At 38.7% G+C, this 72089-nt stretch overlaps 5 protein-coding genes across 7 annotated transcripts; 4 read left to right on the plus strand and 1 right to left on the minus strand.

Annotated features, from left to right (window-relative positions):
• Positions 1 to 5971: 5971 nt before the first annotated feature.
• Positions 5972 to 42450, minus strand: LOC149110263 (molecular chaperone MKKS-like). Of its 3 annotated transcripts, XM_089291077.1 has the most exons (10): positions 41314 to 42450; positions 41087 to 41178; positions 39825 to 40004; positions 38782 to 39013; positions 38005 to 38415; positions 37192 to 37346; positions 36238 to 36494; positions 35618 to 35874; positions 33680 to 33756; positions 5972 to 6525 (listed from the first exon to the last, which is right to left on the minus strand). In XM_089291077.1, the coding sequence occupies exons 1-9, from the start codon at positions 41368 to 41370 to the stop codon at positions 33715 to 33717; spliced, it is 1683 nt and encodes a 560-aa protein (XP_089147203.1). In that variant the 5' UTR covers positions 41371 to 42450; the 3' UTR covers positions 5972 to 6525; positions 33680 to 33714. The 3 variants fall into 3 exon arrangements, with proteins under 3 accessions (XP_089147203.1, XP_089147202.1, XP_089147201.1); XM_089291076.1 differs by lacking the exon at positions 5972 to 6525 and having other exon boundaries at positions 33452 to 33756; XM_089291075.1 differs by lacking the exons at positions 5972 to 6525; positions 33680 to 33756 and having other exon boundaries at positions 35459 to 35874; positions 41314 to 41644.
• On the plus strand, positions 8703 to 38733 carry LOC149110264 (FAD-dependent oxidoreductase domain-containing protein 1-like). The gene is made up of 7 exons (XM_089291087.1): positions 8703 to 8819; positions 8980 to 9050; positions 9183 to 9240; positions 31275 to 31379; positions 31718 to 33426; positions 37922 to 37951; positions 38264 to 38733. Exons 1-5 carry the CDS (start codon positions 8703 to 8705, stop codon positions 31970 to 31972), a joined length of 606 nt encoding a protein of 201 aa, XP_089147213.1. The 3' UTR covers positions 31973 to 33426; positions 37922 to 37951; positions 38264 to 38733.
• On the plus strand, positions 12949 to 14385 carry LOC149110265 (uncharacterized). Its single transcript, XM_089291083.1, has one exon. The coding sequence runs from the start codon at positions 13246 to 13248 to the stop codon at positions 14281 to 14283; it is 1038 nt and encodes a 345-aa protein (XP_089147209.1). The 5' UTR covers positions 12949 to 13245; the 3' UTR covers positions 14284 to 14385.
• LOC149110266 (uncharacterized) lies at positions 17265 to 21250 on the plus strand. The gene has a single exon (XM_089292135.1). It carries the CDS (start codon positions 17549 to 17551, stop codon positions 19895 to 19897), a length of 2349 nt encoding a protein of 782 aa, XP_089148261.1. The 5' UTR covers positions 17265 to 17548; the 3' UTR covers positions 19898 to 21250.
• Positions 24516 to 26733, plus strand: LOC110052603 (uncharacterized). The gene has a single exon (XM_020758741.2). The coding sequence runs from the start codon at positions 24543 to 24545 to the stop codon at positions 25785 to 25787; it is 1245 nt and encodes a 414-aa protein (XP_020614400.1). The 5' UTR covers positions 24516 to 24542; the 3' UTR covers positions 25788 to 26733.
• Positions 42451 to 72089: the final 29639 nt, after the last annotated feature.

Raw genomic sequence — 72089 nt, forward strand, 5'->3', positions numbered from 1 at the left:
AAAAACTTTGTACCGAGATTATTCACATCGTATTGCAAACGGCTGTGCGACTGTTCTAAACATCTTCTCAAAGGAAATTATTTCTAACGACACCAAATGTCGACTGAAACAGATTTTGAAGTTCATATGAAATACTTGAAATTACTGGTGAAATGAAACTGATGATGAAGGTTTACCTTTGCTTGCACAATTTCTCTAAACTTTGAAACTTATTTTCCCACATTTCCATGGGAAATGGTTTTCGGTGTTATTTCAAGCAACTATTTATATCGTAACCTTTTAGAAAATGCAGAAAGGACTGCAAGATACTTAGAATTACTCTGGATGGAGCTTTTTGTCCAATAAAAACTGAAATTGCTCGATTTCCTCTCGGATTTTGTCTTAATTATTATTGTAGAACTAATTAATGATTAGATCTGAATAAGGCAACTTTAATTATTCTATGCTCACTTCAGTGGAACGTTTTCATGTGACGTCATCAAGCGTTTAAATCCAAACGTAAAGAACCACCAGAGTTTCTATCCTCATCAGGCATAAGAGGTGCGAAAATTATACACCTTGACAGCATTTCAGCGCAATGGTGTCCTTCGTTTGGTAACAAGTGCATTTTGAATTTTAGAGTTATGGCAGTGCGGAACATCGCGTTTGTCGAAAAATATATACTTATCTCATGATTTTTAGCCCTTCGTAAATAAAAGTAGCAGTTAAGTGTTCATATGTTGGTTTGTGCAGAATAGGCAATCAATGGCCTAGATAACCAAGAAGATCCAGATTGTCACACTATTTTCCGGCTGCCATATTGGCGAATCTTTGCTGAGGTCATTTTTTTACATTTTTCCTCATTGACATACTACTATGCACGGAGAAGGTATCACGCTAGACACGAATTGACTACAACAATTTAAAGAGCTTGTGAAATTTAGTAATTGGTGAAACTTTTGGCTCTTTGGCTGAAATATTCGAGGAGAAATTGGCCTTCAAAGACCGCCAAATTTCTGGGTGGCAAACGCCCTAATGAGCATTTACATTCTTTGTTAAATTTTGAGTTTTTAAACCCGCTTCGCTCAAACATTATTCAATACATCGAGCTCAAATTCCTTGACACAGTTGATCGTGCTATACCCTTTCAATATTCAGAATTTCCATCAGAAACTGTATCACTTATGGGGCAAATATTGTAAACAAAGATTCGCCAATTGGTGTACCACGGAGGTACACCAATACGGCGGCACCATACTGAGCTCTTTAAATTTGTGCAAAACATTTAGGCAAATAACTGAAGTTTGGGACGGCGCATAGACCTAAAACCTGGAGAGGAGTCTTCTTTATTTATCTTCAATAAGATCAAATTTCCTTGTTTTTTTCCTATTGCACGACAGTGAAAACGATCTATTGTAGTCCGGCTCTCTGACTAGCTGTGCGTTTCCAAGATTTTTTTCAAGATTTAAAATCCTTCTTTACTCGACAAAAACAAACAAACAAACAAACAAACAAAAAACAGAAGAAGTCCTTTTTAGAGCAATCTTACTTTTAATTTGGCTCATTGTGATACCGTCAAGAGTTACACGGCTGTACAAACAGTACTCTTACATGAAGTTTGCAATGTATGAGAAGTGACGAACTGGAAGATTAAAATCTTTCAATTGAGATACTTCACTTTTTATTCTCGAGAATACTACTCAAATGCAAAGGATATATACATGCAAAACGACAGTTCGATGTATCATTTATCTCGGCTTAATGGGAAAACTAGTGAGCATTCACGAGATGATTTTATTGATAAGCTGCGGCCATGTATTAATTACTTACTACCCCTTCCTCTTCATTTAAATTTTTCTCGAAAAGAAACCACCATTGTTCTCAATTTAGCAAAATACTTTTTTTCCCTTATCTCAATTTCCACAACTTTTGGTTATGGTCTTCATCAATGCCTTGAAAAAAACAAGAATTACGAGAAATAATATTCGATGGTTTCAGGTTGACCTTCAGCATAACGAACTGAGTGGTAACTTTTAACACATCCCATGCTCAAAATGTGTATTCTCATTACTGGTTTTCTCATATTGTTTTAAATGTTAACGCTGAGAATTAAGTTTTTCAAAGTGGTAACTCTTAAGTACATCCCGTGCTCAAAATGTGTATTCTCGTTACTGATTTTCTCATGTTGTTGTTAATATTAGTTCTAAGAATTTGGTTCTTCATCAAGACAATATTTTCTAGTTTATCAGTTTCTGAGATTTTCATAATTCTTTCGCTGCAACTGTCAAAAGTTAACGAGAGTAGAAATAATGTACTTATCTGAGATTTGATGTTTCCAATAGTCAACTTGTGCCAGAGTCCAACGGTACATTGCGATCCAAGATGGCCACCCTTTCTGTCAACAGTGATATATCAGCCACCTGGAGCGAGAGAGACAGAAAAAAGAATATTTAATCAACACTACCTTGTCAACTAATACATTTACAGCAGTGTTAGATACAGTTGATAACTATGTAAATTTTCAGAAAACAGTAGTGCTTTGATATGTTTTCGAATTTTAGCATTTTCTTCAAAAATGAAATAGAATTCCCATGGAATCCACGATGGGTTGTATTGTTCGCGCTTCTAAGAATCAAGGACAATGCTTTCTAACTTGGTTATAATATAAGCTTGCTATTAAAACTGGATTTAATGATTATTAAAGAATCTTTTTTATGAATATTTACGTCGTGGTATTCTCCTCTTCACCTAAACGTTTTCAGACGCTTAAAATTCCAAGAACGTAAAATGAAAAGTGCAAGATTTTCCTTCACATAATAACTCCACCCTCCACGCTTTTGTCCTCCACGCGTTTGTCCTCCCAAACAAACGGTAGTCTCATTGTAATAATTATTATCGAACATAATACAGTGCACGTGTATTGTACTGATATAAATTATGGCATTTTCTGGACAACAAGACAACCGTAGGCTTATATGCAGCAATGGTACAAAACTTGAAAATCTATCAATTTTACAATCAGAATCAAGATTTTTAACACTCTTGGAGTGTAAAGATAGGAAAACCATTTTCTACTTATCTGAGCTGAGATGTTTTTCCAATAGTCATCGATCGTACGCCAGAAGTGAAGCTCTGCACACTGCCATCCAAAATTCAGTCAACGTTGCTGAAATTCAATTAATTAAGGTTGATGAATAAATCCAGTAACTCGTGAACTGTCCTTCAACACATCTTTGGTCATCCTGGAGATAGCAGAGCAAACGGCAGCAACTTTAGTTATTTAAACACCTAGGTTTACTTATGATTATTTCATGGACAGATAACTTGCTCACCCAAAAACTTGTTCGCATGTTGTGGTCAGAAAGTTGAACTATAATAAATGGCCGTCACAAATTAAAACAATCGATTTGGAACAACGCTTCATCTTTCATGTATTTCTATTCAACTTGGTAGCGTAAGAATGAGTTGATAATGAAAGACAGCGGCCATTTACGATAAAAGATATGCTGTAAGGTTGATTTACTTACTTTTTAAATTAATCCTCTTCGTTCTCTGTGGGACACAAGGCAGCCACAATCCATCTACATCTCTATTTTGTACGATATGTTGTTCCTCATTGAGCTCATGGCAGGCGCCAGGTGGTTTTTGGCCGACCAGGTTTGCTGTTGCCAGTTGGTGTCCATCTCTAGGCAACCATGGGAAGTGTGTGGTCAATCCATCGGATTCATCTGCGTTTGATTTCCATGACAACATTCTGGCAATAAGTTTTTCTGTCAACGGATCAGAGATAAAGAGCAATATTCACTGCTTGCAGACATTGACGTCAATTGTTTTGAATTCAATTTTTGTACAACCAAACAGCTCTTTGTTTCAAAAGCCAATTGCTCTCGTGTTGGCGAACAAATAACAATATAGCTAGCCTAACGAGCTTGCAAATCTTTTCCTGCGCTGAGAATTTTGCTATTTTTTGCTCATTTTCCTCATTGAACTACGCCTATAGGCTCGTCAGTTAGCCTCAGCTCAGATAAATTTTTTTTAGAATTAATAAACGAATTTGCCAGTGTAGTCAATAAGTTAGAAGTTCTTAGATTCTTGCTATGGATTTCAAAAAATTCTTTTTTTAAACAGAAAAACATGATCGCAAGACGATAAACTGAAGCATTCTACGAATGGATTATGTCAAAAAAAAAAAAGAAAAAGAAAAACAGTAAAGCTTTAGTGCCACCAAATCGTAAGATCTTAGACTCGGTACACGATTTCCTGTATTTGTAAGATAAATGAAAAATGTTTCAACTTTATGGTACGAAATAAATAAATACGTGTCACTTTTGTCTGTGGGTTAATTTTAAGCAAAAATACGTCCAAACAGGAGACTCGTCCATTAAAATTACGAAACATTCAGCACCAAGGCATACAAAATTACCCGCGACATGCACTCATTTTGAAATCGGTCACATTCTTTATTAAATTGCAAACCGGTTCTAATGTCACGTCTGAATGCCCCTAAACTGGACTTAGCTGCAAAACTTCAAAGGATTATATTAAATGAAATCTAGCGACAACTGTGATTCACTTATCTGAACTTCAACGGAGTTGTCGTCAACATGAAACTTGCCAGGAGTCCATAGCTGGTCGTGCTACACTTCATTTGAATTGGTGAATGACGCCTGTCACTCCAATTCAATTCCTTTGGATACAACATTACTGCCTCTGGTCAATCCTTGTGAAAAAACAGGAAAGTCATGGTTAAGTTTTTCGCGTGTTGACTCTAGCAAAACTGACTTGAATGAGTATCAGTATCAGTTAACGGACGTCTATCGGCCTTGCACGTAACAAAACTCCCTCAAAATGTGGAATAACACTTTTAAACGACTACCAACAAAGTGGTGCACTGCAGTGGGAACGAACTGAAGATTAGTTATAGGTTTTGATATAACTACATAACTGCTCTCTTCGTATCAGAGCAAAGGCAAAGGCGGTTGGAATTTTCTCTTTTTATAACAGTTAAAAAGAGTGTACATGGTAGCGCTCCGAGGTGACGAAACAAATTGCGAATGGCAAAGTCAAACGGCAAACCAAGCAGATTATCAAGCTGTAAACAAACATTTTATTAAAAATAATCATTCAGTTACCCACAAGAGAAATGTTTGGTATTCGGTTTTTCAACTTCGCCTAAATGCATTCTTCGGTGTCAAGGAAAAACACATGCCCCTCGAAGCTTTCACAGCATTGAGGAAAGTTTTATTATACCATTAAATGATCAAATTGAAAGACGGGGGAAACAGCTAGGACACGTAACTAGCTATAGAAAATGTAGACTTACCTGAAGGAAGCACATCGACTAAGATGTCTTCGCCCTTGCCTTCAATTCAACGGCGATAAATAAAGAAAATATGGACTTGCCTGAAGGGAGCACAGCGACTAAGATGTCTTCGCCCTTGCCTTCAATGCAACGGCGACCGACGCTAAAATGGGTGTGTCATTCTACACTTCTTTATATATACCCACATTAAAATTCATAACAGCCACGAGAAATATGCTTTGAACAAAAGAAATGCATCCCACGTTAAGATTGTGTGCTTTGAATTGTGAAAAATGAGCAACTTGGGAGAAAAACACGCACGTGAAAGGAATTTTGATCCGAATATGCTATGTTTGTAGTTAATAGGCCAATTTTGATATATTAAAATTGTAACTTGGCTCCGCGAGGCTTAACGGAAAATTAAAAAAAGAAGTTAATTATTCATCAATTAGACCCGAGGCGGTCTCTTTTGTTTTATTCTCCTAAGCCTCGGAGCTAAGTAAGACATTTAATAAATCGAAATTGACCTCTAACTGTCGAAAATCCCATAGACAAGAACACCGCGGTGAAGCGTCGTAAAACGTACTTTTGGTCCAGCTAAATAATTACAGTTGCGTCATAATTCAACTTTAATAATGACGAAATTTATGCGCGCGCAAAATTATGACGCATACTCAATTTTCTTACCTCTTTTTCACGTCTTTGGAAATTATCTTTGGAAGAAAAACTTTACTCTGACAATGAATAAGCTTACGCAATCGCATGAAGATCTAACCGTCGATACAACCAACATTTTTAATTTTGAGCGTAAAAATTCCTGCGGACGAAGTTCGCTGGAAAGAACGTGCTGCACTACGGTATTTTAATTTAGCGCTTCTATATCTAGAATTTAGTTTCTTTGTAGAATTTAAATCTTGCCATTTGTTCGGTTTCTTTTTAACATTTTCTTTAGTTCTCATAATTTCTCGTGATTTTTTTTTTACGGAAATAGCCAAATTTAAGCTTATTTAAAGGAGCTCAGTCACGGTTTGCGCAAATTGAAGAGTTTAGCCTCAATTTTTCAAATTCGTCGTTTGCAATCCGTGTTAATCTTCTCCATCCTTAGCCATCCTTGTTCCTTTATTGTTTATCATTATGTCTTTGGTGTTTTTCTATCTTATTAAACTGTTATTTTTCAGGTTTCCTGTACCTTCCGTATCTGAAGGTTTATCCTGTCCATTTGACGCGGTGAACCAGCTTTTTGACTGCAAAAGTACACAAAGGAAAGGTTAACAAAGATTGCCAGAGATAAAGTTCGATAGACTGTAAACAACAATTCTATTGTCGTTCAGTCAAGCATAATCCAAAATCACGATGCGTAATTTGCACTGGTGTTACACTTTTTGCTCTGATGTTACACTTTTTGCACTCGTGTTACACTTGAACGGCACTGCTCTCAGCCAATCAGAATCGTTTAATTTTTTCATGTATATCATTAATTTTGTAAGTACACTCAATCCTGGACATAAGTGCATTTGTTCGCGGTACAGCTGGCGTTCTTACAGGGCTGGGTGACTTAGCTCAATATGTAGTTCTCATAAGACATTCCCACTGCATGTAATTCTCTTGGGCTACACTGTAAACGTTACAGAAGTTTGCAAATGTATTACAACATTCTTTGCATTAATGTACTTGAGAGTGAATGAGGGTGAATGATGGTGAATGAGGGTGAATGAAGGTGAATGAGGGTGAATGATGGTGTATGAAGGTGAATGACGGTGAATGAGAGTGAATGATGGTGCATGAGGGTGTATGAAGGCGAATGGGGGTGAATTAAGATGAATGAGGGTGTATGGAAGTGCATGAGGGTGAATGATGGTGAATGAAGGTGTATGAAGGTGAATGAGGGGGAATAATGGGGTATGAAGGTGCATGAGGGTGAATAAGGTTGAATGATGGTGAATGAAGGTGTACGAAGGTGAACGAGGGTGAATAGTGGTGTAGGAAGGTGCAAGAGGGTGAATAATTGTGAATGATGGTAAATAAAGGTGAATGAGGGTGAATGATGGTGAATGAGGGTGAATGAAGGTGAATGAGGGTGAATGATGGTGTATGAAGGTGAATGACGGTGAATGAGAGTGAATGATGGTGCATGAGGGTGTATGAAGGCGAATGGGGGTGAATTAAGATGAATGAGGGTGTATGGAAGTGCATGAGGGTGAATGATGGTGAATGAAGGTGTATGAAGGTGAATGAGGGGGAATAATGGGGTATGAAGGTGCATGAGGGTGAATAAGGTTGAATGATGGTGAATGAAGGTGTACGAAGGTGAACGAGGGTGAATAGTGGTGTAGGAAGGTGCAAGAGGGTGAATAATTGTGAATGATGGTAAATAAAGGTGAATGAGGGTGAATGATGGTGAATGAGGGTGAATGAAGGTGAATGAGGGTGATGGAGTATGAAGGTGAATGATGGTGAATTAAGGTGATTGAGGATGAATGAGGGTGAATGATGGTGTATGAAGGTAAATGAAGGTGAATGATGGTGTATAAAGGTGTATGAAGGTGGATGAGGGTGAGTGGAGGTGAATGAAGGTGTATGAAGGTGAATGAACGTAAATGTTGGTGTATGAAGGTGAATGAGGGTGAATAAAGGTGAATGAGGATGAATGATGGTGAATGAAGGTGAATGAGAGTGAATGAGGGTGAATGATGGTGAATGAGGGTGAATGAAGGTGAATGAGGGTGAATGATGGTGTATGAAGGTGAATAATGGTGTATGAAAGTGTATGAAGATGATTAGAGGTGTAGATAGGTGAATAGAGGTGTATGAAGGTGAATGGAGGTGTATGAAGGTGAATGAAGGTGAATGAGGGTCAATGAGGGTCAATGAGGGTGAATGATATTGTATGAAGATGAATGAGGATGAATGATGGTGTATGAACTGAAGGTGAATGAAGGTTAATGCGGGTGTATGAGGGTGAATGAAGGTGAATTAGGGTGAATGAGGGTGAATGATGGTGAACGAGGGTGAATGAAGGTGAATGAGGGTGAATGAATGTGAATAAGGGTGAATGCAAGTGACTGAACGTGAATGAGGGTGTATGAAGGTACATGAGGGTGAATGAACGTGAATAAGGGTGAATGCAAGTGACGGAACGTGAATGAGGGTGTATGAATGATCGTGGATGAGGCTAAATGAAGGTAAATAAGGGGAATGAACGGAAACAATGGGTGAACTAGGTATTATCAGCAGTGTTGGGTATGGTCAGCGGTTTATTATCAAAAGGCTCGCAGCCATTCTTACAATTAATGGCTACTCTGTCTGCATTCTGCCGCCATATTGTTCGTTGGCCATTAGAAGTCTGGGTTCTAGTCACCAGCTCCTGAGCGATTTTTCGCTTGAAACGTCTGACTGTTTTAGCTGAAAGGCTATTTCGACCATGAAGCCTCCAATAGTTACTTTACGTTTTGCCCTCTATGGCTACAAGAATAGGCCTTTCTTTTTCATCGTGGCAACCAACAGAAAAAGGCCTCGAAACTATGGATATCTGGAGCAGGTGAGGAATACTTATATCCACGGTTATAACTTATTAGCTTTGTTTTGGGATGCGGTGTAAACAGTCACATGTGCATGACCTGTACATGTTACTGTATGTAAAAGTTCAAGACGAGACTAGAGTATTAACGAAACAAAAATCTATCTATCAATTCATCTAGGTGGGGACTTTCGATCCAATACCTAACACCAGAAATGAAAAGCTGGCAAGCTTAAACATGGATAGAATAAAGTAAGTTGAGAAGTCACCTGAATTATGTTTCATAAGGCAGTTATAAGTTTAAGTTATAAGTTATAAGTTATAAGTTATGAACTGCGATATGTCGTGAGATTAGATATAAGAATTACTTGTGAATTGTTTCAGATATTGGTTATCGGTAGGAGCAAGACCTTCAAAACCGGTGGCTATTTTACTAGGAATGGTAAGTTGAGAGCAGCTTTAAGAGCCAGTGCCCATAATTATGGACCAAACAACGGCACAAGTCGAAAAATCGATTTTGCTCATTTTTTGCCCATAGATTGGCCCTAGCTAGTAAACAAACGGACCATAGTTAGTTTCTGCTAATGCAGCTTTTTTGGGGAGAAATTTGCGAAAAACGATTTTTTTCCGATTAGGCTCAAAATCTACTTCCGGTTTTGCTGAATTTTCCGAATATTTGTTTGCTTCGCGCTCCGCAGAACAGCTACTTGAGAATCTTTCAATGGTCTTTACATTCAGCTCAGGTCTTCATGGTATGACTGAGCGGAAAATAAAATAAATCGAGGCTTCATTTCAGCCTGAAACGAGATCGAACACGAACGGAAAATATTACGATGTGTTTCAAACGAATTATAGCACTAAAATATCGCCATATTTTTCTATGGGCTATAACTTTAAATGCCATAAAAACACTTTATACGGGTTAACTGTACACCCACCTGTTTGAAAATCAAAAAATATCTCTGGGCAAATGGTTTTAAGTCGCCCGCCTTGGCCTGTGCTTCTCATGAATTTTTCCCTGAACCGCCGTGAGAATGTAAACAATTGCGTGACTCTGGCGGTCACCCTGAATACATAATTCGTTTCCAACAAACCGCAGATGGCTATCTTAGAACATTTGGGTGAAAAAAGAAAAACATAATGGACCACTTTTAACTTTTATATTTTGAAAGTCATCGCTTTGGAAATTTCGTTAATTAAAAACGCCAATTAAAAGCAATTTACTCGGAGTTCGGGTGTTACTGCTATGTCGTTTTAGGCTGTCGTTCTTTCTCTGATCATTTTAATTACAAGAACGAGTTCTAGAAAGAAAATCGTTCTAAGTTCATTTGTTAAGCGTAATGAAAAGTTGATATTGTTGGTTTGTAGCCTTACGTGATCTGAAGGAACGCTACAGTGATTAAATTTGCATTTGTTGATTTCGACGGATCGATTTTCGGTTAAACCTTTTTATTTGTGCCAGCACATTTAGTGCTTTTTCTCCTGCTAAAAAGTCGGAAAAAGTAAAGTAAACAAATCCTAAAAGTCATAAATAAGAGGCATCGACAGTGCGAGTGTCTCGGTAAGCTGTTAATTTGAACAATTACTGTGCTGGACGGATTGCTTTCCTGGTTACCCACGTACTATACATAGTTCATTGTGCGCGAATGTTTCTGTTTCAAACAACTGAAATGCTCAGTGCTTTTTCCTGTTTTTCTTCAGTCTTAAAACTTAAGGTTAAAGTTAGGCTAAACCCTAAACTGTTTTGGCGGCCAACCTATTTTTGGCTAATTGCTTAATCAAATTATATATATATTTCATTGAAATTCGCTCCTCTGTGACCGACTTCCGCGAACAAAACAAGATGGATGTTCGCTGTTCATTTAAGACTACAATCCTGGTCAAAAGTGTTGGGACAGTTACGGCAGATGACTTCACAGGCAGCCTCTCTTAAGACCAAAACCGCGCAAGCCCGCCTACCCCCTCCCCCTGTCAATGTTGATAAAAATCTTGAAGAAAAAAAATCCTTGACAATAGCCTCAGAATAGCCTCGTTTCAAGAGTTGTTCGCCTCCTAGAACAGTATTCTCGAACTAAAGAAACGATAAGATAGATATTCACGTCTTATTCCAATAATAGCGATTTTTCAGCAATCGCGTTTGGTTCCAACACAACTGTCTAACCACTTTCTATTGTCCCTTTTTCCTTTTTTTCCCACATCCAATCTAGTCTTCAGAATAGCTTCATTTTCATGCAACATTGCTAGGGGAGAGGGGGGGTCAATTGTACTTGCTTCCATTCATCTTTTGTTCTAAAACGTTAAGGACGTAGTTGAAATCGTGGGTTTCAGCGCGCAAAAATGGGAGGTGTCCCAACAACTTATGGCCAGGATTGCAGGTTTACACTAGAGGAAATTGTTCCGGATTCGTGATGAATCCAGAATGTTTTAGTGCCGGATTGATTTTGCCATTTACACAAAAGTGGACGAAACCGAAATAAAAACCCCCCGGTTTGGTCGTGTGTCCGGAGATTTTGAATCCGGAATTTAAAGTGGGAACTTTGAATCCGAAAACTTTTGAATCCGGAGAGTTTTGTCGTGTGAACGATTTTCTCTCGAATCCAGATATTTTTCCGCCTGTGATCTTTTGAGTTTGCGGTGGAACGAAAATGGCGGATTACATGATCCAGTCGTAGTCGAGTCGTAGGCGCATTGATGGCCATTTGATGGCGGTCGCTGGGTGATTACCTCGTGCTGTTTCAGGTGTAGGTAATCACTTTTATAATGGGTAATGCCATACTCCTCAGAAACCGTGCCCAATTTATACTTTACTGCGCAGATGACGACGATGGCACGATCGAAAACCTCGACGGTTTTCGACCCTAAACTCTAAGTAAATACCTGGAGGAACCTGGCATGATGGACAACAGTACCGTGGTCAACGAGTTGAAAGAAAACTTCAGACTGTCTCAACCTACCCCTAGCCTTATTTTCGGAGGCATTTTGTTTCTCGTTATCGAGGCAACAAACTGCTTGTTAACCATTCCATCATGAATGTTCCCGGAGTTATCGTCGTGTATAAACGATTAAGAATCCGAATATCCTTTCACTGTAAACCCCAACTAATCCGAATACTCTAAAATTGATGAATTCGGGAACTCCTTTATTGTAAACCTAGTCGTAGATCGACCACTGTAATGTTTATTTGTCTACCAGTGTTTTGATCTGCAAATTTCAGTTAATTGATCAAACAACCAAAGTAGAAAAGATGGATTTTTTTCCCAGTGTGATTGAAACTTAAACGCAATTTCTTCCTCGGCTAATTCAATTCAAGAAATTCCGGGTTTTCTAGCTGAGTTTGAGCATATTGTGTAGGTACAAATTTTCTACACAGCTAGAAGAGCTGAGATGCCGTCACGCAGTTAGTAGTCTATAGAAATTATGGTATTTCCACTTGACTTTATTTGTCAGTCAATGATTCAGTTGCCATAAATCATAGAGGATTGGTTAAGTGTATCTCTGAAACTGCTACTGTGTTGTAAGTTATCAGTGAAATCAATAAAATAAACAAGTGTTAAAATCATTTCCCGGAGTACTGTAGTAACGTTCTTTATCATGGATGTCGTGGGTGTCGCAATGTAAATGAAAAAACATATATATTTATACTAAGTTAAACAAAAAAAACAAAAACAAAAAACAACAAAAAAAACATTTTCCATTATTTTATCCACACAACGTTTCAAAAATTGCTTTCATCGGATTGCTGGAAACGAATATTTTACTCGAGAGTGGCTATCCGCGTCACGCAATTGCTTACATTCCAACGGCGGATTTTGGGCAAAATCTATGAGAAACACAGGCCAAGGCGGGCGACTTGAAACCATTTTCCCAGAGATATTTTTTGATATCCTAACAGGTGGGTGTATATTTAACCCGTAGAAAGTGTTTTTATGGTATTTAAAGTTATAGCCCATAGAAAAATATGGCGATGTTTTTAAGCAATAATTCTCTTGCGACATACTGTAAAATTTTGCGTTTCAGTTTTACCTCTTTTCGGGCTCAAAACTAACTTTGATTTATTTTATTTTTCGCTCAGTCATACTACCAAGACCTGAACTGAATATAAAATCCATTGAAAGATTCTCAAGTAGTTGTTCTGCGGAGCGCGAAGCAATCAAATATTCGGAAAATTCAGCAAAACCGGAAGTAGATTTTGAGCCCAGTCGGGTCGAAATCGTTTTTGGCGTATTTCTACCAAAGAAAGCTGTATTAGCAGAAACTAACTATGGTCCGTTTCTATTCTTACTAGGACCTATCTATGGACAAAATACAAGCGAAATCAATTTTTCGACCTGTGCCATTGATAGGCGATTTAGGTCCATTTTTATAGGCATTCACTCTTAAGCAGCGGTTCATTTGTCCGATATGCGACAGTAGCAGTGGAGACCTAGATCGTTCCCTGGGTGATGAAATGCGTCATCACTTTGTTAAACTCCATCACCTTTTGTGGAATTTAATCCTCGGTTTTTCAAAACTAGTTGCTTCCGATGTTTTTTTGGGTCCATGCAAAAAGAGTCGTCAAGTATCACGAACGATGAATCCAATTTACGTTTTGTTGCGTTTAATTTTTATCACATGTACACTTCTTCTTAGGGTTGTGTTTGGGGCAATCTGTTTCCCCTTTTTACTTGTCATCTCGATATTAAAAATATTGTGGTATTCACCGCAGCACACTTTGCGGTCTCTTAGAACCTTCAGACACAATGACGACGACGTTGATGACGACGAAAACGTTTCCGCTCTATTTAAAGTTTCTATCGGTATCGCTAAACCTCTGTTTAAACTCTGGCTACTTTTATCCTTCTATGTGACAATACTGTTTGTGAATAACCTGTCTTGCGCTTTTGTTAACAAAGCTTTAGGATATACAATCGCTGGATTAGTTCTTAACGAGGACGTTATAACACCTTATGTAGCTTTCTTCCTCGTAGTTACAACAAATATGTATCTATGTTATGCTAATATGCAGCAGAAATACAAGGAGGTCAAGGAAATGATCTTAAAATGGCAAAAAGAATTAAGCATAAATAGCAGCGATCCCGAGGGTACAATCCGAACAAAGTTATTTTGGTTCGTCTGTGACAGGGTTTTGCCAATTAAATCTGAAATTTGTCTGATGTTACGCAATATGGTTTTGATTTTAACTTTTTTGTTTTTTGTGGTATATTCAATTGTTGTCTTTGGAAAGGAAAATAATACTTCGGCTATTTTCTCGACCATCTATGTGTTTGTGGGTGGACTAATCCCAGTACTGGTTTTTAAAGGACGGACAAAGGGGAATAAATTCATAGGTCGGGCAAAAATAAAAATAGAACGAGACATAGAGAGAGCGGTCAAAGAGTATAATAGAGACAGCACAGCCATTGAGTTGGGACCATATAGTACAAAGAGTGATGATACGATAGTGAATTATGGATTCAGGCCAATTTTGCATAATCGGTATGTATAAACCTAAGTAACAATAACACATTCGTGTAGGAAAATGTTTCTTAATTCTGTAGGATAAAATATTGTTTAATTTTGCATTATTGTAATAAAGATTAGAAATCTGGCACAGGAGTATTATCTGGGGGTCTCCAATAGGCTTTTCAGGATCTGGAACTTGGCTTATTTGAAGGCGGGGGTTACGGGATCTTGCAGAAAAGGAGGCAAAGCTCTGCTTTGAAATTATGAGAAGGGGACAAGGGCTTTGTTGATTTTGTGAAACGGAATCGAAAACTCTCAACGGCTTTAAAGAAAATTAAGCGAGATTCGAAAAGCCTAAGAAAGAATAGTGTACGTAAATCAGACTGTCGCCTAAATAAACAACTTATCTACGACCACTTTAAGACGTCATGCCGTGCCCTTAGGACCCGCTAATCAGAAGAGATTGCCATAATGATGCTTAGCTCGTCGTGAAACTGAATAGTTTAATATCAAGTAACGCAACTTGATTAGGGAAATAGTCATGCGAATTTGTAACGTGACTCAGAAAAATGTGATGTAAACACAGGGAACGAATGAGGCACTGAGTTAATAAGATTGATTTTCCGAGATGTAAGATAAAAGATTATTGTATAACCGAAACATTACCCAAAAGCGAGCAAAAGAACATTTAGATCAGATTGCAGATTGTAGATTGTTGACTTATGGAACGAACTGTATGAGCGTCAGAAGAAGTGTTGGGAATAGGGTAAGGGTTTTGGGAAGTGGGCCGCACACCCCCACCCAACTTTTCTGGAAGTACCCCACCCCCGGGTAGCTATAGAGCGTTTTCACAGGACACATAATAGGACTGAGTGGAGTCCAATTCGCTCGGTAGTCATACTTGTGAGTGGACTCCAATCGGTCTTGTTACTGTTATGACAGAGGCCAAAGGGCGTCTGCGTAGGAGACCTTAGAACGGGTGGTGGCTTTCTAAAATAGGAGATTTGAAGAATATAACGAAAGATTGTGAATCGAAACTTGAAAGCATCAAAAACAACTTAGTGTGTGACAACATGTCATATATTTGAAACTCATGATAAATCCGCCTTGACCTCAGTCGCTAAAGTAAATCAGGGAATGAATAGAAAGACAGACGCGACTGAGATTACTTGCAAGAGATTAAAGATAGCTTGGGTTAAAGAGTCGCTAAAGCAGCGCAGACAAGGCATGGCTCTCAAATCTTTAATTTTAGGAGTGTTTTTCAACATGTTCGTCGCGCAAAGCCATTCCTTTTTATCCGAGAGTCCTCCCTCGTAAGGACTCGAGGGGTTAACACAATTGAAAGCAACACTGAGCTATGCTGCTTGAAAAGAGCTTTTCGAAATAAGCCTAGCCTAGACTTCTACATAGCTAAAGCTCTGCAGAGTTGGAAAACTGAAAATCCTATAGGCTTACGCATGACTTGAACATCAGCTACGCCTGCAGATCGAATTGCTATTTTTAACTTTAGAGTGTTTTTACAAATTTTCGTTGCGCAACGACATTGCTCTTTATCTCACAATCCTCCGTTTCTCCCTCCTTGGAAACTCTTCATTAAACGAATGAACCTGGAAACCCTGAAAACAATCAGGGCATGGCGAGATGGTTCGCACTGAATACATGCAGAGCATGCAACAGCAGGCTATTTGCTAGCGCTGTATTGGACACGGACTTGATTCGCGGATTTCCATCACTCATGGATCTCCAAGACAATTCAGCTACTTTTACGAGTCAAACCATTTGAGTTCTTTTCTCAAATTGTTTAGAAATAATAGGACTGAGTGGAGTCCAATGAATAAGTTGCCAGTAATCGGATACCCGTGTTTGCGCAAAGAACTCTGGGATCGTCAGGGGGCAAACATTGCAAGTCGCTAGAAGGAAATGTATGGCGAAAAGTTGTTTCGACGCCCAAAAACACGGTTTTGGGGAGAGATCAACGCTTTTTCGCCGTTGTTTTATCGCAAATTGATTTTGGCAATGTTGATACATGGAAAATGTAAGTTTTTGTTCGAATAACCATGAAATAAGTGATAAAATTTACCGATGAACTCCCTTCTCTTTGCGTGAGGTTTATTGTGAAATACATGGAAGAGAACATTGAAAATATAAATACACGCCTGATCTCGAGAGGCTACCCGGATCAAATGGTAGAGAAGACCCTTCGAGAAGTTAAATATAAAGACAGAAAAAAAGCTCTAAAACAGAAATCGGAAATTGCAGAAAGAACTACTACCCTTTGTGTCACTCAGCCGTCAATACCAAACTTTGGAAAGTATAACCACGCACAAATGGCACTTTTAAATACAAATACTCAGAGATATATTCAAGGAGCCACCATTGATCTGTTATAGAAAGGGAAAATCACGGAAATACGAGCTTGTAAAAGCAAAACGAAGGCTTTGAGCAACACAGTAGCCACACAGCATGAGTCGCGCGGACTCATTTGTCATTAAATCAACCCCAGACAGTACAATGATCGCCACCGGACTTATTTCCAGTATTATTTGTATGACTGAGCTTTCAAAAAAGCCAAAAGTAGCCTGTACACAACTTAAAAGGCTTTACTGGGTTATTTTCCTCTCGATTTATACCTAATTAATTTTGTAATATTTTCAGACCATTACGCGATGTAAATTTCACAATAAACCTCACGCAAGCAACGGAGTTTATCGGTAGATTTTGTCACATATTTCTCGGTTATTCAAACAAAAACTTACATATTCCACATATCAACATTGCCCAAATCCATTCGCGATAAAAATGATGGCGAAAAAGCGTTGATCTCTCTCAAAAATCGTTTTCTTGTACCTCGAAACAACTTTTCGCCATACATTTCCTTCTAGCGACTGGCAATGTTTGCCCCCTGACGATCCCAGAGTTCTTTGCGCAAACACGGGTATCCGATTACTGGCAACTCATTCATTCGTTCGGTAATCATGCTTGTGAGTGGACTCCAATCGGTCTTGTTACTGTTATGACAGAGGCCAAAGGGCGTCTGCGTAGGGGCCTATAGAACGGGTGGTGGCTTTCTAAGATAGGAGTTTCGAAGAATATAATGAAAGATTGTGAATCGAAACTTGAAAGCATCAAAAACAACTTAGTGTGTGACAACATGTCATACATCTCATTCTCATGATAAATCCGCCTTGACCTCAGCTGCTAATTAAAGTAACTCAGGAATGAATAGAAAGACAGATGCAACTGATATTACTTGCAAGAGATTAAAGATAGCTTGGGTTACAGAGTCGCTATAGCAGCGAAGACTAGGCATGGCTCTCAAATCGGTTTTCGCTTTTTCAGTTGTTTTCTTGGTCACGTATTGTGAAGCCAAACCCGAGAACTTCAGTGAGACACGATGCAAGCTTTTGCCAGTTGGAGAAGGTTTTGCGTCTGAATTTCGCAGCAAGGCTTCCGAGAAAGGTGTCAGGATGGTCTACCTGAATTTGAAGATCGGTAACGACAGCCACCATCCTTTAGAGTTACAGGACGAGTTTCTCGCGGATAGATGGGTTTGGGCTAATAACATCACCGAGCCCATGCTATCTTTGAACGACGACTACGATATCCTATCTCTGGGTCTTCTGAATTATCAAGTGCGAAGCATGGACGTGCATTTGGAAGATCAGCCAAGTGGATGCTTAGCCAATTTGAACGACTCAACACGCCAGAACATGGCCGTCGGAAGAATGCTGTTAGAAAATGTGACGACTGAAAGCTCTGCGGATCAACTATCTGGCAAAAATGAGGTGGTTTGTGTTGAAATGTTAGAGGGCTACGACGGAAACAAAGGGATTGTGTATCGTCGTTGCTGTGGTATAAAAACACCACGAACTAATCAACCGAATAGGCCTTCAGAGATCCAGTGCGATCTGACGGTTGAAAAAAGCGACTGGATGGGCATGTTTGAAGTCGTTCTTATTGTTGTGTCTTTAGTCGTGACCTATTATCTCCCAGCGTTTCCTTTAGCACTGCCAGATTACATTTTCAGTCTTCAGTACGAGTGTGACAAGGAAGATCGCGCGGAAGCGGAACAAATAGATAGTGCTGAAAAAGCTGAATCCGACATTCGCATGAGAAATGGCTACGAACAAATAATTACCGCCAGCAGAGAGGAAGAAGTTACAACTAAACTTAGTCACTGCACTGAAGAGGAGGAAACTGGAGCAAGTGAAATTCCTGTAGATGATTCGAGTCCAGTGACTTGTTCGGCTCTTTTGCGAGCATATATCCAGAAACTGCCAGATTTAAGGCTGTCATTTAACATCAAGTTAGCGGTCATGTTGTACTGTATTTTTCCATGTGTCTTTTACGCACAGGTGGGTCTTTGGCTCACGCTTAAAAAGAAGTATATTTACGAAAGCTTAAAAAAAAGTATACCGCTTTCCAGCCTTTCCGCTCCCTCTCTCAACATCGATCCTGTTGGTTTTCATTTTCTCTGTGTCTTAGCAGCTTTAGAGGGTTTGGCACTCGTTTTGTTTTTGAGACCGAAGGATTTACTACTCAGGCATGACATGTGCCCCTTTTGCGGATCCGGGACTTTTCTGAGTTTCGCTCTTCCAACAGTTGATTTCCCAAGGAAAAGCCCAGACTCCATTGGCAATGAAATACTTTGTCATTTGAGAAGGGTCCAACAACTACCGGCTTTCGTTTGGAGTAATTTAACACAGAAACATAGTAAGTTTCTCTTGAATTATTTGCTTCTCTTTACCACTTGTTCATTATCAATGGTTAATCATCATGAATCAAGATTGAAGCGAGCACTGTGCGTGTTATACGTTTTATTTTCTACGTTGCTCACTCTACTTATGGCGCTGGTTTGGGGGATATGTGTTAGCCTCCTGTTTTTAATCTCCGTTTCTCTATCAGTATTTTTGTGGTCACCTTATGGAACCCTAGGTCTGCTGTTTCTGAATGCGGTGACTTCAAGAAATTGCTGTACAGTTAATAGGAATGGTAAACGACTAGTGATGACAATTTTCTTTATCATTTTAATACTTCTCTTAGTTGTCTCTCCTCTACTAATCCTACTAATGAACTCTATCAGTTTTGTTATGTACATGGTAGAATTCATAATAATAGGACTATATCTCAACGCAGACATCGTCACGCCTTATGTCGCTTTCTTTCTTGTAGTGACAACAAATACTTATCTTTGTTATTCTAAACTGCAGAACAGATACAGGGAATTCAAGGGACTCATTTTAAAATACAGGCAAAAAAAACATAACATCAGGAGTGGTGACCAGGACACAATTCCAACAAGTCTGTTCTGGTCTGTCAGCGGCAGGGTTATGCCCATTGCCACTGAAACCGGCCGGATGTTTCTCAACATGGCTTTGATTGTAATCTTCTTAAGTCTATTTTTATCTGCAGTGCTCTTCTTCAAGAACACATACAGCATTTCAACAGTAATGTCCACTGTATCTGTGTTTGTTAGTGGCATGATTCCAGGGCTGTTCTTTAAAGGAATAACAAAAGGGAAGGTGTTCATTGGATGGGAAAAAATTAAAATGAAAAGAGAAATTGAAATAGCTGTGGAAGAGTTTGATCGAGAAATAAACGGTGCAAACAGTGCTAGTGGCATGATCTCAGAGATGAGGTACAGTGACAAAGTGTGATATTTCCTCTGTATGAAAGAGATTTTAATTTGAAAAAGAGTTTTTTTTGGAAAGGGAACTATCATGAATATAACTTTGGAAAGTCAATATTTTCACTAAATTAAATTACTAGAAAGAGCACATAAGTTATAAAGAGTATTTTATAAAGAGTTATTACTATGGATACACAAGGTGGTGGCGCCAAATCACATAAGTCTTCAGGGCTGTAGCTAGTAACTAGCAAACCAAGGCAGTCGCCTCAGTCATATGATTTTTTTTTTTTTTTTAGTCATCATCACAAACACCCTATGGACATCAGAAGAGAAGCTAACAATCCCAGTCATAATTTTTTCATGGACATAAAGTTATCTAAGAGTTTTTTTCTGGCTATGGCCCTGGTCTGGCAGACATTTTTCCAAGTGTGTAATGTGTCCTGGCTTGGAAAAACGAAACAAATGAAAAAACAACAGCCAAAAAATTATAACAATTTGCTCTTCCCTCAGAAAATTCACTAAATATTTTCATCTTGGCATTCTGGTGTACTAGAAAAGGTACTTACATGTAGTTATGATCTTAACATTGCTTTGGCATTTTCCAAAGGAAACAAGATCTGTTGGGCGAAAAAAGATTAGAGAAATGATTAATGTATCTTGGATAACTTGTTGGCCGCAGAGGGTTGGGGCTAAACCTGGTATGACATGCCAGGAAGTTGGCTCGCCGCTGAGACCATCCGGCTCTTAAAAGGAATTTAATTTTGCCTTTCATACCTCACCCATTGTGTACAGAAACAAGTCTTTAGGTCTTTGATTGTACCCCTAAAGAGATGTTATAATAACATTTGAGAAAAAGAGAAAAATATCAGACAAAAGAAACTTAATAATATTTTTACGATATACTATCATAGCCTTTTTTTGTAGTGTGCATCTGGATATTACTAACTTCAAAGTCATAGTTAACTAATAAAATAAGGTGGAATATTACCAGACACTGTTTTATCTTTTATGGCAGTACAAAGGTGAACTTTAATGTAATTAACATTTCTTATTGAAGGAATCAGTAATTATTTTGTTTCTAATAAATCTAAAGTTTTAGCTTTTCTAGGGATTGCAACATATACAGGGTTTGTCAGTTACAAAGTTTTTTAGCAGTCTTTGGTGATGTTTTCAAAATAAAATCAATAATACCCTGACCTGCAACTAAATCTATGAAAATTATGCTCATGATTGTAAGTGAGGTAATTCCGTAAGTAAAGTTTGCAGAAATGTTTGACCTATTTCTTGATTTCTTGTAAAGATTACAGGTATTTCTTCATATAATTACACCTTTATATACTACAACTTTGCTTGACATGAATAAAATAATGTCTGAACAGTTGTGAAGTGTACGAATTTATTTTTACTGCCAAGCCTGGATGTAAAACAAAAGACATGACAAACAGATGTTAATTTAACAAACACAGTCAGCAATATTTGACCTTCTCTCCAAGTTTTAATATAGACATTCATATTTTATTTATCAACAAATACGAGTTAGGTAGCCTGAGTCCATCTTCCAGCCCAAATAAGGTACAATAAAAACCTGCATGTGAGAACCTAGTAGTTTACAAATCAGCTTGCGGAAATTCGCCATTTTAAAACCCAAAAATAATAGAACATTTTTAGCCAAGCAAGATCAAGCAGGTCCTTGTATGTACGGGAGTTACAGATAAATTATGATAAATATTTTAACCGAGGAGTGTGACTTTGAGATTGCAAATTTATATTACAAGAAAATACATAATACAGTTGTGAATAAATACTGTATATTCAAGGACTAAACACTTGAAGTTTATTTCTTTTCTGGTAATCAACAACTGTGTCTCCTTTATAGAAATTAAGGTAATTCCCCTGAAATTTGACTGTCAAACTTTGTCCCCTGAATATTTATCATACGAGAACTTTAATAATAAAATAAAAAGGGGGGGTGCCCATGCTCGTTAAGGAGCAGTGAGGCATTGAAAATGTCCCATTTTAGCATTATTTAATGCTTATTACAAGAACGCATTCCAAGTTATTGCAAACTCTTTGTGAGCCCAGCCTTGTGAAAACACACCTCAAACTACAGTCAATACTTGTGTCGGACACAAATAAACTTTTTAAGTTTGATTTTGACAGACTGCTGAATCCTTGTTAAAATATTGGAACCAAATTGCTTGCCACAGCTATCAAACTGCAAAATAGAAAAGACTACAGTGCAGCTGCTATTTTCCTTATTATTTCAATTTTCAACAATAGAAATCAGATCAGTCTTCTCATGCAAAGCTAATGATTAGTTGATTAAAATGACTCGAAAAAAATTTGGGGTGCCCAAGCTCGTTAGTGAGCTATAACCATTTTTCAACTGACAGAACTCAATGTCAAGGCAAATCCGCCATGTTTTCATTGTGCACGTGCACGAGCGCACGCGAATAACGCCATAAATTATGCGCAGAGTAAGGATGCGCAATGCAAATGTGAGGAATCACCTTAAGAACCTAATAAACAACCTACTTTGCCCAAATCGCTAATAACTGCCCCAAAATACGAGAACCTACATGTATTCTTGCCAGACTTCAAAAAATGTAGGTTCTTAAATGCTGTTTTTTTTTCTGATCTGTCAGTGTTTTTGTATCAACTGTAATGCTTTCCAGTGGTATACCATAGAATTAATCCCATGAGTCACTTGTATTTTCTCAGTATACACATTCACCTAAAGGCTTGCATGTACACCAAGAAAATACAAGTGACCATTGCCCATTGCCCATTGCCCATTGCTTATTCGCCACTCTCCATTCCCCATTCTCCATTCTATATTTTCAATTTCCATTCCCCATTCCCTCTTCCCCGTTCCCCATCCCCCATTCCCCATCTCCCATTCCCCATCTCCCATCCCCCATTTCCCATTCTCCATTCCCCATCCCCCGTCCCCCATTCCCCATCCCCCATTCCCCAACCCCCATTCCCCATCCCGCATTTTCCATTTGCAATTTTCCATTTCCCATTTCCCATTCCCCGTCCCCCATTCCCCATCTCCCATCCCCCATTCCTCATTCTCCATTCCCCATCCCCCATTCCCTATCCCCCATTCCCCACACCCCATTTTCCATTTCCCATTCCCCATCCCCCATTCCCCATTCCTCATTCACCATTTCTCATCCCCCATCCCCCAGTCCCCAGTCCTCAGTCCCCAATCTTCATTTTCCATTTTTCATTTTCCTTTTCCCATTTCCCATGTCCCGTTCCCCATTACCCATTCTCGACACATGTTATTCCGGTTTTGCAAACCATCTTTGGGTTAATTTACAGTTTTAACGTTGCAGTAACCATCTTTTTCAAACTTAAATTACCATGCATTCTCAAATTCGTTCGAAATGATATTACATTCACTAATGGAAAACATTGCCATCAAAACAAATAATATTTTGTAGCTCGTAACCCGGTGAAGTCATGTACGGACGCCTACAGGCAGTCACGCTCAATGAATTCACTACTTGACGTGACGATAACTTTCATTAACTATGACTGAATACTGAAAACTTAATAATAATATAGCTAAATCTCCAAATAGGGTCATTCTGAATTTAAGTGCAAGCATAAAGAGGGTTTGTGAGTAGTTTGATTCTATCTCATAGCAATTGAAGTTCACTCTAAATGTTTTCTTTTCAAGTAGTCTGACTGCTGACTGACCCATTCCAAAAGCGCTGAACAATAACCTTTGTGTAAGGTCTACCGCAAACGGCGTCTGCGTCTGTAAGTAGTTTGAGTATTCTAACGAAACATAAGGACAATGTTCTGAGCAACGCATTACACGACAAGCGCCATACAGAATTATGACCAAGCATGCATGCAACGCTTACTGGTGCGATGGCGCAACTTTTAATTTTCTGACGGTGGAGATATGAAAAAATCGAAATGCACTTTATAACTGGTTTACCACAGGCAACACATTAATTAGTGTGACACTTGTCTTGAAAACAACTGTTTGTGCAACCTTGGAAAGCTGGGAAAGATGCTGGTGTGAGATCATTCCATCAAAAAGCATAAAGACAACGTTCTGAGAAACGCATTATACGACAAACGCCGTACAGAATTACGACAAAGCATGCAATGCTTGTTGGTACGATTACGCAACTATTAATTTTCTGACAGTGGGGACAAGAAAACCTCTAAATGCATTTTATGACTGGCTTGCCACAGGCAACACAGTAATTAGTGTGACACTTATCTTGATAGTAAACTGTTTGCGCAGTCTAGGAAAGCCGCGAAAAATGCTGGTGTGCAATCATTCCTAAAAAGAAAATAAAGATTTTCATATATTTTACCCTCTGCAATGATAGCTTCAAATACATTTGCACTTCAACTTCAGTTTCTGAAATAGGTTCCGCTGTTTAATTTACATTTAACAATTTGGCACCGCTGTAATCTGTAATATTATGAAAATTACGTTTGGGTCGCTGGAGGGAGGGTAGGAGGAAACATTTTTGCGGCAAATAAAAGCCATTATTAATAATAGACCCAGTCACGCATACAGTAATTAGAAGCCAGGATGACTAGGAGCACAATAGTCCATTTTTTGGCATGACGCTGAAATGCTTTAGGGGGCATAATAATGTGTCCACCTTTCGCTAAACAAGCAGCGCAGGGTAGGAATGGCTTTCCAATCGGTTTTCACTTTCTCAGTTCTTTTCTTGTTCACTTATTGTAAAGCCAAACCCGAGAACTGCAGTGTGGCACGATGCAAGCTTTTGCCAGTTGGAAAAGGTTTTGCGTCTGAATTTCGCAGGAAGGCTTCTGACAAAGGAGTGAGATTGGTCTACTTAAATCTGAAAATTGGCAACGACAGCTACGATCCACTAGAGTTACAAGACGTGTTTCTTCCACACAGATGGGTGTGGGCTAGCAAGATCACCGAGTCCATGCTAACATTGCCAGACGATTACGATATTTTATCTCTGGGTCTTCTGAATTATCAAGCGCGAAGCATGGACGTGCATTTGGAAGATCAACCGAGTGGATGCTTAGCCAATTTGAACTCAACATGGCAGAGTGTGGCCGTTGGAAGAATGTTGTTGGAAAATGTAACAACAGGGAGCTCTGATGAACTACCACAGGAAACACAGGTGGTTTGCGTTGCAGTTATTAAGTCTGTCGATTCCAAACAATTACATGATATTGACTATCATTGTTGTGGATTACATAAAGGAACAAATGGCCGTTCTTCTCTGTGCGATCTCCGAGTCACTGTTGACGTGAAGTGGTTAAGAACAGGATTTGAGTTCATCATTTTGACCTGGTCGATTCTCGTGTCATTTTATATTCCGGCGCTACCTCTATTGCTGCCAGACTGTGTGTTTAGCCTTCGACGCGAGTGTGACAAGGAAAATCGTTCGCAATCGTTTGCACCGGCAGATCAACAGGACAACAATGGAATGGCAGATCAGCAGAATATGCAAGCGATTAACAGTGGGCAAGACGCGTCGGATTATATCAGAAATGGAAACGAGCAAAACGTGGAGGAAAGCAAAATAATTCCTGTAGATGATGCAAGTCCAATGACGTTTTCAACTCTTTTGCTTGAATGTTCTCGCACAATGCCAGATGTAGGGCTGTCATTTAATATCAAACTTTTTTTCGTGTATCTATGTGTTTTTCCAATTTTTTTTTACCTACAACTAGGACTCTATAGTACGCTGAAAAAGACGTATATTAATGAGGGCCTTAAAAAACAAGTATCACTTCCAAGTGTATTCCCTCTGGTGGGCGGGTGGACATTAGTCACCCATCACGGCGCAGTATACGTAAAGGTTTTTTTTATCTCATTAACATTTACGAGTGTGAGAAAAGTTTTGTTTTTAAGACCAAAGGATTTTATCCTTAAGAGCCAGTGCCCATAATTATGGACCAAACAACGGCACAAGTCGAAAAATCGATTTTGCTCATTTTTTGCCCATAGATTGACCCTAGCTAGTAAACAAACGGACCATAGTTAGTTTCTGCTAATGCAGCTTTTTTGGGGAGAAATTTGCGAAAAACGATTTTTTTTCCGATTAGGCTCAAAATCTACTTCCGGTTTTGCTGAATTTTCCGAATATTTGATTGCTTCGCGCTCCGCAGGACAGCTACTTGAGAATCTTTCAATGGTCTTTACATTCAGCTCAGGTCTTCATGGTATGACTGAGCGAAAAATAAAATAAATCGAGGCTTCGTTTCAGCCTGAAACGAGATCGAACACGAACGGAAAATATTACGATGTGTTTCAAACGAATTATAGCACTAAAATATCGCCATATTTTTCTATGGGCTATAACTTTAAATGCCATAAAAACACTTTATACGGGTTAACTGTACACCCACCTGTTTGAAAATCAAAAAATATCTCTGGGCAAATGGTTTTAAGTCGCCCGCCTTGGCCTGTGCTTCTCATGAATTTTTCCCTGAACCGCCGTGAGAATGTAAACAATTGCGTGACTCCGGCGGTCACCCTGAATACATAATTCGTTTCCAACAAACCGCAGATGGCTATCTTAGAACATTTGGGTGAAAAAAGAAAAACATAATGGACCACTCTTAACTTTTATATTTTGAAAGTCATCGCTTTGGAAATTTCGTTAATTAAAAACGCCAATTAAAAGCAATTTACTCGGAGTTCGGGTGTTACTGCTATGTCGTTTTAGGCTGTCGTTCTTTCTCTGATCATTTTAATTACAAGAACGAGTTCTAGAAAGAAAATCGTTCTAAGTTCATTTGTTAAGCGTAATGAAAAGTTGATATTGTTGGTTTGTAGCCTTACGTGATCTGAAGGAACGCTACAGTGATTAAATTTGTATTTGTTGATTTCGACGGATCGATTTTCGGTTAAACCTTTTTATTTGTGCCAGCACATTTAGTGCTTTTTCTCCTGCTAAAAAGTCGGAAAAAGTAAAGTAAACAAATCCTAAAAGTCATAAATAAGAGGCATCGACAGTGCGAGTGTCTCGGTAAGCTGTTAATTTGAACAATTACTGTGCTGGACGGATTGCTTTCCTGGTTACCCACGTACTATACCTAGTTCATTGTGCGCGAATGTTTCTGTTTCAAACAACTGAAATGCTCAGTGCTTTTTCCTTTTTTTCTTCAGTCTTAAAACTTAAGGTTAAAGTTAGGCTAAACCCTAAACTGTTTTGGCGGCCAACCTATTTTTGGCTAATTGCTTAATCAAATTATATATATATTTTATTGAAATTCGCTCCTCTGTGACCGACTTCCGCGAACAAAACAAGATGGATGTTCGCTGTTCATTTAAGACTACAATCCTGGTCAAAAGTGTTGGGACAGTTACGGCAGATGACTTCACAGGCAGCCTCTCTTAAGACCACAACCGCGCAAGCCCGCCTACCCCCTCCCCCTGTCAATGTTGATAAAAATCTTGAAGAAAAAAAATCCTTGACAATAGCCTCAGAATAGCCTCGTTTCAAGAGTTGTTCGCCTCCTAGAACAGTATTCTCGAACAAAAGAGACGATAAGATAGATATTCACGTCTTATTCCAATAATAGCGATTTTTCAGCAATCGCGTTTGGTTCCAACACAACTGTCTAACCACTTTCTATTGTCCCTTTTTCCTTTTTTCCCACATCCAATCTAGTCTTCAGAATAGCTTCATTTTCATGCAACATTGCTAGGGGAGAGGGGGGGTCAATTGTACTTGCTTCCATTCATCTTTTGTTCTAAAACGTTAAGGACGTAGTTGAAATCGTGGGTTTCAGCGCGCAAAAATGGGAGGTGTCCCAACAACTTATGGCCAGGATTGTAGGTTTACACTAGAGGAAATTGTTCCGGATTCGTGATGAATCCAGAATGTTTTAGTGCCGGATTGATTTTGCCATTTACACAAAAGTGGACGAAACCGAAATAAAAACCCCCCGGTTTGGTCGTGTCTCCGGAGATTTTGAATCCGGAATTTAAAGTGGGAACTTTGAATCCGAAAACTTTTGAATCCGGAGAGTTTTGTCGTGTGAACGATTTTCTCTCGAATCCAGATATTTTTCCGCCTGTGATCTTTTGAGTTTGCGGTGGAACGAAAATGGCGGATTACATGATCAAGTCGTAGTCGAGTCGTAGGCGCATTGATGGCCATTTGATGGCGGTCGCTGGGTGATTACCTCGTGCTGTTTCAGGTGTAGGTAATCACTTTTATAATGGGTAATGCCATACTCCTCAGAAACCGTGCCCAATTTATACTTTACTGCGCAGATGACGACGATGGCACGATCGAAAACCTCGACGGTTTTCGACCCTAAACCCTAAGTAAATACCTGGAGGAACCTGGCATGATGGACAACAGTACCGTGGTCAGCGAGTTGAAAGAAAACTTCAGACTGTCTCAACCTACCCCTAGCCTTATTTTCGGAGGCATTTTGTTTCTCGTTGTCGAGGCAACAAACTGCTTGTTAACCATTCCATCATGAATGTTCCCGGAGTTATCGTCGTGTATAAACGATTAAGAATCCGAATATCCTTTCACTGTAAACCCATACTAATCCGAATACTCTAAAATTGATGAATTCGGGAACTCCTTTATTGTAAACCTAGTCCTAGATCGACTACTGTAATGTTTATTTGTCTACCAGTGTTTTGATCTGCAAATTTCAGTTAATTGATCAAACAACCAAAGTAGAAAAGATGGATTTTTTTCCCAGTATGATTGAAACTTAAACGCAATTTCTTCCTCGGCTAATTCAATTCAAGAAATTCCGGGTTTTCTAGCTGAGTTTGAGCATATTGTGTAGGTACAAATTTTCTACACAGCTAGAAGAGCTGAGATGCCGTCACGCAGTTAGTAGTCTATAGAAATTATGGTATTTCCACTTGACTTTATTTGTCAGTCAATGATTCAGTTGCCATAAATCATAGAGGATTGGTTAAGTGTATCTCTGAAACTGCTACTGTGTTGTAAGTTATCAGTGAAATCAATAAAATAAACAAGTGTTAAAATCATTTCCCGGAGTACTGTAGTAACGTTCTTTATCATGGATGTCGTGGGTGTCGCAATGCAAATGAAAAAACATATATATTTATACTAAGTTAAACAAAAAAAACAAAAACAAAAAACAACAAAAAAAACATTTTCCATTATTTTATCCACACAACGTTTCAAAAATTGCTTTCATCGGATTGCTGGAAACGAATATTTTACTCGAGAGTGGCTATCCGCGTCACGCAATTGCTTACATTCCAACGGCGGATTTTGGGCAAAATCTATGAGAAACACAGGCCAAGGCGGGCGACTTGAAACCATTTTCCCAGAGATATGTTTTGATATCCTAACAGGTGGGTGTATATTTAACCCGTAGAAAGTGTTTTTATGGTATTTAAAGTTATAGCCCATAGAAAAATATGGCGATGTTTTTAAGCAATAATTCTCTTGCGACATACTGTAAAATTTTGCGTTTCAGTTTTACCTCTTTTCGGGCTCAAAACTAACTTTGATTTATTTTATTTTTCGCTCAGTCATACTACCAAGACCTGAACTGAATATAAAATCCATTGAAAGATTCTCAAGTAGTTGTTCTGCGGAGCGCGAAGCAATCAAATATTCGGAAAATTCAGCAAAACCGGAAGTAGATTTTGAGCCCAGTCGGGTCGAAATCGTTTTTGGCGTATTTCTACCAAAGAAAGCTGTATTAGCAGAAACTAACTATGGTCCGTTTCTATTCTTACTAGGACCTATCTATGGACAAAATACAAGCGAAATCAATTTTTCGACCTGTGCCATTAATAGGCGATTTAGGTCCATTTTTATAGGCATTCACTCTTAAGAGTACTTTACCTTTCTTCTTCCCAATGGAAAAATATGAAAAAGGAACTTGAAAGAAAATACAAGCCTCTTTAAATTCCAATCTTTAAAATGACTTCATTTACATTCTGTAATGTAAAGGATAGCTTTGAAACCCTGTACATGTGGATGCAATTGTTTTCTCCAGTACCCCATTTGGTTGCGAAACTTACTCTGACACTGTACTGACAGTTTGGAAGTATGTTGGTGTGAATTATGTGCAGGCGTTGCTTTGGGGGAACAGAAAATTTTGAGACAACTGCCATAAATACAAGGAGATTATCAAATAATGTTTTTTAGGGTTGTCACCTGCAGTCTTTAAAAATTATTATTAACCCCGGATTTCCTGCATAGAACAAAAAGCCACAGCCTAATTTAACTGTTCCTTCCATTGAGTTGTTCTTCGTGAGACAGCAAACAGTAACCTTTTCTCTTAGAAGGTTTAAAAAGTATGACGTGTTTGTGTGAACAGCTTTGTCCTGTGAGGTTACATGTACCATAAACACCAGCGGATAAGCTGCACTTGCTGACGTCATGTTTTTTTGGAGCGCTTTGAAAAAGACTACCCATAATTAGCTAATAGTGTCGGCGAGGGTGCTTATGGGATTGCCTATTTCGGGGGAGTGCGTGGGAAGGGGGTGGGTACCGTGCATACGGCTGGAGCGGCTGAAATTTGAATTGACCAATCAGGATTCAGTAGGCGGGAAAAACTTTACTGTCTTGACGTTAATGTATGTTAACAGGAAAGGCATTGTAATCGGGCAACTTTTCTCGCTGGAGATTGCATTGAATATTCACTAACCAGCATTTACATTTCCAAAAATCATATCAGATTGCAAAAATTGAAAAGTATGAAACATTTTGTTTCCCTAAGCTTCTAATTTGGCGCCAAAAATGGGTCACCGGCAAATCGCTCGTAGTTCGTGGAGTGTCGTCAAGTAAGATATTAGTTGCGTTATTCTGAACGAAACATGCTGTTCCTCGTCAAATTAAACCCGGAATTCTCAAGTTAAGGTCAAAGCGACTTAAGCAGTCTCTACTTTTGTCCGTTGCGAAGAAAAACATTATTATCGTGTCGTTTCGGTAGGATAGCTCGGTTTTAATGCCGCTCGTATTGCGGGCGGAGCCGCCGTTTGTAAGGCGAACAGAGTTTTCGCATGTCGGCCTTGCATTTTACGTCTTCAAAATACCCCTTGTTTGGCAGTTTCTCTGCTTGTTACACAATTCAAAGAAGAATATATTGCTCTCAGAGCATCTTCATTTAGTTGCTCCTCAGTTCTCCAACTGCTACTGTCGTGGATTGCCGTTCTGCCACATTTTGTTCTTTGTGTCCAGCCCCAATTACTCCATAACCGCTCAAGAGTATTTTTTTTACCCAAGCCTTCCTCTATTTTCGAAAGAGAGTGGTGGTCTGGGCCATAAGTAGCCTGGATAATACTGCTCAGATTGTTTTAATTACTTGCTTATCGACTCGTGACTTAAAAACCAAGAATTATAAAGTTGGCATCACCAAACTGTCATCAAAAGGGAATTTCTGCGTAAAAACATTTTGTTATTGTTTTAACACAGGAAGATGACCACGAATCTTCTGATTTTGAAATCGACTATGAGTATTTTCACAAGAGAATTAAGCCAAATTTAGTTCACAGAATTTCTGCATTTGAGTGTCTCAAGGTAAGTCCCTCAGAGTCGTTTTTCAAATGTTCTTCTATTCCCGTTTCGTACTAGGCAGCGTAAAAACCGTATTTAGCCTGGAGCTTATGTCTGTGTGTGTCGTTTGGGGTGGGGGGATCACAAAGTACCCTTGTCAAACAATAATGCCACACATCCTAAGCAAGCAGGGAACATTTTGGAACCTGACGTATCTAAGTCAACTATGTTTTCAGAGATTTTAAGCTTAAATTTCTGTTTTAGGAAAATGTTTTTATGAATACTTCTGAAGGTACACAGTATTATGTTTAGCCAAGGTGTAATAGGATCAGCGCTTGTGATTTTATCTTTCAATTCACCAGGTCAAGAGCGCCTGGGCTGGCCACTACGAGTACAACACACTGGATCAAAATGCCATTATTGGACGACATCCCCAGATAAGGAATCTCATTTTTGCGAACGGCTTTAGCGGTCATGGTAGTCAGCAGTCTCCCGCTGTAGGGCGAGCCGTCAGTGAATTAATTTTGGACGGTGGATTTCAGACAATCGACCTTACAGCATTTAGCTACGAGCGTGTTACCAAGAAAGAACCATTGAGAGAGACGAACATTATCTAGCTAGATGGTTATGGCGACTTGTTAGGCTGAGAAGACGTAAAATTAATTGGTGTCAAAGGGCGCTTTCCTTCCGACCAAAACTTCAGGTTTGCATTTCCGGAAATTTCCAGAGGCAAATAGAACAGCATTTTCTACAATTTACCGAAAAGAGAATATCCTCGTGAGCTTTATCTAAATTTTCGAAAATGTTGTGTGATTTTCGAATTTTCGGAAACGTTCTCAAGAAATTTGCCCTCGTTTCGAAAATTCCGGAATTTTCGTCAAATGGAAGGCACCCAAATTTGTGAACATTTTCTAATTAACAAAGTCATATCTGAGGTGATCACATTTGATTGAAAATGATTCGAGACTAAACGTCGTAATGTGCTCGATGTATTCTGGTTCTCAAAGGGAATATGGCTCCAGGACTTCGGCTTATAGTAACAAAGAATTCCGAAAACATGAGGTAATTTAGAGGCCCCCTAAATTTTCGGAGCGTTTGAATTAGCGACTATAGTTTATTTTAATTATAGATAGTGATTCATGCGCCGACTTTCTTTCGATGCGTTATGCGTAGTATGTTTTTAGTAGCCACATGTGATAAATTAATCATCGTTACCGTCATCACAGTCCTCTTTTAATCATCATCATCATCATCATCATCGTCATCGTCATTATAACAATTACTATTCTGGTAACTGATCTAATCTATGAACTGTTCATCAGTTATCGATTACGAAATTATTGCAATAACGTCAAGTCAATAACTGGTATTACGCGGCCGCTGGGAAAACGTCGTTGGGCGACGTCTTTAACGCCTTATGGCCATGATTGTGTGTCGTGAATGACAATGATTTAAATAATTATTCGCTTGCGTTTGTGAATGTAAACAGCTTGCGACTGCTAACACGTGCGGAAGACGATATTACACCAGTGATGGGCTCTTGATCACACCCAGACAATGTTCCATTGAGGACAGCGAGCTAGAGCGATTTCTATTCCAATTTATATTGTATTGCTCCTCGAATGCAACGAAAAAGGCAACAGCATTAAAATCACCAGCTGCAGATAAAATTAAACGAACCGGCCTTATTCTGTTAAGATTCTTGATTAGAAGAGGAAAACCTCCTGAAGCAAATAAAAGACAAGGCATGTGTTTTTTAGAAAACTCAGCTATCTTTTAAATATTCATGACACGAGAACTTAATAATTGTTCTCGCGAAAGCAACGTGTTCATGGCAGCTTCGATTAAAACCTGCTGTCGTCGAAGTTTCGTTGGATAATTTCTGAAACGAATGTTCTGCTGAAAGTCGGCGGGAGGAAGAACGAGTCTTTCTATTTTAAAAATAGCACGAAACTTCCCTGGTTCCCTAAGGCGATGTGTCTAGGATTCACATCAGGCCGGGCTGAACAATATTTCAGGGGCGTCGGTTAGCCGAGCACGCGCAGCACGGAACAGCTCTGATTCAAGACAGGTTGGTCTTATCATTTCCATTAGGGTTATTTTTTTGCCATTGCGATATTCAGATTTTCGATAACGTCTTAAATATATCTGCTGATTAAGTTTAACAGTACAGTTTGCGCACTTACTCCGGGTTGCAAGTCAATTTGCCCCACCATTGTTTAACTGGACTGCAAGCGCTTCTACATAAAACAACAAGCTGAAATCCGTCTGCTTTCGCACGCACTCCATTTTAAATCATCGACCTCCCTTACAAGACTACTTACTCGCTCAGTGTTTCTGTGGTCATCACTATCTGCCATCAAGTCGAATCAACAGGTTTGTCATTGATGTCGTTGCTTAGCTGAAAAACGAAAAGATAATTTGTAAATGTCTAGTTAAAGGACTTCAAAGTTTATTTAAGGGATTTTAAACCACACGCAAAAGTATCAATAAGCGTGGCTTGGATATGTATCATGAATTCGTTTGGAAACCGTCAATTTCACAATTTCAGGCTTCTTGCAGGAAGCTATTAGTTTTTCGTATGGTACAGGGTAGTAAAGTAAACACAAAGCCGATAGCATTAACCACAGAGCGAAAAATTTAAATGATTAAATAAGTTCCACTACAGACGAGCATTGCAGTTGAGGGCCACGTGCGCTTAGCCAGATTACTATAACAAAAAATTAAACTTTCTCTGAAAGCTTCTATACCAGGGATGTTATACAATTTTATGTTTTGTAACAGCAAAGACGCCTTTGATGAATGAGTTTATGAGCTCATAATATCATGATATATCGAATGAGCGGCGTCAAACATTACGCATCTCGAAGAGGTTTTCTTTTGAATTTTCTATAGAATATACCTTTAAGATAAAGTTAGCGTTCGTCATTCGTAGTAGTGCTCGATCTTCCCGAGAGGTTTCAATAGTTTTTTGTGTGACCTCTTCGGCTCGTCGATGATTTCCAAGCGATATTGTTACTCGATTAACACTCCTTTATAAAAGTAACACATTTTGAATTGATAATTAGGTTACCACACCCGTCTTGCTCTTTCTCTCCTTCTATGCCACCTTCACTCCGTGGGGAGCAAAGGGCCTCCGCAGTCTTGTTTGCAACAGTTATTTGGGTTGTGTGTCGAAACGCCGCCCGTTTCCTCAGCGGGCAGTGACAGTGCCTAGACTTTCAATTCATTTACCCAAGTTTGGTAGATTTCTCCAAATGAATCAAAAAACATAAATTCACTAACGGTCATACTGTCTAATTTCACTTCCGTTTTGTTGTCCGGGTTGTCCAAAGCCCGATTAAGCTAACCCAGGATTAGCGAGAATTTTGATTTGAGTTGTGTAACTTTTGGTGAGGTTTTATGTTTATACTGTTTGTCCTTCTGTTCTGAGTCTGACTAAGCTCAAACTTCACAAAACGTAAACAGTAAAACACATTTTTATATAGGAAAAATTAATACTTCGGTTAACTCTTAATCCTGGGTTAGCGTTAACCGGCTTTCGAACAACGCGACCCTTCAGGAGATCTAATAGTATCTAAAAACAGTTGTCGGCGCTTTTTTAATGCTCAGGGTAAACAGGGCTGCCGGTAAAACGCCGATTATGATAGGAGTCATTTTCGATTCTTTCCGTTTCGAATATTTTGTGGCGTTACTCTCGTGGCGTGCTGACTACTTTAAATAAAGGATTGTTTTGCTGGCTTTCCACTAAGATGGAATAAGAACTCAACGCGTGCATGAAGATTTTAATTGCCTAGGAAAGGGGGGCTAAGGTACGGCGCTCTACTGTGCCTTTCATACTGTTTTACTTAGTGGTCAAGCTGACAGGCCCAGTTGTAAGCTGTGGAGCATCTTGTTCCCTCGGACTTGAATCAGAAGGACGTGCAACTTTCATCTGTCAAACTCCCCCCCCCCCCCCCCCCCCAAAACCACCCAAAAAATTCAAGACAAATGATAAAAAGAGAATACTAACGTAATTGTGGTTTATAAAACTGGAACAGAAAAGATGACAGGGAAATTACTTCTAAGACGTTGAAAAGAGAACTGAACCAATAGGCGGCACCGTAAATATCTTGCGAGTTTTAATTTCCCGCCACACTGCTACAAACTACACAGTGAATTCTTACTATAGCATTAGCAGTTTCAAATGCAGTCCTGTAAGAATTTATCTTTATTGAGTACACATCGAGGACAGCATTGTCAAATATTTCCTTAGCACCCACTGTGCAACAGCTGTTTCTGTTATGACCAGAGGAGTTCTCGACATGTCCCATCATGCTCCACTCTAATGACTGATCACATGACACCAAACCACACATGCAGTGAAGCATGCTGGGCTTAAGATCCAGTGCTCTGGGAGAAAGACTCCAGTGATGCTGATTGGCTGAGTCAGTCACGTGACTGCCACCGTCATGCTCTAGGTATCCGGCCAAGGATTCAAGGCAATGGGCTACATTGTTGATGATAGCAACAAATTGACCTAAGAAAAAGAAATTCCTAGAGATTAAAGTAGGAATTATAAGGCATGTCCAAGGACTTCAAACTAACTTAAAAATAATTCAATCAATTTGCATTTCAAGCCAACAGGCAAGCTTCATCAGCAAGCTTGCAACTTGGATTTCTAGTGGCAAGTAAGGTTACAGGGTCGTCACAGAGTTTCCAAGTAGCAGCATTTTTGCTGGAGAAGGTGGCTGATTTTGCCATCTGTTTATAAGGAATGGGAATACTAGCTAAACAGGGTAGCCGGCTTAGATCAAGAAGTACAGGTGGTTACTGTTGAAGACCCTGAGGATTACTGCTAAAGCACACAAAGCTATATACCAGTGCCAAACAAGGTGTTTACCTCTAGTACAGCCAAGATCTGCAGCAATCTTTGAGCCATTCGTTTTCCCATACTGTCTCAAGAATGATGCTAAGTGAGTGTCTAGACATCCAGCACCAGGCACCACATATGGGCATCCCAAAGTCTCATATAACGCACTAACAGATGCTTGACAAACTGTCTTCAGCTCGTCAAGGGATGTCTCATCTGGTGAGCACAGCAAAAGAGTACACACGGAAGATGAAGTTAATGAGGACTCTGGCACCAAATGAATGTAGCTGTTTAAAAATATACGAAAAAGAAAAGCAGGTTTGCTAACTGGCCTTTTTGAAACCAGTTGTCACTGACATGACATTTACCATGCAGCATGACAAGCTCTGCACAGGCATGTACCTCTAATTCAAAGCAAAATCAAGGTTGACTGGTTGGTTAGTCCCTTAAGTTTGTTTGGGAGACTGCTGTATTGTTTTGCCATCCAGCTTGGTGTATTTTGTATCATGTGACCATTGGATGCAGAAGGCCCATTTATTTGAGATATTGCTGTCATTGTACACTGCAAGTGTATGGTGAATAAAGGTATGGACTGAAGTGATGCTTCTGATAGGAGAGTTCAACCAAGTCAAACCAAACCTGGCTCAATAGAGTAGTTTTCAATTGAGTGCCGTAAAACCAAAACCAAACCATTACTTACCAATTAGACTATTCCAACAATCTCAAACTGTGGTAAAACCAAGACTAATGTAACTGCCTGATTACTTTTGACACTCAGTTGAAAACCGCTCTAAATCTAGTAATTTTATTAGTAAGAATCAAGATCAGAATAACAGTTATGAAAAAATGAAAACTGAGGGTAAAAGACGTTATGTAATCATAATTACCAAAGGATGGAAATTAAAATAAAGTGATGTACATGTAGAGTACATGGTGGGTTGTACCACCATACGTTAAATGCACTATTGGATTTAGCAAGCTGACCTTTTGTCATTCAACACCATACGTTCAATCTTCCCGACTTGACCAAAGCTTGATTCAGTAATGTCCATGCTGAAAGTGCTCAGGATTGTTGCTCCAGTCAGACGTCGCACAGCAGAGATGTGAACAATGGATAGACGGTCAATCACATAAGCACCCTATGATGAAAACAAAACAAGTTATCAAAAAAAAAAAAAAAAAACTAACAAGTGACTGCTGTGTACAGGTCTGTCAATCCCACTAGTTGTACAAAAATTGAAATTGTTTCTAAATTAGCTGAGTTTTAGATTTCATTTAGATCTCATTTCTTCCATGAAGACTACAGGGCTGCCAGTCTTGCTATTAATTGTCAGCGATAATAATTATTATTGCCATGTGCCACAAGCAATACATACAACAAGAAACAAACAAAAGACAGTCCAAATTATGCATTATCTCAGTGTATTATGTCTTTAATCCCTTATAAGAAATTAGTCCACTAGAACTGTCTCACCCAACAAAACAGCTGTCAACAACTATTTTGGGTCCCATTTTTCATCTCATGACAGAGACATTCAATATTTCAGTCAAAAACACTTGTATCTATCACATACTGTACACGCATGCATAGTCCTTAAGATCTCTGTCTTTTGGACATGTAGGACCTTAGATTTACAATGATATCAGAAACACTACACAGCTGTATGCATGACTAGGTGAATTCTTTAGCTTAACTCCCAGTTGTATCTTGCAGGTGAATAAATGAAGTGAAGGCAGCACTTAGGTAGGTGCCCAAATCTGTTTCTAGGATTATGTCTGCCTGGGCTGGATTCAAACCTTATCTCTCAAGTACTGCTTCAGTGCTGGATGTACGCATTTCTGGCAAGCTACCACTTTAACTCCAATAGCTAGCAACCAATCAGCAACCTTCAACATCTGCTGTAGCACAGCACTCTCCATGTTAACATCATGACCACTTCCTGCTGTCTCTATTTTAACGTTGTCGCTAAACCATTCATCAGTGTCCCCTGCCATTGAGACATTATACAAAGCCACTTTGGCATGATGGCTTAAAAGTGCTTTTTTTCTTTGAAAGGTTGCAACATCAGGGGCCTGAAGAATGACACCTTGTATGATCTTGGATTCATTGACAGGATCACCCTCGCAAGTCACTATTTGGACTGGCTGAAGGTCTGTGACAGACACTGAAGAGTCTTGGGAATTACTTGGCAGTGATTGAAGAAATGCCTGTGTGTTTGATCAATGCATGGTGTCAAACCATTGTGACATTGTGACATTGTGACATTGTGGAATAAAAAAGTTAACAAGGTTTATCTCAAAAAGAATTTCCTGTTATGTCCTCTTATTACCATCCCTGATCAGAGTCAAATTTCACATCAAACATGTGTTTTTCTAAGTTTGAGTCTAAAGCCACCGTATAGCATGTTAACAAACATTCAATGATTGAAGCACTGGCCTGGGTAGTTATATCTCTTTAGCTTGTGTAAGTCATGTTTGAGGTATTAATAAAAACTTGTACTTAAGTGAGTGCATTGGCACCTTGAACATGTATCCACCACTAGATAAACACACAAAAAATATTAAATCCTGTACCTTGATGACGAGCACACTTAAATACTGTTTCTCAGATTCACTAAGACGACAAGCAGGCTTTGTTCCAATTATGCTGTTTACAATGGACAGAATGGTCTTCATGTTACCAATATCAATGTTCATTTTCCATCGACATGACTGTAGGTGACTGGTAATGACTTCCAGTGAATGTTGACTGATCTGAGTGATGAGGGCTCTTGGGACAGGCAGATCAAGGGATGACTGTATCAGACTACAACAGAGAAACAATAAGGATCAATAAATTTATGCACACCTCTACAATTACCAGTAACAGTTTTCTACAAAAAAAGATAAACTTGCAGATTTGGTCCCTGACTATAAATGCAAGATTATATGAGGTCTCATACAACTCTCTACTTTCAAAGCGTTTCTTTCCACCTTTTTTTTAAGGTGTTAAACCCAAGGTGTGAGCAAGTTGTTGTTGCAATCATTTCAACTACATTACATTCTTTGTACATGTTCCGTACCAAATATGGGACTTTCATCTTACTAGTTTTATCTTTGAAAGAGAAATATAATTTAACATTTTTGCATGTGATACATAATGGACAAAACTTTCAATGTAGATAGGACAATTCTATATTTATAGTACCAACTGCGCTTAGCCATAAACCTGCCTTGCAGGAAGCCCACTCTTAAAGTAAGTAACATAAATATAAATTAATTGATAAACAAGTAAACAAAGAAAATACAACCTAGCTAAAATGTAAGTACATAAAATTAAAATGACTTTTTTACAATAAAAAATATAACAATATAACATTGTTGAAAATGGAAGTAAATTCATAAATTCAAGAATTTAATAATTGATATTATAAAAAATTATGTCATAGATAAATTTAAATTTAAAATCTTACGTGACAAATCTTTCTTTTAAAATGCCTTTGTACCAGTCATGGTGCGTGTTGTTGAAACGTTTGAAAAGTAAAACTGTGTGCTTAATTTGTCACGCTTCATGGATGGATGCAATGTGTTGTATGTGTTGATAGATGAAATGCAATTACATGTAGGTTAATAGGCACCTTAGTAAGAGAAGTGCTGTTCTCAAACCACCATCACTGTAGCCTTCAAGATGGCCCTTCACAGCAGATAGTATCAACCTTGGTATGGGGTGTGACAAGCCAGACAAGCTGTGAAGAATCTTGCCTGATGTTGATGTTACAGTCACATGACCACCAGAGGATGACTGGAAGAACTTCAACCTGAGTATCAGACAAGTATAAAGATGGGAAACTTCACATGTTTTTAAAATAAAGATAAATGTATTGTAGTGAAAAGTATTGAATGAAATTATTGTTGTATCGGTACAGCTATTACTTTGTACAGTGTGACACTAGATTCCATTGTCACCTAGCTGGCAGAATGGATATTTATCTACCTTCAGTTATAAATTAACTGAGGCATAACGGAAAACAAACCCTTCCCTTCCAACAGTTGTGATGGGTTTTATTCCCAAGATGATCCAACAATTACATATGGTTAGGCTTCAAGCTCAGTACTCCTCTCACAAAGTCAAGCATCCCTACCCTCACGCCCGGACCCACGTGTACAAATGTCATGTATTTAAAATAATTGAAGGGGTGGGATGATGTGTAGTAGATGTCAAATTCTCACATATGGCCAGGGTCCCCTCCCCTGGGTTTGACATCAATGTACATTAACAAATCAGTCAAATACAGGTCATGAATCAGCAAACTTTATTTAGTGCTAGGTCTTTGGAGAAGATACCCTGATTCCAGAGGTTTTCTCACTCTCTTCATATCCTAATGTTCAAATTTGTGCCCTGAAGTAGCGAAAATGAGTCACGAAGCAGCAAGTGAGTTCAGTTTCTTTTTACACTCAAAGATGGCTTTTTGTGATAGAAGAAGAAGAAAGAAAACCCCAGGGACCAGGGTATCTAGCAGACTAAACCCTTCATTACCTGGGATATTAACAAAATGGGATCATGTTTACATTAGGTGGTGCAGGTTGATACTGTTGACCAATATATTGACTGATACTCGGTCGATACATCAGCCAGGTATCGGCCTTGTATCAGCCTTGTATTGGCTGAGTGTCGGTCAATATATCGGTCAATATATCGGTCTATAGTGTCAGCCGACACTACAGTAAACATGATTGACAGCATGTTATTGGCTAAGCTACAATGCAAGTAACAAATTAAATACAATGACCACTAAAACGTGGGGAGGACCAATCCGAATTGAGTGTTTTATTTTATTACAATAAATTTACGCTTACATTGATATAGTTAGGGATTTTATATGTAAGAACTTAAAATTACCTTCCATTTGGTCCAAGCGGTGTCTGAACTAAATCCTTCAATGCGCGTAGCGAGCCCTTTAACTTAATATCATCCAACGGCTGCACTGCAATCTGCATATAATTCAAAACACTCATATTAGGAAAATACATACCATATATAAGCTTCAGCTACTAAGTAGTTTATTATTTTTTTTTTAAAAAAAAAAAGCTGCTTATAAGTGAAAATGTATCTTCCTGGCAGCCTACCTGAGATGTCCATTCGTCTTTCGTAGACAGCCTTGAAGAAACACTTTTACCCTCCATTCAGGTCATATGCAGTATAGCCATGTGTATTCTCCACAACTGTGTAAACTTTTGACAAGAAAATAGGAAATTTTGCATACAACATGACGTTAATTGCAGGAATGGCTCCGAGCCTTTTGATAGTAAACCGCTGACCGAAACTATATATGCTGACATACTTGCTTACATCATATACTTTGGCCACCGGTTTGGATAATTAATTAACGCAAGATGTAGCTTAGATGTTGTTGTTTTTATAACCGGTTATCAGAGCAGGTCGTTTGTGTCTTTTCAGTTGATAAACTAATCACAGAGCACTTACCTCACATTCGTATTTTATTTTATTTTACTTTATTATTTTTTTTCACGTGATCAGTTTCAACGAACCCAGATCAGTGCTGAACTAAAGCGGTGACTATTGACGACTATTCGACACTATCCATGACTGTTCACCACTGCACTATTCGCTAATCGAGTTTTTTTAGACACCCTGCTAAAGGTCAGGAAATGGTCAGGAAAAAGACATTTTCCCTATAAAAAAGGATTTGTTAAAAACTTGTCAGTCATAATGAATGGGCGGAAAGGAGGGCTGCCCCTGAGGGCAGGCTAGAAACCGTTACTATGTCTGTTGTTTATTTGGTCAGAGAAATGTTATTTTTATCAAGGGAAAGTCAGAGAAAAGCATTGTTCTGGACCTCTAGTTTTGTCTCTAACTCAAATCCTTGCATTGTGGGTAACAAATCATGTTTGGAATTCAAGACAGAATTGATGTTAAATACATTTATCAGAATTATTTTTGATATGTTTATATTTTTTGCTTTTACAAAATTTTAGAGTCCCAGTGTTGTCACCGAATAGTCCGAGCACTGCCTTCCGTGCCTGTCATGGTAAACACCTGACACCTTTAGTTTTCAGGGCTTGGCTCTGTAAAATGCCACCACAATTGAGAATAAGACACGTTGTGCATTTAAAACGCGGCGATGAATTTCAAGCTCCCGAAGACACATGTTCAGTCTTTCCTTGGGGTTTTAAGTGATATCACAAAGGACTTCAAGAGTCAACTTCTTGAAAACTATTCAACGAATTTCATTTGAAATACCTGTGCTTTTGTAAAAGAAAATAACTGGCGACTGAGTGCGTGCTTTATTCGATATTTTTTTATTGATATCATTGTATGCTCTATTGTTTGACGCACAGAAATCCCAATGAAATATTCTGATGCAGAAAACACTTTTCTAGTGGGTGGAATGAATTTTAATCAAGTATGTAAGGAAGTCTCAAAGGACATCCCGTTCATTTTAGTGTCAGGGAGCGTCGTGTGTTGTGAAGGTGAACCAGTATCTTCGTCGATGTGCTCCCCTTCGCAGATAAGTATACGCTTTCGTTTTTGCATTTCTTGACCTTGTTCGCTTTTCGCCTCGTTTCGCTACGCTTGCCCTTTTCCGCAGTTTAGTGGTTTAGCATAACCAGTTCGTTGAGCAATTTTTTACGTCCACACGTGAAGAAATTGTTGAATACTGGGAGGGTGTGAAACTTTCGGAATAAAGAATTACCAAGTTCGTTTAGACAAGCACATCGGAATAGCAGGTTTGAAAGTTTCTTACTAAATACCACATTTCAGAAATACTAGCTCTCTTGTTCGTCGTATTTGTAACTGTTTAATGTTGTCCACGATGGGTCTGAACTGCAGGTCACATTCCACAAGTCAGAGTACAGAGTCACTGTGCTGCAGATAAATAAACAGCACCAAGATTCAGTCTCCTAGCCCTAATTAGCCCTAGCACTCTGCGTAAATGTTGTTTTAGATCGAGGGGAAACTTTTGGCATAGTTATTCATCAGTAGAGTAAGGATTTCTACTCTTGACCTGTGGAATGTGACCTGTGTTTTAGACCCGGCTTGTTGTCCATTGTTCCGATGCTCTGAGTTGCTAAGGGTATGAAGATCTGACTGAACAGTTTTAAAGTTACGTCAATAATATTCCCTGAGAATTTAAATTCTTTTCTCATGCAGGAACAGTTTGTTTCCATACAACCGCTGAACTTACTGCTCGTTAATGTTTTAATTAGAGTTTAATTTAGTCGGTTTTACTTTGAGAGCGACTTTGTTGAGATGTTATACAGCCATCCTTGTCCTTCGCCACACGATTGATTTCTGATACATTTTCGGGTAAGTAATATCAAAATATTTAGTTAGAATTTTAGAAATAAAGGCAGATTTGAGTTATAATTGTATTGTGGCTTTTCTTCATTCATCCTCGTGTTTTCATAATTGTTCACATTTTCGTGAAATCAGAAATTACTTGACGAATGGAACCAATTTTGAGCAAACTTGCGTTGAATTCTGGCGAGAAAATAATCCTAAGAGAACATTAAGAAATTTGTTAATGCAGGCGATATTGTCCGATGTTATATGGCCGGTTTCTAACTACCAAACTGATTGACCGACTGATAAGACCTCAAACTCAAAGGTGATATATTTTTGACAGTTTCCTCTCTCCTTCTGGCATTAGACGAACAGAGGGGAACCCAAAGGAAATGTAACCATTATGAGCTAGACTACGAATAGTCCCTCTTTCGCTTAGTCCGTCGTGCGGGACGCGAAAGAAAACCGCGAGAAAAAAATGGCCGCGCGAAATCCTGGAGTCGAGGAGAGCGCGAAAGGAGGGACTACCGCCTAAGCCCAAGAGTTTGAATTATATGCGTTGCTCTCACAACGCAAAAATATGATTGGCTTATGTTAGGCGCGTTGACAACGTGTTGTCAACATTCGAGATACCTGTGACGTCTTGCAGGAATGTTTTGGAACCGGAGCAAATCGAAGCGGTACCAGAGCAAATCGAAGCGTTGGAATCGCGCTTCGCAAGCCGTGATGTTCTTGCGAATCTGCCAACAGGCTTTGGAAAGATTTAAATTCATCCAGTGTTTTGTTTGGCAAAGCTTTCTGCCTCCAACCCGACTGCGAGCGTGTTAGTGATTTCGCCGCTCAACAGCATCGTCTAAGTCAGCGAATATCAATTTACTGAACTTGGCCTTTCTGCCGCCCATTTGAAAGATTGATCCGGACTCTCACTTGAAACCGGACATTCACCTGAAATTTTCCGCTGCTATCGGCAAACATTTCACCGCAGTTGGATGATCTCCTATGTATAATGTATAATGGATAATGTAAATTCTCGGTTGAAACTCTGTTGAAATTTTCGCAATAACTTTTAGACGCAGCGAAAATCCTTACAAGAGGCCTCATTCGCCGTCTTCTGTTTAAAACTTCTTTGGCAGTTTCGCTGAACGAACACTGAACGAAGATATACTTCTCACGGCATATGTTTTTGCCTGGCTACTTGAAGAGTAGAGTAGAGCAATTTTATTCAGATCTCCCTGGGCTATTGATAACAGGCGATAATAAGAGGACGTCAAGATGAGAAATCCTACACTGAAAAATCACTCGGCCGTGAAAGGGCAAACCCTTGGGCTTAGGCGCTAGTCCGTCCTTTCGCGCGCTCCTAGCCCCTAGGATATCGTGCGGCCATTTTTTTCTCGCGAATTTCTTTCGCGTCACGCACGACGGACTAAGTGAAAGAGGGACTACTCGTAGTCTATTATGAGCAGCCGTGTTCAGCTTTGAAGCTACGTTCTCTCCTTATCAGTCTCTTCATTTTGCGATCAACTCCAATTTCAGGTAAATTCTAGGTTTTACTTTATCTTTATTTTACAAGTATGATCTGACCTTGTTGCAAAGTCTGATTTAAAAATTCTGACTAAGATAGCTATCACGATAAATTGATTGCTATGGTTCAGTTTGACCCTTGCTGCAATTTTATGATTTTTTTGTTCTAGTGTATTGTAATTTAAATTAAAATGCACCAGAAACCTTTTTGGATTGCAGGTTGTAGTTCTTGGGCTCTAGAGGAACCTGGTAGTTGACTATAGGAAATGACTGATTCCAGATAAGTACATCGTAGTTTTGTCATTTGTTCGTCGTTTTCCTGGTAAACGATTTAATTCAGAGCAAGATTGATCGAAATACAATATACGACCAGAATCCCAGACCTAACACGTTTGTACTCAGTAAATTTTCTGAGCGAAAAGAAAGCCAGTCACTACTATAAAATGTATTTCTCTAGTCTCTTGATTTCAGGCTAGCGAATACAATGTAATATGCCTGAAAATAGCAACATCGTACAACTACAAGACTGTTCTATTGAATAAAGGAGATTTACTTCATTTATTGACATTTGCTCTCTTTTTTCCAAGGTTGAACACAGAGTGCACGTGCATTGAAAGAAAATGCAGCCATTTTGGATTGTAGTGTTTTACCCTCCGCTTTGATGCAAGTAGACGACATCTGAAAGATTTTATAGTCAGATAAGTTCGTTCTCATTTTCTTAACTCTTCTGTCTTATACCATTTACAGTATCAGTCCAAGGAAGAAAATAATTGATTTTCTTTTGTTATGTAGAGTACATCCTGAGGGAAATAACCAAATGAACTGTCTTCATGTAGCAAAAAAATAATAACTTTATACTGCTTTGTGCGTTTAAACGCTGCCTGAATAGTATTTATGCTTTAAATGTCTCTGTGAACCGCTAGCTCTGCATTTTTTTGACCAAATTCCTAAGCCTAACGCAGTTTTTAAAAGTCAGTGTATCAAAGCTTCCTCTTTTCTTTTTCATGCAGGTTTTAAAAAAGATATGCTGAGAGAAAACAAGACCATTTTGTACGACAGTGCGTGGCTCTAATGTTCTTTGGTACAATGTAAGTATTGCAAACATCTTGGTTCAGATAGACCAGATATTATCTTCGCAGTTTTCTATTCATTAACTGAGAAATGTTGTCTAAATGTACCACCAAAGCTCAGCAGTAACGTTCATAAAATATTTTTTGCCGGTGTTAGAAATTTATTTGCACCTTGCCTCACTTGGTCTCTGGAAAATTTATGAAACGAAGGACTGAAAATTCGCCAATGCAAGAAAAACAACTTCGTTAGCTCTTGGACTCGGTGGTTTCAATCAGTAGTTCACTACTTGCTAATGGCTGGAAACGCTTTTTCTCTACAATAAGTCCAGCACCTCAAATTTTCCTTTTTTTTTCGGTTTCAGTCTAAAGTTAATAAAATCTCCTTCCATGTCAATACATTTTAAAGTATCTTGCAGAGAAAATCTTTAACTATTTTAATGTCCTCGGCAGAACCAGGAAGTTTGTTTGAGATTTGCCAGCCAACAAAAATTTAGTGTTTTCTTAAATAATTTTACCGTACAGTATTGATACCTGCTTTAAGAAGTCACTGCAGAATTGCCTGTTATTAAATTTATAAACACGTCTCGAATTTGTTGATGAAAAAAATAGTTCGTTTTATGTTTAATCTCCCTTTTTGCCAGGTGAACTCGGATATTGAAGAGAAAGTGAGGCCATTTTGGATGGCAGTGTGTAATTCTTGAACGCTGGTGCACTATATATGACATATTGGAAAAATCTTAATTCAGATAAGTTCACCCTTTCCTTATTTTACTTGAATTTGTCGTCGACCACTTTAATAACTGTGTCATTCCAAGTATCCTGTAGAGAAATCTAATCGGGAGTAGTGAAAGATGAAATTTTGATCGTGTGGTGAGTTTGGGACAAAGAATTGAACATCTCCGTCCGTGACGGGATTCGAACCCATAAACTCTTACATACCGGTTGGGCAACGAGGAATTGTTCTGATGTCCGAACGAATTCTTAAAAGTACACGATTGCGAGAGATTTGTTCATCAATTTCAATGAAGTAAAGCTTTAGAAAAGCACTGTAAATGTGTATTTAGGGGCAAATATTCGAAATTAACACAACTGGAGATCCGATAATCGTTGAAAAGTAATTTAATTTGTTGTTTTCTGCTCTTTTTATCACCAGGTTGAATGCAAACATCGTTTCAATAGAAAGTGTAGCCATGCTGGATCAAAGTGTGTAAGCTCTCGAAGCCTGGTTCAAGTTGACAGCCAGCAAAACACCTTTTTTCAGGTAAGTCGTTTTCTTCTCTGTTTACCATTGAACGGTTTCAGTCCAAAGAGTGATCAGAGTCTGACCATATAAATGCCTTCCTGACCCTTGTTATAAGCATTTCAGTTGGAGAGAAAATATTGGAATCAGGATATATTGTAACTAGTAAGAAGAATTTTACTTGAAGATTGGAGACTTGTCCAGTGACATAATGGAATCAAAGTTACAGAATAAAACATGCTGGTGTTAATTATTATAACCTTCGTAAGAACATTGTGAAAACAGTAAGTGTTAAGTGATACAATCAATATTAACCAGCTATTTTGTTGATGTTTCCTTTCTTTCTAGGTTTAATGCCCTTTCAAAGAAATGTGTAGTCACTTTGGATAGCAGTGTACTGGCTCTTGGACCCTGGCCTGGAAATATCTTACTTCAGATAAGTCGTTTTCTTGTTTCTCTAGTCGTTTATCATTAACGGATTCAGTCCAAGAGTGATCAAAATATACGTACCTCGTTGCGTTGTCAAGTATGTTACAAAGGCAATGTTACCAAATTCATAAACTAACAACAAAAGAAATGTATGACAATCAATTGGGAAAATTAATATTTGAGTACGAGACTAAAGTGGAAGGTTGAACATCGCAATTTATTATTTTAAAGGACAACTTGAAACGGCCGAATATTCTCCGCAATGCAAAATTGAAGTGCTTTTCCCTAACATTTTGAATTCAAATTTAACAGAATAAAAACGTGGCGGTGGTACTAGAAATTGTTACAAATTTATTTTGAAATAAACATTGTGAAAAACAAAGATTCTAACGTAGCATTTCAGCTTACTCTCGGCTTAGCTTTGCGAACGAAGATTTAAGGAAGTGATCCACTTACGCTGCAGACAGAGAAGCGTGTACGACAATTTACGAGAACAATTCCAGTTTAATAGTACAATGATAATTTGCAGTGCGAACAATGCTTTCCTTATACGAGGCCGCAAATGAACTTTAAAGGCGATTCATTTAGAGAAGGAATTACTCAAAATCAAATGTGCTTTAAAATAGTATTGTCAGGCATTCAAGAACGAACAGCAACTTAATTTGTAACGACTGATAGAGCTCATGACTTTATCGGCATGACAATTCTAATTGCGCTTTGCCAAACACGATCATTTTTCGGTCATCAATGTTCGAAGCTTGACCAATCTATATAAGCATGCACTACTTTTTCGTCTGTGTAACTGATATAAGTACAGTGTTAAACATGGAGGTGAATGAAAAAATATCATCGCCTAGGGCAAATTAGTGTCTTGCTACACCATTTAACATGGAAAATTAACGTTTAGAACAGAGAACAGGTGGCTGAAAATATTTACGAGCGTTGTTGTTTGGTGTCGATACGTACTTGCATGTGTCCGGGCACAAGTGGGCTCAAGCCTTTAGAGAAATGTCATGTTTTCGATGTAGCGATGTCTCACTGACATAGATTTCAAAGTGTAGTTTGAGTATTTTCTTTTTCTCAAGAAAACAACAGTTTGCTGCATGTGAATAAAGTTTTTGTGTCAGTATTCAAGCAAACAGCAAACAAATAACATTCCAGCTAGAATAAATATGTGACGCTAGTCTCTCAGGGTAGCTGTAATGATAAACTGAAGTAATGGTCGAAACATTTTGAAACAAACAGCAAAAAAAAAAAAATATATATATATATATATATATATATATAAATAAATAAATAAAAATGGACCCAGAGAATAATAGATAAATAAAACAAGTACACAGGTCAAAAGGTATCAAAACTACTGTTTACACTTATGAAATGTAATAGTGAAATGGAAAATAGATAAAATAGAATCGAAAACTTTAGAAAGCTTTGAATTTACATAGTATGTTAATTGCTGCACGCGCAGTCTCCCGCTTCCTTGGAATGTCGTTTTCCGTAAAAAATAAACAATCTTCAATCTAAGCAAGAGCCATAACCGGGTACGGAGACCGTAAGTCTCGGGATCTGCGCGCACCTAATGATATGGGGCACTTTTGCTATTTTTAGAACAAATTGCGCCACCCTGACTCGGACATGCATCCGCGCGGATCCACGCACATGTCATGGGTTCTCGCGTGGATGTTGTCTAAAGAATAAAGTTTATGTAAGAAATCTCTCTACTCTGGTATCGAGGTAATTTGTGAATTTCTCAAACAGTGCTTAATCATAACCAAAACCTGTTTTTGATAGTTTCTTATTATTTCTGCTCGTTTGGCAAGTTTTGGAAGGAACTTCTGACGCGTACAAGTAGCTCCAGGGCGTGCACTTTAAAGTCCGAGTCTGTGTTTTCAATTGTAGCTAATTGGCAACAAATCTTGACAAAGATTTCTTTCGTTATCTTTTGTGCTGCGATTCTGCAACAATTTTCACTAACGCCAAAAGGCTACTATCATGTGTGTTTCTTCAACGTAGTGAAATTTTACACAGCTGCGAAAATAAAATAGACAAGGAGTTTTGATAACTCAGCCAACAAAATCGAAATCGTTATTCGAGTTGATTAAAGAAAGCGTCATCGTAACTTTGCTGATTATTCCTGCTATATTCACATATTTTCAGCTAAGCAGTTTAATATGTTCTCAAACATTTATCAACCTTGAACATATTTAAAAACTAGAGATATTATTGCGGAAGTCCAATTTGTCATGTTTACTGACTGCAAAAAACACGGATCGGCGGGCGCTCTTATTCATCGACAACAGACAATTTATTGAATTTTTACACAAACAAAGCCTAGCCGTGTCTACAGACGTAAACTTATTGGGCCTTGATGAAATATCAAGTGTTACTTACAATTCAGGCGAAATGCAAACTTGCAATTGTTTACTACTTTTCGGTGGCGATAGACTCTGGCGAAATCCCCCAAGCGTGTGGCAAGAGGAGGGAAACTTTGAAGTCCTAAAACGCTGCAATATCCAAATTTTTCCAACTAGTTTTTTTGCTGTGTTACGGAAAAGCTGTTAATCATCAGCATATGTGAAATTTATAGTGGAGTAATGTGGAACTCTTGTAAAAGAAGCAGCGGAACGCAACTTGGTCTGAGTGATATAAAACGGGACATAACTAAATTCGACACTGCCTTACTTCAGTCGAATTGGAGCAGCTTACGACGAAAATATTTGAGCAAAATTCCAACAGACATAAACGTATTGAGTTGTGGGCCAAAAGCATAAAACATGTCTGGAATTTCGGATGCCATTCCCTCCGCGCTACAACCGCAAAAATCCTCGCAGCGTGTACGCGCGCTTTCCGCACACGATGGCGCAATTTGTTCTAAAAATAGAAAAATTGTCCCATATCATAGGGACAGCCCCAATACTAGAAATGGCGCGTGCTTACGGCCTCCGTCCCCGATTATGGCTCCTGATCTAAGCTCATTTTAGCAACTCAGTGTAAAAGTTTTACATCGATTCGACACAAGGAAGATTAGTACAAAGTTATTGCATTGGAAAACGTTATTATCAGAAGTTAGAAACTAGTCTCACTTAGTGCAGGAACCGTGATTTTACAAGAAGTATTTGCAAGCAGTATTCCTGAGGAAAGGTTTCAAGACATAATTATCATTAAGGTTTAATTTTTGCTTTGGAACTTTTGAACAAACCTTTTGAATTTTAATCATATTCGTCTATCCTTTTTATCTCTTATATGGAGTTCTTAAAAATGAAACAAATTTTAGAACCTGCAAAGGGTGAAGGTTAACTGAGAGCGTCTCTTTCCATGTTCATCAAATTATAAATGCGGTATAGTAATAAAACATATATGCAGTATGTGGTGATAAATCATCTAGAAATGTTAAGTTTCGTGCAATAACTTGTCAGGTAAAACTGATATCGTGCTTTTAAAAAGGACCTCCATCTTGGATTTCAAAATTTGCAAATATGTCAAAAAGTTTGAAAATACTAAAAAATATGGCGATTCAATTTTTTTTCTTAATTAAGACTTTGTAAAAACCATAAAAATGTCTAAAACATGGACTTGAGCTTAGAAAAGTACACCAAAATTCATAAAACACCTTTGAGTGTGCTTGTTTGCCACAGGAGCGTCAAGAAAAGCAGTGAACTAATTGACACAACAAAACGTTCCCTGATTGTTTTAGCAAGGAGTTACCAAGTTTAGTTATTTATATTGATCTGCGTCAGTTTCCAATTTTTTCACTTTATCAAGATACTGGAAAGAGTATTGACCTAAATACTGTTTCGAGACGCATTGGCAATTAATAATTAAAGTGAGATAAGAAAGTACTTAAACACGATACATTTGAACATGGTTAATAGAGGGAAATGATTATGAATCATGGCAAATTTCTTTGTTGTATGTTTTTGTTGGCTGTTTGGGGCGGGGGAGGGAGGTTGACCCTGCACAAAATCTGGAAAAATACAAAAAGTTGTTATGTGTGCTCATACAGCTAACCAATAGAAACATTGCGATTACGTAATTCATGCACAGTCTAGGAGCATAAAACAAAAAGATGTACAGGGTCAAAGACCTTCCAACATAACTCTTAGCCTGTTTGTTTGCTTTTTTGATGTTTGCTGGGATCCTTAACCATTCCCTCTGTTAACTATGATTTGAACAAATGCAACTGTCTTAAGGATATGCTTGAAATTGTATCGATGACCTATAAGAAACTGGAACCGAGAATCAAACACGTAACCGTGAGGAAATTTAGTCGTGGACATGTTAACAGGTCGTTAATAATTTGCAGCAGGAAATCATTTCACATCATTGCTGATGAAGGTTGTATTTTTACCCGGCATTTGTCAGTCTATTTCGTAGCTGGTCGGTAATAGCAGATCGAGTTTTGATGTTGTTTCCGAAGCAATATTTGTTTTTCAACTCCTTGGCAGGCAAGTGTACTATGGTTTCTGATAGCTAAATAAGCCACCCTTTGGTAAGCAGTGAAAACACAAGGTCAATTTGCAAGGACCGACGTAACCTAATAAAAAAAGAAGTACCGGATCCTGTTCCTGTAAAGGATGTAATTGGACTTGGTGATGTCGGACTACTGACAAAAACGCTAGGCTGATAAAAAGGTTTGAGAACGACATAATCAGTTCATATATTTCGAAAAGCTTAAAAAAACGTCCAGTACCTTGAAAAGACTGGAGAGGCTTTGTTTTTGATTTTTCGGTTTTACGTTCTTTTATCAATAATATCAATACTTTTGAAGCATGAATCAGTGGTACCCTATTAAAAGTTAAAGGGACACAGTCAGCTGGAGCACATGCGCATTAGATACCATCTGATTTCATAGTTAATTTGCATATCACAGAGACACGATCCATACTGTTTTTAACCAAATATGATACAAAACATAGGATGAGCAAAAGCCCACTCAAAAACAGGTTTTTCAGTAAACGATTGAAAATCAAGCAAAACACTGCGAAGATTGAAGCGGATTTCTAGATGTACTCGACGAGTATCTTTGATTTCAGGTTGAGGTGAACTTTTTCAAAGTGAGAAAACTAGTGTCCAGGTCAGCGCGGTCCCAAAGTCGACTGTGTCCCTTTAAGGATACAAAAACATAAAAAACTATCTTTGACAAGAGGTGCTGTTTTCTGTAAGCGATAATCCAACCAAGTATTAACACAGCGGAGCAGGGCTTAAGTTTTGTATCACTCGACTTCAGTTTGCAGAGAAATATTGAGCCACGGTCCATCCAAGGATGCGAATAAGACAAGTGGAAATGAATATGTCAGTTTCTTTCTTAAGATTTGTTAAGTACAGTTCAGAAAACCTGAAAAAAGACATTAAATGCAAGTCATTTCTTCCCTACTGGTTCAGATCGAGGCAAAGCGTGTTGTTGATCATAAGTAAGGAAAAAAGGTCGTGTCAACATGCCAGCAGAAGTAATTAGTTGCTGCAAAGTTAAAGTTTTAACTTTGAAAATGAAATTTACAATTTTAACTTTAAAATTTCTAGGTCCAAAAATGTTGTCTAAAAAAGGAATTCACAAAGTCAATCAGTCTTCATAATGATTTCATGAAAACGTTTTATTGTGATCACTCTTGATCATTATGTAAGAATTAATAACCAACAGATATTGTGCTTGACAACGGTACAGTAATCTCTTTATCATTAGTACAAATCTACCGGATTATACTAATGCAATACTGCATTTTGATTGGCTAAGGTATATCTTGTACGATCATCCATTACTATTCAGTGGTTGAAGATAGTCTGCAAAATAAGGACATTTTTTCTCGTCTCGCCGAAGTTTCGGAAGAGGATTTAGAAATATTGAATGGATAATCAAATTCTCCAGAAGGCTCAGTGAAACAAGGCCATTTGCTGTCACAGTACTCGAAATTTTAGAAAAAAAACTGATAATCGCTCGGACAAAGCTGAAAGATGGACTCAAAAGACAGTTCATTCTGCGCTCGATAACACTATGGTAACGTTTTAAAGTGTAGAGATTTAATTGGCAATCATTTAGTAAGAGTTCTATATTCAAACGACTAGTTTATTTTGCTTAGTATTTGTTTATTTTTTTCTGAAGCCAAAAGCTAACGTTACCTTGTGAACATTTCATTATGTATGTAAGCACCGTAAGTTTTATTTGGAAAGAAAATATAGAACGAGTAGGAGGGTATCGCAGCAGCACCCTCACTCCCACAGTTCAACCCATAATAATACATGTTGATTCTGCGTGACACATTCTGATGAACTGTTAACATTTGATTCGATCAACAGGTAGCCTGAGGAGTAGTAAAGAAAGTGAACAATGATACACCACAGCGAACAACTGGCTAAAAGACAAATGCAGAAACACTTTCAAATAAATTCTCTTTGAACTTGGAAATAAACTTTAAGAAAAGCACCTGTACTCCGTTTATCGTAAATCTGTCGATCCTCATAGTAAGTTACGATGGAATAGTTGATTAACAAATGATGCGGACGTGAATATATATAATATCAAGTCTGTATGAGGGAAGAATAAAAAGATAGAGATTTTCGCAAATAACGAAAGTAAACTTAGCTGATGTAAGGAAGGTGCAAAGAGCAAATTAAAGACTAGAATCCAATAAGCTCTTACACGTTCCTGTGATAAAATATTATTTAGAAAATAGCTGTAGAAAAAAATATGCCGCAGAACCAGAAAGGTGAGTGCGATTAAACCTGGGTCGTTGTCCTTTACTTTGCATTTAAATTCATTTTAATCCAATGAACATTGCTCATTCCCAAAGAAGAGGGCAATGCCAGAAAAAAATCGTCAGATAATAAGAAAATCGGGAGATACCCCTACACGAGCCATTGTGCACAGTAGTTTATCTTCGGCCAAAAATCCCCCACCATCTTACAGGGGAAGATTGTTCGAAGAGCCTTAATTCCTGACCCCCAAAACCCCCACTCTCCTGAATGAAACAATCGCGAAGGAGGATTAAATCTCATCCATAATCCTTTACTTTCCTGGAGAGAATATTTGGAGAGGAAGTTTAACTCTCATCCATAATCCTCCACTCGCCCTTTAAAGTTCAAAAAGGGGTTGTAATATGAGGTAGACTTCCTCCCAAAGTACTTTTCTGTGAGAGGGTTAAAGGTTCAGAAGTAGCGGTAAGACTAAACTACACTGTGTCGACACTGGGCATAAATAAGCAGTCTAGTCTTTCAGCCGTTTCCTAAACCTTGACCATCTTAAAGAAAATTACTTTGGGAGGAAGTTTTACTGAAAATGTAACCACTTTTGACTTTAAAAGGAAAGATTAAGAGATTATGGTTAAGACATATACTTCCCTCCAAATCTCCTTCTTAAAAAACTAAAGGATTATAAAAGAAATTTATTCCTCACGCGTGATCGTTTCATTCAGTGGAGTGGAGGTTTGAGGAACAGAAATAAATGCTCTTCTAACAATATTCCCCGGTAAGATTTGGGGGAATTTTGGACAAAGATAAACCACTGTGCCCGAAATATCGTGTAGGGGTATCTCTCACTGACGATGTTCTTGAGGCATTGCGCTCCGCTTAAGGAATACAAAATGTATCTTGGATTCAACTAAATTTAAATGCAAAGTAATTCTCCTTCCAAGCAAAGTAAAGGAAAATAATAAAAGCATTTCCACCTTGTTTATTACGATTTCTGGAGTCATTACCTAAATTGAATATATGAATAAATTAACCATGGGAAGAGTCATCTTGCTCCCTGCTACCTCCTCTGGGGAGGAGCAAGGAGGGAAAAAGAGTCATCTTGCTCCCTGCTACCTCCTCTGGGGAGGAGCAAGGAGGGAAAAAGAGTCATCTTGCTCCCTGCTACCTCCTCTGGGGAGGAGCAAGGAGGGAAAAAGAGTCATCTTGCTCCCTGCTACCTCCTCTGGGGAGGAGCAAGGAGGGAAAAAGAGTCATCTTGCTCCCTGCTACCTCCTCTGGGGAGGAGCAAGGAGGGAAAAAGAGTCATCTTGCTCCCTGCTACCTCCTCTGGGGAGGAGCAAGGAGGGAAAAAGAGTCATCTTGCTCCCTGCTACCTCCTCTGGGGAGGAGCAAGGAGGGAAAAAGAGTCATCTTGCTCCCTGCTACCTCCTCTGGGGAGGAGCAAGGAGGGAAAAAGAGTCATCTTGCTCCCTGCTACCTCCTCTGGGGAGGAGCAAGGAGGGAAAAAGAGTCATCTTGCTCCCTGCTACCTCCTCTGGGGAGGAGCAAGGAGGGAAAAAGAGTCATCTTGCTCCCTGCTACCTCCTCTGGGGAGGAGCAAGGAGGGAAAAAGAGTCATCTTGCTCCCTGCTACCTCCTCTGGGGAGGAGCAAGGAGGGAAAAAGAGTCATCTTGCTCCCTGCTACCTCCTCTGGGGAGGAGCAAGGAGGGAAAAAGAGTCATCTTGCTCCCTGCTACCTCCTCTGGGGAGGAGCAAGGAGGGAAAAAGAGTCATCTTGCTCCCTGCTACCTCCACTGGGGAGGAGCAAGGAGGGAAAAAGAGTCATCTTGCTCCCTGCTACCTCCACTGGGGAGGAGCAAGGAGGGAAAAAGAGTCATCTTGCTCCCTGCTACCTCCTCTGGGGAGGAGCAAGGAGGGAAAAAGAGTCATCTTGCTCCCTGCTACCTCCTCTGGGGAGGAGCAAGGAGGGAAAAAGAGTCATCTTGCTCCCTGCTACCTCCTCTGGGGAGGAGCAAGGAGGGAAAAAGAGTCATCTTGCTCCCTGCTACCTCCTCTGGGGAGGAGCAAGGAGGGAAAAAGAGTCATCTTGCTCCCTGCTACCTCCTCTGGGGAGGAGCAAGGAGGGAAAAAGAGTCATCTTGCTCCCTGCTACCTCCTCTGGGGAGGAGCAAGGAGGGAAAAAGAGTCATCTTGCTCCCTGCTACCTCCTCTGGGGAGGAGCAAGGAGGGAAAAAGAGTCATCTTGCTCCCTGCTACCTCCTCTGGGGAGGAGCAAGGAGGGAAAAAGAGTCATCTTGCTCCCTGCTACCTCCTCTGGGGAGGAGCAAGGAGGGAAAAAGAGTCATCTTGCTCCCTGCTACCTCCTCTGGGGAGGAGCAAGGAGGGAAAAAGAGTCATCTTGCTCCCTGCTACCTCCTCTGGGGAGGAGCAAGGAGGGAAAAAGAGTCATCTTGCTCCCTGCTACCTCCTCTGGGGAGGAGCAAGGAGGGAAAAAGAGTCATCTTGCTCCCTGCTACCTCCTCTGGGGAGGAGCAAGGAGGGAAAAAGAGTCATCTTGCTCCCTGCTACCTCCTCTGGGGAGGAGCAAGGAGGGAAAAAGAGTCATCTTGCTCCCTGCTACCTCCTCTGGGGAGGAGCAAGGAGGGAAAAAGAGTCATCTTGCTCCCTGCTACCTCCTCTGGGGAGGAGCAAGGAGGGAAAAAGAGTCATCTTGCTCCCTGCTACCTCCTTACTAGGTACCTAGAGGGAGGTCTCCTCTGGGAGACAAACGCACACAACATGTTGGGAGGAGGTAGTAGGGAGCGAGATGACTCTTTTACCCTTCTTCCTCCTCCCCAGAGGAGGTAGTAAGGAGCAAGATGACTCTTTTTCCCTACTACCTCCTCTGGGGAGGAGGAAGGAGGGAAAAAGAGTTATCTTGCTCCCTACTACCTCCTCCCAACATGTTGTGTGCGTTTGTCTACCCTGTTGGGACATGTTTGTTATTTTGGTTAACTATTAGCCATCAGCACGTAATATGATTGAACATGTCTCAAGAGGGTGGCCAATGCCCGTGCAACATGTTACGCACAATAATGTTATGATATGTTGGATTGAGATGTTGCGATCATGGGGGGGGGGGGGGGGGGGTTAGATCTTTATTCATTAACACACCGTTTAAGTTTTAAAGTAATGGACAAGGACACAAGATTTGGCCGGAAACTTAGTTTGCGGCTTGTTTTTATATCTTGTTTTCGTTATTTAATGATCTAATGTTGTAGAAGGTTTGAAGAGCTCTTTTTTGTGAGTCCTTTAATTAGCCCTTACACCTTCTTAACACCAGGAAAGGCTTTGCGAAATTTCACTTAAGTATTATACTTTGATTCACATTGTTTCAGAGAAGAAAATGCTGATGAAAGCTACCTTGCAAGTCTTGTTTATTGATGAAATAGCTTTCAAAAAGTCAGTAATGTTTAACTCTTTTCGAAGACTTGCTGACTTCCGTTTTTAACACTATTTTAAGGTGGTTCAATGTAATATTGATAAGTGTTGCAGTCCATTTTCTTAACGGATCCGTCTAATATCTGTGATCCTGTTGACAAGAATTATCATTATTGATCAGTCAGAAGGCAAGTGTAAGTGCTATCTAGACAATTGAAAATACGTGCTCTGAGACGTTATATGCTAATTTGCCAACTGTACTGGTTTAACAAGAATGAGCCCAAAAATTTGAAATCTCTATGTCAAGTTTTTTCTTTCTTTAATTTCTTTTCATATACACAAGCTATTCGTATCGTTTGGGTTTGATAGGATGCCATCAATATCTGGGTGCTTCTTTATCACAAAATCCGTTAACCAGGATTCTATTATCATTCTATAGAAAGTCTAGTTAACAACGTGTTCTGCTAAAATGAATAAGAACTGTAGATCTACTTCAGCTACCTTAAAAACAGCTAGGAGAAATTGTATGTTGATTTCTAGTTCTTGAGAATTGAAAAGTTCATTCAGTTCTACCTTGCCGCTATTTTATACGTGACGAACACGTTGCTCTTCCCCTGTCAATTTTAAACCCTTTTTATCCGTAAGACAAAGCATTTGACTCGACTCATTTACTATTTTATAAAGTGCCCATGAAATGATCTTTCGAGCTAAATCAAGCCATTCTTTAAGTGAGCCTCAAATTACTGTTTATTTGTGTAACTGAAGTGTGAAGAAACATATTTTAAACTCAAAATTGGTAGACGAAAAGCTCTATTTCGTTTTGGAGACTGATGGCAAAATCAGATTTGTAAACTATCTCGCTTGTCGGTTTCCCACTGTCGGAAATATTAAACAGAGTGCTTTTATTTTCTCACTGAACTTGTCGTGTATAGTAAGTCATTTTATACAGAGAACGGGTTTGTTGGGGAATTTGATGCCTTGCCGACACCTCTCTCAAGACCGTAGCTAGAAAAGCTCCAAACATGTATGGAGTTACCACTTTTTATCGGTACTAACTGGAAAATTTAATATCCGTTCACGACAAACAGAAATATTTTATTACTCTAGGCTATATTCCTTCCAGGAATCTTAAAGGTACTGAATAATTTTAAAATGCCTTAAGCTATCCCGCAGCATTTCTGTGTGTCTCTGAGTGTTGCCAAATTATTTCTGGTTACAATAAAATAATGGAAAATCGAAAACTAATCATCATCATGGAATAATATAACTTTACTTCTTGTTTACTTTTGCAACAAAGTGGGCAGCACTATTGAACGTTGGAAATGGATAATTATAACTTAACTCACGTGTCTGCGTATTGACCATCTTATTTTTTAATTGTCATCGTACACAAAGAAATTAGAAAAAAATCAGAAATCGAGAGTGAAATTTGCCTTCCATCGCAAAAGTGGTTTTGCACGAGAACTCGTTTTCAAACAGAAGGACAAGGTAAACTCGGAAATGGCCAATTCACTGCTCCAGCAAGACAATGATCCAAAGTTGATGACTTCCTTTTTTCTCATCATCTTGTTGAAATTAATATTATTGTAATTAACTGAAATTAATTGAAATTCTCATCATCTGGTGAAAGGAGAAATGAGCTGTTGATCACTATTTCTTAGAAATAATAGAGTTCATTTCTATAATCGACATAACACGTTTCAGTGATGAACGACTTTTTAACTTGAATTTGTTATCGCTTTCTAGGAACAATACGTGAAAACTGGAGCGGAGCGTATGCTGGAAAATCACATCTTCGTTTGCACCGAAATGGCAAAGATATCGTTCTCTTGAATTTATAAACAATCCACCTCTGAATTACAGTTCAGCAAGTTTCTCACTTTTTCTTCTACAAATCACTGGTTAAGAACTTCACAACCTTAACTGTTTTTGTACAGGACGCTTAAAAGAAAAGTACTGTTTTTCCTTATCATTTTTGATGTGACTGTACCATGTAAGGAATTAAATTCGCACTCCTGGTATTACTTTGGAATTTTTTTCCTATTTTGTCGTTGAACATCTTAGTCGTCACTGATTTAGTTTTTTTAAAAAACATGCTAAGTCGAGCTGCCACAAATTGCAGCCGCTTCATTTAATGCTCTTTAATGCGACTGTATCGAGATGAAATCTACACAATATGTCACAAGAACAGTTCTTACAACCTGTCTGTGGGTAATTTATAAAGCCAGAATTCCTAAATCAAACGTAATGGTTATTCTGGGGGCATCGATTTCCCTTCTTGAATATGTACTGCAATTTTGGTGTCAAGATTGAACTTAAACAAAGTTTTCAAACACGTAAATCCAATTCTTTTCTCTGACCTTTTCCAATAAGAACGCCGCAAAGAGATGGTAAATTGTACATTTCTTCTACCTAGCCTCCTCTTTAACAATGCATAGAGTCAGCTTTCGTCACGACACACGACTGAAAACAATCTGTTGCTGGTGTTTTGTGGCGCTATTTCAGCCCACAATGCGAGCGATTTGGCAAAATAAATCTTACGTTTGATATTTTTTCCACTTAAAAGTATGAAACATTCAATACTTAGTTGCTACATTCTTTCTCGTAGATTTTTGTGTGCGAAAGATGAAAATTTGGCAATAAATATTGTAAATTTTGACATCGAGACAATATGTTATAGTTGATTTACTATTTATTCTCATCACCTGACTCTTTGTCAATGTCTTAATTCAGTCAAGAGATTTAATTGCTGATCCACTGTCAATTTTATAACTTTATTATCCGTTGGCTCACTTGCAATATTTAAAGCGGTGCCCTTGAAATGAGCTTTCGAGCTGAGTCAAGTCACTTTTTTGTGCAAGTGATATACGAAGAGTCAGTTTTCTATTTATTTCCCTTTGGGCTGGTATATACGTAGCCAAACAGTTTTGTAGACTCTCTCGTCTGTCACAATTTCCCTTTGTCAAACATAACCATAATACATTTTTTTAGTCATGTGATGCAGTGAACAACCGGGTTTGGTTTAGAATTGATGCCTCGCTGACATCTGTCTTCAGACCCTGTTAACGCCCAAACATTGAATTCACCACTCATGGAACACTTACTTTTCGTATCAGTTCTAGCTGGAAATTATCCACTCACGAAAATCAGAAACACTTATTGTCTGATGTCACGGAAGAAAAATAAACACAGGAAAATTGCGTTAACTACTCTCGGAATTACGCTAAAAGAGGCGGAGAAACAAATCATTTGCAAGCAGTTATCCCACAAAGGTAATATGATTATAAATTTGAATTTACGGAAATGTCTTACGAAACACCGCCTTACGCTCCCAGTTACCCGTGTGTTCTAACTTTCCGGACATTAGGGAGTTCAAGCAAACCACGACGGCAAAGGGAACGAAAATTTTTTGGACGGAAGGGCAGTCTCAGTCACGTAGAAATTTATTAATCTTAATACTGTGTTGATAATGATTGCTTATTTTTTTTCCAATCTTCTAACATTGCGTTGCACAGTAAAGGCAAACGCTAATGTGACTTTGACTATTGTTTTCCTATAAAACAAAAATTGGAAAACCAAGTAAATGGGTCAAGCTAAAGAAAGAATTTAGCCTTGATGACAAGCAAGTTTCAGAGGCATTTCTTCTGCCAGTGAGGGCTGCTAATGAACCGTATCTACGCTCCTTTCGGTACAAAGTGTTGAATTCTGTTCTGTTTACTAATGACCGCCTGTGTAAAATAGGATACGTTTCTAATCCCAACTGCATCTGTAATCAGCAAACGGAAACAATATCCCATATTTTGTTCGGTTGTTCTTTTTCATATTCGTTTTGGCGTGACGTTAATTAAAAAGGTTTTGAGCACACTCAAGACTTGCAGAAGCCTCTCGCTTACATATTGCAATGTTATTGTTGGGTCTTTTGAGGAGGAGATGGATCTATTTAATTATATAGTAATTTTAGGAAAATCTTTCTTGTGGGTTTGTCGATGTAGAGAAACATTACCTTCCTTGAGCCACTTCATAAGAATTTAGGTAATTAAATATGAAACTGAAAAACACATTTCAAATCGAAATCCTTTCCCCCATTGGAATGTCATTCAAAACGTTTTTTCACATGAAACACTCTAATAAGTACAATTTTGCTTTATTAAATTTTTAAATGAACTTCAGTTTTCGGTTAACATTGTATCACGAACATTTGATGAGAGAAAATTTGATGAAAGAGAACTCATCGCAAATTGCGAAAAAACGTTTTCTCCGCGAAATTTAACCCATAGACCTAAATTAATTCATAGCAATTTTTTTTAAAAAACATTTTCTCTTTCTGATCTATCTACGAGCCCGTGAAAGATTTAACCCCCCAAAGAAGACATTGCACAGATTTTGAATGGTCAATGTGCAAATATGTTCTGAAATCACCTAAATATATTCTGAAAGTCCCTATATATTTTGGCCGTTTTTCATTCTTTTGGAGGGGTGGGTCGGTTAAAATATTCAAAAAAGTATCCTTACGTGCTTCCATAAGCATGCCGTGATGAAAAAAGAAACTACTCAGGGCTCCATTAATGTAAACATTATGCAAGTAAAAAAACAAGTTGAAAATTAATTGCAAAGGCACTTCAATAAGCTTGTATACTCTGGTACTGGTAGAAGTCACATTGCCAAATCCTGTGTTAACAAATTCCAGTAACGGTATGAAAGTTGTTTCATGGTCTCCTTTTACAATTGCTCACCAAGTTCATTCAATAATCTTCCTCCGAGCAATTAAGAAGGAATCTACAAGACGTTTGAGTAACAAGTGGAAAAAAACTTTGTACCGAGATTATTCACATCGTATTGCAAACGGCTGTGCGACTGTTCTAAACATCTTCTCAAAGGAAATTATTTCTAACGACACCAAATGTCGACTGAAACAGATTTTGAAGTTCATATGAAATACTTGAAATTACTGGTGAAATGAAACTGATGATGAAGGTTTACCTTTGCTTGCACAATTTCTCTAAATTTTGAAACTTATTTTCCCACATTTCCATGGGAAATGGTTTTCGGTGTTATTTCAAGCAACTATTTATATCGTAACCTTTTAGAAAATGCAGAAAGGACTGCAAGATACTTAGAATTACTCTGGATGGAGCTTTTTGTCCAATAAAAACTGAAATTGCTCGATTTCCTCTCGGATTTTGTCTTAATTATTATTGTAGAACTAATTAATGATTAGATCTGAATAAGGCAACTTTAATTATTCTATGCTCAATTCAGTGGAACGTTTTCATGTGACGTCATCAAGCGTTTAAATCCAAACGTAAAGAACCACCAGAGTTTCTATCCTCATCAGGCATAAGAGGTGCGAAAATTATACATCTTGACAGCATTTCAGCGCAATGGTGTCCTTCGTTTGGTAACAAGTGCATTTTGAATTTTAGAGTTATGGCAGTGCGGAACATCGCGTTTGTCGAAAAATATATACTTATCTCATGATTTTTAGCCCTTCGTGAAATAAAAGTAGTAGTTAAGTGTTCATATGTTGGTTTGTGCAGAATAGTCAATCAATGGCCTAGATAACCAAGAAGATCCAGATTGTCACACTATTTTCCGGCTGCCATATTGGCGAATCTTTGCTGAGGTCATTTTTTTACATTTTTCCTCATTGACATACTACTATGCACGGAGAAGGTATCACGCTAGACACGAATTGACTACAACAATTTAAAGAGCTTGTGAAACTTAGTAATTGGTGAAACTTTTGGCTCTTTGGCTATAATATTCGAGGAGAAATTGGCCTTAAAAAACCGCCAAATTTCTGGGTGGCAAACGCCCTAATGAGCATTTACATTCTTTGTTAAATTTTGAGCAGGAGCCATAATCGGGGACGGAGACCGTAAGTTTTGGGATCCGCGCGCACCTATGATATGGGACAATTTTTCTATTTTTAGAGCAAATTGCGCCATCCTGACGTCATATATCCGCGCGGATCCACGCACATGTCGAGGGCTCTTGCGTGGATGTTGTCACGTTGCGTGATCAAATGGTGGGAGTTGAAAGACTTTTGGGGATTATCTTGCGTATTTTTCACAGCGTAGGTAGGGAATAAGGCAGGGAATACGAACCAGGGCGCTTATATGTAGTTTTACGCTCTGAGCTAACGGAAAAGGTGGGCTTTTCAGGGTCGAAAACAAGACTTCAATCTCCCGCTGAGAATGGATAATAAGATCTGCTCGCGCTAGTTGAAAGCTTACGCGTATGTTTTTTCGTTTGTTCTGACTTAAGAATGTAGCAAGAAACTCTCTACTCTGGTATCGAGTTAATTTGTGAGTTTCTCAGACAATGGTGAATCATAACCAAAACGTGTTTTGATGGTTTCTTATTGTTTGGTGTGTTTGCAAAAGTTTTTGAAAGGAAAGTCTGACGCGTACAATTAGGTCATTTGCATAGTGCAGCTCGTGCACTTTCAAGTCCGAGTCGGTGTTTTCAATTGCCAACAAATCTTGGCAAAGATTTCTTTCGTTATCTTTTGTGCCGAGATGCTGCAACAAATTTCACGAACGCAAAAAAGGCTACTAACACCATGTGTGTTTCTTCAACATAAGCATAGTGAAGTTTTACACTGCGAAAATGAAAATAGACAAGGAGTTTTGATAACTCGATCAACAAAATCGAAATCGTTATTCGAAGTTGATCAAAGAAAGCGTCATCGTACATCTCGTACTTTGCTGATTATTTCTGCCTTATTCGCATATTTTCAGCTTAGCTTTTAATATGTTCTCAAACACTTATCAATCTTAAACATATTTAAAAACTACAGAGTTATTGTTCGAGTTCGATGTACGCTTTCACACGAAAGTGCGGCGGAAGTACAATTTGTCATGTTTACTGACTGTACAAAACACGCATCGGCGGGCGCTCTCGTTCATCGACAACAGAGAATTTACTGGATTTTACACGAATAAAACTGAGCAGTATCTACGGAGGTAAAGTTATTGGGCCTTGATGAAACATCAAGCGTTGCTTACAATTCAGGCGAAACTCAAACTAGCAAATTTTGTTTTACCTTTCGGTCGCGATAGACTGGCAAATTCCTCGCAAGCGAGTGGCAAGAGGAGCTAGGAAACTATGAAGTCCTGAAGCTCTGCTATATCTAAACATATCCAGCTAGTTTTTTGCTGTGTAATGGAAAAGCTGTCAATCTTCAACATATGTGAAATTTAAAGTGGGGTAATGTATAGCTCATGTAACAGAAGCATCCGTCGGAACACAACTTGGTCAGCGATATATATCTAAGCTTAAAGCGGAACATACCTAAATTCGACACTGTCTTACTTCACTCAAACTGGAGCAGCTTACGACGAAAATACTTAAGCAAAATTCCAACAGACGTAAACGCGTTGAGTTGTGGGCCAGAACATGAAAAATTTCAGGAATTTCGGACGCCATTTCCCCCGCGCGACATCTGCAAAAATCCTCGCAGCATGTACGCGCGTGTGCCGCAGGCGATGGCGCAATTTGTTCTAAAAATAGAATTATTGTCCCTTATCATGGGGACAACCCCAATACTAGATATGGCGCGCGCTTACGGTCTCCGTCCCCGATTATGGCTCCTGATTTTGAGTTTTTAAACCCGCGTCGCTCAAAAATTATGCAATACATCGCGCTCAAATTCCTTGACACAGTTGACCGTGCTATGCCCTTTCAACATTCAGAATTTCCATCAGAAACTGTATCACTTATGGGGCAAATATTGTAAACAAAGATTCGCCAATTGGTGTACCACGGAGGTACACCAATATGGCGGCACCATTCTGAGCTCTTTAAATTTGTGCAAAACATTTAGGCAAATAACTGAAGTTTGGGACGGCGCATAGACCTAGCTAAAACCTGGAGAGGAGTCTTCTTTATTTATCTTCAATAAGATCGAATTTCCTTGTTTTTTTTCTATTGCACGACAGTGAAAACGATCTATTGTAGTCCGGCTATCTGACCAGCTGTGCCTTTCCAAGATTTTTTTCAAGATTTAAAATCCTTCTTTACTTGACAAAAACAAACAAACAAACAAACAAAAAAAAAAAAACAGAAGAAGTCCTGTTTAGAGCAATCTTACTTTTAATTTGGCTCATTGTGATACCGTCAAGAGTTATACGGCTGTACAAACAGTACTCTTACATGAAGTTTGCAATGTATGAGAAGTGACGAACTGGCAGATTAAAAACTTTCAATTGAGATACTTCACTTTATATTCTTGAGAATACTACTCAAATGCAAAGGATATATACATGCAAAACGACAGTTCGTTGTATCATTCATCTCGGCTTAATGGGAATACTAGTGAGCATTCACGACATGATTTTATTGATAAGCTGCGGCCATGTATTAATTACTTACTACCCCTTCCTCTTCATTTAAATTTTCTCGTAAAGAAACCACCATTGTTCTCAATTTAGCAAAACACTTTTTTTCTCTTATCTCAATTTCCACAACTTTTGGTTATGGTCTTCATCAATGCCTTGAAAAAAACAAGAATTACGAGATATAATATTCGATAGTTTCAGGTTGACCTTCAGCATAACGAACTGAGTGGTAACTTTTAACATATCCCATGCTCAAAATGTATATTCTCATTACTGGTTTTCTCATATTGTTTTAAATGTTAACTCTGAGAATTTAGTTTTTCTAAGTGGTAACTGTTAAGTACATCCCATGCTCAAAATGTGTATTCTCGTTACTGATTTTCTCATATTGTTAATATTAATTCTAAGAATTTGGTTCTTCATCAAGACAATATCTTCTGCGGTGTCGAACTAAATTCAGGAATTAAGTTCGACAAAAGCACGGCAGAAGCACGGCGTCTGAATCAAACTTTTGAATTAAGTTCGGCAAGCAATTAAGTTCGACAAGCTCTGCCGTGCTACACGACTCTGGCACGGCAGCGATTCAAACGTCGTGCTTCTGTCGCGCCAAACTAAATTCATAAATTATGTCAATGTGTTTTGGCGAGATTTCGTTCCCTCGGGGAGTTAGGAGGAGAATTGTTACGAGGCTTCAGTAAACCCTGGATTTGATTCGACTCTGGCACGACGTCTGAATCAGAGTTGATTTCCTGCCGTGCTACAGTCGAACCAAATTGCAATTTAGTTCGGCACGGCAGAAGCACGACGTCTGAACTGGGCCTTAGACTAGCTGGCCAATGTTAATAATAGTTATGTCCAAATGTGGTAATAAAAGTGCGTTTCAGTGTTCAGAAGTCGGATCAGGTATCTTATGGCAAGCCTAGACCGCTGTATCGACCGATATATAAAATGTTTATTCACATACCGCTCGAGATCTTCGTTGTCGAGCAACAAAAATTCTATCTGTTAAAGAGAGTGTATTGTGCCATTGGAAAAAAACGATTTATATCAAATAGAACCGGCGATGTTTTTGCCGCGACGCTCGCAAAACCAACTTCATTTGCGTATTAAATCGACTGCCGCTAGACAGAACTTTCCCTTGCAAAAACATTGAGTTACTGTAAACGTCGCATCACATAAACATTATTAGAAACTCCTGTCTTCAAAGATGTAGTATTTTGCCGTTTGAATAAACGATTTATGCCAAATAGAACTGGAAATATACTTTTAGTGTTTGCCTTGACGTTTCGGAGAACAATAAAAGTTCATTATGTTGTCGACTTGTCGACGCGTGCAGCTAGACAAAACTCGCGCTGGCAGAAAAATTTAAAACTACATGTAATGTAAACGGCGCATCTCAGAAACTTTGATAAAAACTCCTGTCTTCAAAGATATCGTATTTCAGCGTTTGAATGAACGATTTATGCCAAATAGAACCGGAGATATCATTTTTTCAACAATTTCCGTGACGCTTTCATGACTCTCATTCACAATTGACTCGCTGGCGAATGGCGAAAGCCGGAACGTTTTTCTCCTACTGTACGCAAAATTAAATGTTTATTTGAGTTAGCGGTTATTGCAGAGCGAGCAAATGTAGGTAACTGAATCATTCAGAGTGAGCAAGATTCGCAAAATCAACTCTTTGCCCCCGTGATCGCACGAATTGAAACGCATGTAACTCTACTTGTAGTTACGTTCGATGTTCGATATTACCTTTATTCGATATGAATCGAGCAAATGATCGATGCATATTTTATGTTAGACGGTCCCATCGATTTGACAACGAACTGCAGAGCGGCAATCGTTACCCGTAACCGGTTTCTTACGCGTAATATACGCCATACTAAACGCTTCAGTGATTCTCGAGAGAAACGAGACGCAGCTCGCGAGAAACGAGAAACGTCTCGAGAGAAATGAGACTCGTCTCGCGAGAAACGAGACGAGAGGTGGTAACTTACTTTTGAGCGGTACTGTAGTTAAACAGTTTCTGAGATTTTCATAATTCTTACGCCGAAACTGTTAAAAGTTAACGAGAGTAGAAATAATGTACTTATCTGAGATTTGATGTTTCCAATAGTCAACTTGTGCCAGAGTCCAACAGTACATTGCGATCCAAGATGGGTACCCTTTCTGTCAACAGTGATATATCAGCCGCCTGGAGCGAGAGAGACAGAGAAAAAAGAATATTCAATCAACACTACCTTGTCAACTAATAAATTTACAGCAGTGTTAGATTCAATTGATAACTATGTAACTTTTCAGAAAACAGTAGTGTTTTGATGTGTTTTCGAATTTTAGCATTTTCTTCAAAAATGAAATAGAATTCCCATGGAATCCAAGATGGGTTGTATTGTTCGCGCTTCTAAGAATCAAGGATAATGCTTTCTAACTTGGTTATAATATAAGCTAGCTATGAAAATTGGATTTAATGATCATTAAAAAATCGTTTTTATGACTATTTACGTCGTGGTATTCTCCTCTTCACCTAAACGTTTTCAGACACTTAATTCCAAGAACGTAAAGTGAAAAGTGCAAGATGTTCCTTCACATAATAACTCCACCCCCCACGCGAAAATGATCTGAGCCAACAAAAGTTCGACCCAAAGTCCTTCCAAACAAACGGTAGTCTCATTATAATAATTATTATCGAACATAACACAGTGTACGTGTATTGTACTGATATAAATTATGGTATTTTCTGGACAACAAGACAACCGTACGCTTATATGCAGCAATGGTACAAAACTTGAAAATCTATCAATTTTACAATCAGAATCAAGATTTTTGACACTCTTGGAGTGTAAAGATAGGAAAACCATAATCTACTTATCTGAGCTGAGATGTTTTTCCAACAGTCATCGATCGTACGCTAGAAGTGAAGCTCTGCACACTGCCATCCAAAATTCAGTAAACGTTGATGAAATTCAATTAATTAAGGTTGATGAATAAATCCAGAAACTCGTGAACTGTCCTTTAACACATCTTTGGTCATCCTGGAGATAGCAGAGCAAACGGCAGCAACTTTAGTTATTTAATCACCTAGGTTTGCTTATGATTATTTCATGGACAGATAACTTGCTCACTCCAAAAACTTGTTCGCATGTTGTGGTCAGAAAGTTGAACCATAATAAATGGCCGTCACAAATTAAGACAATCGATTTGGAACAACTCTTCATCTTTCATGTATTTCTATTCAACTTGGTAGCGTAAGAATGAGTTGATAATGAAGGACAGCCGCCATTTACGATAAAAGACTTGCTGTAAGGTTGATAACGAGATTTACTTACTTTTTTAATTAATCATCTTCGTTCTCTGTGGGACACAAGGCAGCCACAATCCATCTACATCTCTATTTTGTACGATATGTTGTTCCTCATTGAGCTCATGACAGGCGCCAGGTGGTTTTTGGCCAACCAGGTTCGCTGTTGCCAGTTGGTGTCCGCCTCTAGGCAACCCTGGGAAGTGTGTGGTCAATCCATCGGATTCATCTGCGTTTGATTTCCATGACAACATTCTGGCAATAAGTTTTTCTGTCAACGGATCAGAGATAAAGAGCAATATTCATTGCTTGCAGACATTGACGTCAATTGTTTTGAATTCAATTTTTGTACAACCAAACAGCTCTTTGTTTCAAAAGCCAATTGCTCTCATGTTGGCGAACAAATAACAATATAGCTAGCCTAACGAGCTTGCAAATCTTTTCCTGCGCTCATTTTCCTCATTGAACTACGCCTATAGGCTTGTCAGTTAGCTTCAGCTCAGATAATTTTTTTTTTTTAGAATTAATAAACGAATTTGCCAGTGTAGTCAATAAGTTAGAAGTTCTTAGATTCTTGCTATGGATTTCAAAAAATTATTTTTTTCAACAGAAAAACACGATCGCAGGACGATAAACTGAAGCATTCTACGAATGGATTATGTAAAAAAAAAGCAAAAAAAAACAAACAAACAAACAGAAAAAAAAACAGTAAAACTTTAGTGCCACCAAATCGTAAGATCTTAGACTCGGTACTCGATTTCCTGTATTTGTAAGATAAATGTTTGTTAATTTTAAGCAAAAATACGTCCAAACACGAGACTCGTCCATTAAAATTACGAAACATTCAGCACCAAGGCATACAAAATTACCAGCGACATGCACTCATTTTGAAATCGATCACATTCTTTATTAAATTGCAAACCGGTTCTAATGTTACGTCTGAATGCCCCTAAACTGGACTTAGCTGCAAAACTTCAAAGGATTATATTAAATAAAATCTAGCGACAACTGTGATTCACTTATCTGAACTTCAACGGAGTTGTCGTCAACATGAAACTTGCCAGGAGTCCATAGCTGGTCGTGCTACACTTCATTTGAATTGGAGAATGACGCCTGTCACTCCAATTCAATTCCTTTGGATACAACTTTGCTGCCTGTGGTCAATTCTTGTGAACAAACAGGAAAGTCATGGTTAAGTTTTTCGCGTGTTAACTCAAGCAAAACTGACTTGATTGAGTATTAGTATCAGTTAACGGACGTCTATCGGCCTTGCACGTAACAAAACTCCCTCAAAATGAGGAATAACACTTTTAAACGACTACCAACAAAGTGGTGCACTGCAGTGGGAACGAACTGAAGATTAGTTATAGGTTCTGATATAACTACATAACTGTTCTCTTCGTATCAGAGCAAAGGCAAAGGCGGTTGGAATTTTCTGTTTGTATAACAGTTAAAAAGAGTGTACATGGTAGCGCTCCGAGGTGACGAAACAAATTGCGAATGACAAAGTCAAACGGCAAACCAAGCAGATTATCAAGCTGTAAACAAACATTTTATTAAAAATAATCCATTCAGTTACTCACAAGAGAAATGTTTGCTATTCGGTTTTTCAACTTCGCCTAAATACAGTCTTCGGTGTCAAGGAAAAACACATGCACCTCGAAGCTTTCACAGCATTGAGGAAAGTTTTATTATACCATTAAATGATCAAATTGAAAGACGAGGGAAAGAGCTAGGACTCGTAACTAGCTAGAGAAAATGTGGACTTACCTGAAGGAAGCACATCGACTAAGATGTCTTCGCCCTTGCCTTCAATTCAACGGCGATAAATAAAGAAAACATGGACTTGCCTGAGGGGAGCACAGCGACTAAGATGGCTTCGCCCTTGCCTTCAATGCAACGGCAACCGACGCTAAAATGGGTGTGTCATTCTACACTTCTTTGTATATACCCACATTAAAATTCATTACAGCCACGAGAATTATGCTTTGAACAAAAGAAATGCATCCCACGTTACGATTATGTGCTTTGAATTGTGAAAAACACGCACCTGAAAGGAATTTTGATCCGACTATGCTATGTTTGTTGTTAATAGGCCAATTTTGATATATTAAAATTCTAACTTGGCTCCGCGAGGCTTAAAGTGCACCTAACCCCCAAATTTTTTTTTCGCTAAAACGAATCCACTTACTGTTTAAACTAATTCCGCGAAAACATTTTTGAATTTGGTTGAATCCTCAATTTTCTATGGCCCGCCAAAGTCGTGCTCGAGATGTTTCACGACCGCGTTTTAGGGAGTCTGGGTCGAGCAAGGTTGTGACGTCTACCCAGGTAACGAATAGAACAGCCCTCAGTCATTTCTCTTTGCTTTCTTTGGACGTCGTAGTGTAGAATACTCGCTTTTGCATATTTTAGCTCTAAAACGCCCAAATTTTCGCTAGAAGATCAAGATGTCTTCCTCCTCAGAGTCAGAGATGAGTTTTTATTCAAATGACTCTGATATAAACTTCATACCTGAGGTGGAAATCTTCTGGCTTGAAGTGCACTGAACAGATGGCCGAGTTCTTCGAAGGCTCCCACTTCGCTCTC

This window comes from Orbicella faveolata, unplaced genomic scaffold (genome assembly GCF_042242905.1).
Source record: "Orbicella faveolata isolate gen_17 unplaced genomic scaffold, um_ofav_v1 contig_24, whole genome shotgun sequence".
Lineage (NCBI taxonomy): Eukaryota > Metazoa > Cnidaria > Anthozoa > Scleractinia > Merulinidae > Orbicella > Orbicella faveolata.

Excerpts from the sequence above, each read along its gene's own strand:
- LOC149110265 (XM_089291083.1), top strand. The coding sequence starts at position 13,246 with ATGCGTCATCACTTTGTTAAACTCCATCACCTTTTGTGGAATTTAATC.
- LOC149110263 (XM_089291075.1), bottom strand. The coding sequence starts at position 41,370 with ATGGAGGGTAAAAGTGTTTCTTCAAGGCTGTCTACGAAAGACGAATGG. Across the intron at positions 40,005-41,086 it reads CCGCTTGGACCAAATGGAAG|GTTGAAGTTCTTCCAGTCAT; the intron begins GTAATTTTAAGT and ends TCTGATACTCAG. Across the intron at positions 38,416-38,781 it reads TAAGTGTGCTCGTCATCAAG|GCATTTCTTCAATCACTGCC; the intron begins GTACAGGATTTA and ends TCAAACACACAG.
- LOC149110266 (XM_089292135.1), top strand. The coding sequence starts at position 17,549 with ATGGCTCTCAAATCGGTTTTCGCTTTTTCAGTTGTTTTCTTGGTCACG.
- LOC149110264 (XM_089291087.1), top strand. The coding sequence starts at position 8,703 with ATGAAGCCTCCAATAGTTACTTTACGTTTTGCCCTCTATGGCTACAAG. Across the intron at positions 8,820-8,979 it reads ACTATGGATATCTGGAGCAG|GTGGGGACTTTCGATCCAAT; the intron begins GTGAGGAATACT and ends CAATTCATCTAG. Across the intron at positions 9,051-9,182 it reads TTAAACATGGATAGAATAAA|ATATTGGTTATCGGTAGGAG; the intron begins GTAAGTTGAGAA and ends GAATTGTTTCAG.
- LOC110052603 (XM_020758741.2), top strand. The coding sequence starts at position 24,543 with ATGGCTTTCCAATCGGTTTTCACTTTCTCAGTTCTTTTCTTGTTCACT.